Source organism: Mustela nivalis (assembly GCF_964662115.1).
Source record: "Mustela nivalis genome assembly, chromosome: 4".
NCBI classification, from domain to species: domain Eukaryota; kingdom Metazoa; phylum Chordata; class Mammalia; order Carnivora; family Mustelidae; genus Mustela; species Mustela nivalis.
Window position 1 is genome coordinate 22,493,557 of NC_139023.1, and position 59,835 is coordinate 22,553,391.

General features: G+C 44.9%; 1 protein-coding gene and 2 long non-coding RNA genes across 9 annotated transcripts; 2 read left to right on the forward strand and 1 right to left on the reverse strand.

The window, feature by feature from the left end:
- The first annotated feature begins 13,996 nt into the window (after nucleotides 1–13,996).
- Nucleotides 13,997–20,150, forward strand: LOC309863626. Of its 2 annotated transcripts, none has more exons than XR_014311156.1 (3): nucleotides 13,997–14,094; nucleotides 18,129–18,255; nucleotides 19,843–20,150. It is a non-coding gene; the product is annotated as an uncharacterized lncRNA (long non-coding RNA). The 2 variants fall into 2 exon arrangements; XR_014311157.1 differs by lacking the exon at nucleotides 13,997–14,094 and adding an exon at nucleotides 14,598–14,639.
- Nucleotides 20,151–28,612: 8,462 nt separating this feature from the next.
- HOPX (HOP homeobox) lies at nucleotides 28,613–59,181 on the forward strand. Of its 6 annotated transcripts, XM_082728632.1 has the most exons (4): nucleotides 28,794–28,926; nucleotides 40,142–40,262; nucleotides 52,756–52,912; nucleotides 58,481–59,181. In XM_082728632.1, the coding sequence occupies exons 3-4, from the start codon at nucleotides 52,769–52,771 to the stop codon at nucleotides 58,556–58,558; spliced, it is 222 nt and encodes a 73-aa protein (XP_082584758.1). In that variant the 5' UTR covers nucleotides 28,794–28,926; nucleotides 40,142–40,262; nucleotides 52,756–52,768; the 3' UTR covers nucleotides 58,559–59,181. The 6 variants fall into 6 exon arrangements, with proteins under 6 accessions (XP_082584754.1, XP_082584758.1, XP_082584753.1 ...); XM_082728628.1 differs by lacking the exon at nucleotides 40,142–40,262 and having other exon boundaries at nucleotides 28,613–28,926; XM_082728627.1 differs by lacking the exons at nucleotides 28,794–28,926; nucleotides 40,142–40,262 and adding an exon at nucleotides 32,841–32,960.
- On the reverse strand, nucleotides 43,720–51,709 carry LOC309863623. The gene is made up of 2 exons (XR_014311153.1): nucleotides 51,340–51,709; nucleotides 43,720–44,186 (listed from the first exon to the last, which is right to left on the reverse strand). It is a non-coding gene; the product is annotated as an uncharacterized lncRNA (long non-coding RNA).
- Nucleotides 59,182–59,835: the final 654 nt, after the last annotated feature.

The window sequence follows — 59,835 nt, forward strand, 5'->3', positions numbered from 1 at the left end:
GAAGTGCAGGCAGGTCAAGAATCAGGGGGAGGGTCCTGGCCAGGATGTGGGGCGGGGCCTATGTTGTGGGCAGGTGGTTGATGGCAATTATAATAAATGAACCACCTGTGCCTGCTTTCCCTGCTTTTTTCCACAGCCTTGAGTTGTGTATGTGTTTATGTGCACACTTGCACACAAACACAAATAGAATTCACCATTTTAACCATTTTATAGTGTATAATTCAGTGTCATTTATGATGTTGTACACCCATCATCGCTATGGAGTTGCTTGGCAAAGGGAAACTCACTTCTTTTGTGAGCTTAAAAAGTCACTTAAGAAGTCACTCTTGGGGCACCTGGGTGGCTTAGGTGGTTAAACATCTAACTCTGGGTTTCAGCTCAGGTCATGATCTCAGGGTCATGGGATCCAGCCCTACTTGGGGCTTCCTGCTTTCTCTCTGCCCTTCCTCTGACTCCCACAGACTCTCTCACTCTCTAAAATAAATTAAAAAAAAAAAAAAAAAAAAAAAAAAAAAGAAGTCACTTCATTCTCCTCATCCCCAGCCCCTCGCAAGCACTGCTTTTTCTCTATGGATTTGCCTACTCTGAACATTTTACGGCAATAGATCACACAATATGTAGTCTTTCTTGTCTCTTCTTTCCTACTTGGTATAATATTTTCAAGGTTCATCTCTGCTGTAGGGCATATCAATACATAATTTCTTTTTATGTTCACAATATTGTCTTTTTTTTTTTTTTAAGATTTATTTATGTCAGGAATGCCTGGGTAGCTCAGTTGCTTAAGTTTACCTTCAGCTCAGGTCATGATCCCAAGGTGCTGGGATTGAGTCCAGGCATTGGGTTCCTTGCTTGGCAGGGAGTCTGCTTCTCCCTCTGCCTGCCACTTCCCCCTGCTTGTACTCATGCTCTCTATCTCTGACCAAAAAAAAATCCTAAAAAAAAAAAAAAGATTTATTTCAGAGAGAGAGCGGGCGAGCAAGCAGGGGGAGGGACAGAGCAAGAGAGAGGGGGGAAATAGACTCCCCGAAGTGTGCAGAGCCCAACAGGGGGCTTGATCTCCTACACTAGAGATCATGACCCGAACTGAAACCAAGAGTCAGATGCTTAACTGACTGAGACACCGAGGCACCCCAGAATCATTATGTTGTACATCTGAAACTAATATAATAGATGTCAATTATGGCCTAATTTTTAAAAGTGTAGGTTAAAAAAAATCATCTAATCAATCCATTATCACCTTTCCTTATCTGAGCCCACACCTGTTCTCTGTAGTGCTACCAGAGGAAAACTCCCAACTCCAGTGAGTAATGCCCATTTCTGTGGGGCTCTTGAGATGCCCAGTGATGCTTCCTTCCCTACGTCCCTGGGAAGGGCTTTCTTTTGCTCCCCTGGAGCTATTTCAAGGTTCTCTTGTCCAAATTCATTCCATGAGACCATTTCCTCTTTTGCTCCCACTGAATGACCTTGCCTCCAGCTTCTCAGTGAAAAGACACCATCTGACGGAGGCTCCGTGGTTGCCCACAGTAAACCTCTCACACTCCTCTTCCCTTCCAGTTCAAATGCAAGCGACTTCCCTCCTTCTGTCAAGAAGCATTCTGTTCTCTGGATCCCATCTCTTCAAGCCCCTGAAAAGATCTCACTCTCATAAGGCTCTAGGATTTATAAATCAGTCTATGTTCCCTTTGGCTAAAGATTTTACCAATTCCTTTTCATCCCAACCCCTGGAGATTCTGAAATGTTTTCCCCTCACAAGGTGTGCTTTGGCACCCTTTTCAGAATCCCTCTCTCTTCTCTATATCCACACCAGGTAGGAAGGATGGTGGAGGCTCATTGTGGCTCATTTGCATCATGTAAACCTTAAATACACATTGTGTAGTGTGTTCCGATATGGCGGGATAATACACTGAACCTTTGTCCTGGTATTTCCTGTCACTCTTTCCCTGCCCCACTGTTCAGGCAACCAGGCATTTTGTTCTGTTGTTTCATGGAAACGAAGACACAGCAGAATGTGAACAAAGGACACTCATTTTTGGCTTTGGAATTTCAAAATCTCAGGTCCCAGGGCAAACACAATAACTTGGGAAGAATATAAAAAAAGCCAGGCTATCCCTCTAGACTTTATAAAGATTCTACAGTCCAATGAGGGAGGAGAGAGAGGGGCCAGGGTCACAAAGAAAGCTTAGAGGCCAGTGGGCCATCGTGGGGGATGTTGTGGCACTGCCCACATACCCCCTTCATGACTGAACCCTCATTCCCCCCAGCTTCCAAGAGTAGAGACATCTCACCGAGAGACACCTCCCCAGAGCAGGGGAAGATGCTGCCTGGCCCAAAATGACACCCCTTCCCTAGAGACAACCAATAATAGTGATTCTTCTGTGTGGAAGGAGACAAGTCTGGCCTGCTAGCTTCACCTTAGGGGGCCTCTGAGAAGTCCTACATCTGTACCTGTACCCCACTTCAAGCTCTATCGGTCATTCTGAAAGAACCCCCTCACCCCACCCCTACCAGCTCCTGGCATTCAAATATTCACCTACATAAAAAGATTGTTCAAACAGGGCCTGGCTACTTCCAGGAAGATACACCTGTAAACTGAGGAATGGAAGGACTCTGATGAAGACCCCAGAGTTCCTGAAGTTTAGCCTAGGGCATGAGAGGAGAAATGGCATGTGGCTTACATAGGTAGAGAAGGCCGGAGCCGGCCTCAGCGTTCCCCATAGCCGTGAACTTCAGCCAGAACAGGACAGGATCAGGGGTGTGGCCAGGAGGATCCGGTCATGGCACTGGCAGACAGCGGACCTGAAGAGGCCTCAGGGTCAGGATCTGCACGGATGCAGAACTGAGGACCAGCTGGGAACAAGGACATCTCAGAAGGTGCCACCGTGATGCCACCAAGCACCCAAATCCAGCCCCTTTCCTCGAGGTCCTGCTACTATCTACACCACCCTGAACTTCCTCAAGAAAAGGAAGTCAGGCTGGGAATAGACAGAAATGTCACTCACAGGGCACCTGGGTGGCTAAGTCAGTTGAGCGACTGCCTTCGGCTCAGGTCACCATCTCAGAGTCCTGGGACCGAGCCCCATATCAGGCTCTTTGCTCAGCAGGAGCTTCTCCCTCTCCTTCTGCTTTCCCCACCCCACTCATGTTCTCCCTCTCTTTCAAATAAATAAAATCTTTTTTAAAAAATATCACTCACATAGGCTATGAAATCATGTTTATCATACCTCCCTGTGACCCCCAAGCCAATAATCAAAACAAAAAATAAGCAACAGATTGGGGAAAGTCTTCAACAAGTATAAAGACAAAGGACTACTGTTTTTAACAGGAGTCCACACAAATGGATGAGAAAAATTCAAAGACCCTAAATGGGAAGTGGGAGAGGAGAAATGGGCACCAAACAGTTGTAGTCAAGATCTTGGGTGGTGTGGGTGGAATTATGGAAGATTTTTACATTTCTGTATTGTTCAAGTGATTCCAAACTGTCACAATTTGGTTAGTCAAAGCCAATCTTTCATTGTTTACGGTCAGACATTACTTTCTCTTTGTATAAACTGTATCAGTTTATCTCAATTGTCTTTTGAAGCACATTCATCTTATTTTATGTGAGAAAAATGAAGCAATAGGCCTCACATAGTAAATGGTGGAGTTAGGATTTATACCCAGAGCCTGGCTCTAGCCTTGGTCTTGACCAGTATGTTATATTATCATATATTACATATGCCAAAGCAGCATATTTATCACAGTATGATTTATATGTATATATGTTTTATATATACCTATAAATATATATTTTTAAAATTATTTATTTATTTATTTGACAGAGAGAGATCACAAGTAGGCAGAGAGGCAAGCAGAGAGAGAGAGAGAGAGAGGAGAAAGCAGGCTCCCTACTGAGCAGAGAGCCCGATGTGGGACTCAATCCCAGGACCCTGAGATCATGACCTGAGCCGAAGGCAGAGGCTTAACCCACTGAGCCACCTGGGTGCCCCTACAAATATATTTATATATAAAACATTCTTTGCACTGGAGGCATATATATATAAACATATGTGGGTTTTAATTTGCAGTTAAAATATTTATGAGGACTACAGACACTAAAAATGCTAATGACATAATATTACCCAAAAGATGACCCACGAAATGTGTGTACACAGTGATATGTAATTTTCTACACTAGCATAAATCTTTTTGAAGAGGCGCTCGTCATGGCATGGCTGACAGTGATTTTTCTATTTGTCAAAGTGCATAAAGTGAGTACTACAGGCCAAGGGTTGAATTCATTTATCTGCAGTCCAGATGTCCAGGTTAGACCAGCTCCCTCTCCTTCCCATACCACCACCCTGGCTCATCCCACCATACTATCAATGTCGGGTCATTGTTCGCTATGGCACTAGGAATTCGTGAGGGAACTGAAGATCAGAGAGGAGAAGGGTCTTGGCCAAGGCTGCACAGCTAGGAAGAAGCCAAGCATGGACTTAAACCAAGCTTCTCCAGGTTAACTCTAGTTTTTCTGACCCCCATTATAGTTGCTATTTCCATGCCATCATTCTACTTCCTTTTCTACCTAAGAATTGAAATTTTTGAGAAAGAGAGAGAGCAAGCTCATGCATAAGAGCATGCACACGCCGGGGGTGGGGGGACAGAAGGGGAGAGAGAGAGAGAATCTTTTTTTTTTTTTTAAAGATTTTATTTATTTGACAGAGATCACAAGTAGACAGAGAGGCTGGCAGAGAGAGAGAGAGAGGAGGAAGCAGGCTCCCTGCCGAGCAGAGAGCCCAATGTGGGTCTCGATCCCAGGACCCTGGGATCATGACCTGAGCTGAAGGCAGAGGCTTTAACCCACTGAGCCACCCAGGCGCCCCGAGAGAGAGAATCTTAAGGAGACTCCATACTCAGAACCTAACGTGGGGCTTAATCTCATGACTCTGAAATCATGACCTGAGCTGAAACCAAGAGTTGGTCATTTAACTGACTGAGCCAACCAGGTGCCCCTGAAAGGTGTTTTTGTTGTTGTTATTTTGTTTTGTTTTAAATACGCTTATTTTGAAATAAGTTTGGACCTCTAGGAACTCTGCAAAGATAGCACAGGCTCTGTATACTCTTCACCTGGGTTACCTAATGTTAACACCTTTCAAAATGTCAAAACATGTCAAATTTTTAAAAAATCACTATTACTGGGGTGCCTGGGTGGCCCAGGGGGTTGAACCTCTGCCTTCGGCTCAGGTCATGGTCTTGGGGTTCTGGGATCAAGCCCCACATCGGTCTCTCTGCTCAGCAAGGAGCCTGCTTCCTCCTCTCTCTCTGCCTACTTTTGAACTCTGTCAAATAAATAAATAAAATCTTCTTTAAAAATCACTATTACTATGATTATTAACCAAACTAAGACTTCATTCAGATTTCACCAATTTTCCCACCAAGACCCTTTTTCTGTTCTAGGATCCAATCCAAGATACTACATATAGTTGAGCTAATTTTTCCTCTAATTTTTTTTTAATACACTAAAGCCATCAAAACCCGCTCTTCAATTCCAGTGGAAAAGACTGCATAAACCTGCCTGTAATATCCCAAGGGTGCTCAAGGAAATTTTGCTTTTTCAATGGCCATCCTCAAGAATATACAATCCAGTCAACTCTTCTAAGTACAAGGAACAAAGAAACCCTCAACTCAGCTCAAGGAAGGCTGTGGGGAGAGCTCATAGGAGTTCATGGAGGGGGAGCAAAGACTCAAGGATAGGAACTAGAAGAGCTGTATGGAATGGAGTCCATCATTTCTGGTTTGTCTCTGAGTCTCTCTCTCCCCGCGGCTACCCACGTCCCTTCTTGGCCTCCTTCTGTACCTCTCTTCTCTTTCCTAACCTTCTCTTGCCTACTTTTGAACTCTGTCAAATAAATAAATAAAATCTTCTTAAAAAATCACTATTACTATGATTATTAACCAAACTAAGACTTCATTCAGATTTCACCAATTTTCCCACCAAGACCCTTTTTCTGTTCCTCAGCTTATTTGTCCTACAAGTGCCCACATTGGCCATCTTGGCCTACAATCCTCAGAATTCTGCATGTGTCACCAACTGTAATTTCACTCTGATTAAATCCTAGCTCATATATCCCAGCCAACCCCCGATTCTCATGGGAGCTAGTCAGTCAGTGAATGGCAGTTAAACTTGGGTCTCATTTCCAACCTAATCAACCTTGTAATACATCTATTACAATGTTCTTTCTTACTGTAGCATAAAAAATATTATGATGCAAGTTGTCACTAATCTTTGATAATAGATCCATTAGAATCTACTAAAAAAATAGAGAAAAGGGATCAAAAATGGAATTTTTAATTGTTGAGGGTAAACTAGACAAGAATAAATTCTCTAGGGATTATTAAATACAGTTTGCAGAGACTATCTCAAAGGATTTTGGACAAACTGCAAGGAATTCAAACATTTCTTAGAATTTCAGGGGAAACAGAATTGAGCTAATGTCCTAGAAAAGGAAGTTCACAGCTAATCCAAATCTCCTAATTAATCTAATAGAACATACTGGCTTTTGATGGTTTTCCCCTTTGGGAGAAGAAAAAATAACCTGCTTATAAATCAATGTTTCCTTAAACAGACAGACTGAAATTTACTACAGTTCTTCAGGGATTTTACGCTTCAATAAACCAACCAGAAAATTCTTCCTTGAATGTACTTACACACCCTGTTCTGCCACTGATACTTTCCATACTTCCTGTCTCTCTCTCTCTCTCTCTCTCTTCCTCCTTCACTCCTATCTGAGGGCCTATCAGGTGCCACATATTCTTAGGCCTTGATGAAACAGCAGCAAACAATAAGTAATAAAGGGGTTCAGAACATGTTACTTCAAAATATGCTGCTTTGGCATATTATTTTGAGCTAAAGTCACTTGAGAAACAACCCGTACAAGGAAAGCACTCGGAACTTTCCTTTTCTTCCTGAAAACGGGAGATGAAACTCCCAGTGTGAAAGATGCCCTTCTAATACCAGGAGGAAAAAAGAACATTTTTGTCACCAAAGACAGGGCGTCGAGATTGAGGGAAATTTGTAAACACAGGCCTTATTAAAATCTCTCTTGTCTTCTTCTAGTCTTTCCAAATATTGTAGTTACTTTTCCAAAACCGACACTCTTTTTTCCAACTTAGTATATAAGCACTTGGACTTAGATACTTCTTTTAATCTGTTAAGACAGTCCCAGCCAGAAACCCTAGGAGGCTAGAGAAATTTTGCCTCCCCTACAGTAGTAAATAAACAAACTCCAGAATTAGATGTGTAACACGTTTGGGGACATATAAAGCAAGGGAGGGGTCAGGGGGTGCCCGGAGAGGACACTGCTACTTTAAATAGAGGGTCAGGGAAGTTTCATAAAAATGGGATATTTGAGCAAAGCCTGAAGCAGGTGAAGGAGGAAGGTTTGCAGGTATTTGGGGCAAAACCAAATGGGAAAGTGCTGGGAGTGTGAGAACAACAAAGATCACGGCTAGCATCCGTGGGAGGCAAGCTGTACAAAATGCTCAGTTGAATCCAGCTCTGTGTCCAAGTTTTTATACTTTGTATGCCATGGTTTTATTTTTTTTGTTGTTGTTGTTTTGTTTTTTGGGTTTTTTTGGCATCAATTTTGGTATTTCATTCATTCAAATGTTCTTTATCTTGATTACTGAATTTTTTGGCATCTCAAGTCTGATGCCTCCTCACAAGCTTCAGTCTGGCCCAGGCCCTGGAGTTGATGGAGGGGGTGAGGGGAGCCTAGAGGAGAATAATAGGAAATGAGGTCAGAGAGAAGGGGAGGTAGGGATTCTGAGAGCGTGGCCTTCACACTGACGGCCATGGGAAGCTGCTGCCGAAACAAACCACTCCAGATGTAGTGGCTTAAAAAACATACATTTGTATCTTATAGTTCTATAGCTCTCAGGATACAATTAAGCTCTCCGCTGGGCTGCATTTCTTACCCTGGGAACTCTGGAGGAGAATCTGTTCCATTGCTCACTCGCTTTGCTAGTGAAATTCAGTTCCACGCATTTGTGCGACTGAGGTCCTCCATTCCTTGCTGGGGGGTTGGTGGCCCCTTCCTGCATTTTCAAAGTCAGGACTGGAGGGTCAAGCCCTCTCAGCAAACTTCTCATAGTCTTCTGCTTCCCTCCTCCATGTTTAAAGACCCACGAGATTAGATTGGGCCCACCTGGTAATCCAGAACCATTCCTCCCCCCCCCCCAATCCATCCTATAAGCACACCCGCACAGTCCCTTTTGACATGCAGGATACCATCCTCACAGGTTCTAGGGATTAGGACGTGAACATCTTTGGTGGACCATCATTCTGCCCATCACCAAGGCTTTGAGCAATAGAGCAATGATCTCTCCAGCTGCTCTGCTGAGACCAGTGGGGGGAGAAGGAGGGGCAGGGAGGATCAGAGCAGAAACAGGGAAACTAGTAAAGATGCTGAAGCAGTAGTAATTCAGAGGAGAAATATGGTGGCTTTGACAATGGGATGGCAGCTGTTATTGCTCAGCGTTACCTGTCAACGTAGCTAATCTGGGTGTTGCTGTGAAGATATTTTGTGAATATGATGAAAGTCCCTAGTGGGTTGACTTTAAGTGAAATGGTCCTAGAGTCAGGGTAAGCCTGATTCAATCAGTGAAGGGCCCTCAGAGCACACCTGAGGCTTCCCAGATGAGCAGTCAGCGCTGCCGGTGGACAGCGGCCTCACCTGGCGCCTCAGGGCTCCTGCTTGGCTTTCCTGAGGGCCCACCCTATGGCCTTCAGACTCTCCTAACCAGCCCCATGATGAGGTAAGCTGAGTCCTTGCCATGAATCTCTTACTATGCATATCCAACTGCTTCTGCTTCTCTTGTCGTACCACACAGAGGTAGAGGTACAGACTCACTTTTATAATTTAGATGGCTGTCGATATAGATACTGACTGATAGAAATACTGAAGGATTTTTTAAAACAGTGGGATAGAGAATTTTTTTTTTTAAATATAAAAGGATAATGGGCTTTACTTGTGTTTGGAGCATTAATGTGCTAATTTGTTGTGTGTGTGTGTGTGTGTGTTTTAATTTTTTATTTTTTATAAACATATATTTTTATCCCCAGGGATACAGGTCTGTGAATCACCAGGTTTACACACTTCACAACACTCACCAAAGCACATACCCTCCCCAAGGTCCATAATCCCACCCCCTTCTCCCAAACCCCCTCCCCCCAGCAACCCTCAGTTTGTTTTGTGAGATTAAGAGTCACTTATGGTTTCAAGATGGGATTGGGAGGGAGAATTTTTTTTTTAAGATTTTATTTATTTATTTGACAGAGAGAGATCACAAGTAGGCAGAGAGGCAGGCAGAGAGAGAGAGGAGGAAGCAGGCTTCCTGCTGAGCAGAGAGCCTGATGTGGGACTCGATCCCAGAATCCTAAGATCATGACCTGAGCCGAAGGCAGTGGCTTAACCCACTGAGCCACCCAGGTGCCCCAAGAGATACTGAAGGATTTTTGAATGCAGAACCGATGGGACATGCTAGTGGACTAGAAGTAGGATGGGGGAGAGAGAGGTATCAAGGATGATTCCAGAGTTTTCTTCCTGAGCCCCTAGAAGGATGGCTTAGTTGTCTCCTTGAGGCTCACTCTACCATGAAAGCCACTCCCAAGAGCGCATTCAATTTGCCCCCAAAATAGCCCCTTTCAGAGAAAGGAAGTGCCCAGGCAGGAATGGGTGGGCGGGCCTGGCCAGCCCTGAGGTGGGCAGGCTCCTATCCAAAGGGGAAATGGAGAATAGAGTCACCTCTGTGTTCAGGCCACTCATCCAGAAACATTGTGGTTTTCCTTTGCATATTGGAAGAGCAGGTCTCCTTACTGTTCGCTACTCTGAACCTCACCTCCCCCGCTGTTCTGTGCTCTGTGGGAACCAGTTAGCTAAACCCTGAGCCAAAAACTAGCAAGGAGAGCTGAATAGAGACTTTATGAATAAATGTTGCTCTGTGGGTCATTTTCCTTGTGAGAGAACAGGGTGTGCTTGAAAGTAAAAAGTGTGTTGGGTTTTGTTTTTGTTTTTAATCTTCCTGGAAGGCAGAAAATAAAAAGATAAAAAGGAAAGAACAACATTTATTTGTCAGTCGGTACTGCTCTGGTTAGCAATGGTTGGGTTCCTGACCCCTCTCCAAGCCTCCCAACCTGGCACTGAATAAAACTGAAGACTGGAAAGGAACTTTTCCAAGAGTCTGGCAGCTTAGACAGATACTGAGGTGGCAGAGCTGTGTGGTACCAGCCCACACGCAGAGGGCCCCATTTCCTCTTACCTTCCAGAACGTGGCAACCAGAGCTCCACGAATCTGCAGTCCTGTTCAGGCAAACCTCCCCTGCCCATGAACTGTTCCCAGAGAATAGGGACCCCCACACCTGCAGGGGGCAGGGTGGGGTCACTTTCTAGCCTAGTCATTGCCAATATAAATGTTTGAGGGGCTCTCTGATAAGTCAATCAGTAGAGCCTCTTCAACCAAAAGGGGGCCAAGTATTGTGCTTCTTTGCTCTCATACAAAAGGCAAAAGATTTCTTGTCAGGAAGTACTTGCTTGTGCCCGCTAGTTTCCAGAGCCTCATCCTCCTTCTGCCCCTCTTCTGTATTGGCCCACCACCAGTCAGAACCTGATCCTTCCTCCCAGAGAAATATCAGGTGTTTGCTGTTCCTTCAAAAACCAAATCCTTGAGTTTCTGGCGGACTTCCGCTGATTCCTATAGGGTCTTTGGTTTCTGTCCTCCGGAAACGCTCACTGCTGAGGTAAAACCAGATGAAGTCCTTATCACCTCAGATCCATACTGCAAAGAACATGAAATATGTTTGTCCCATCTCCCCTCTGCCCTTGATCTCTACAGGAAAAGGAAAAAGCCCCCAAGGAGTCAGGTTTGGAATAAAAATATGCACCACACAAGATTTTTGTGAAGATTAAATAACTTGTGCCAAAACACGCTGGAAGCGGCCAAGGGCTCTACAGATTAGATATACAGAAGTGTTGGCTGAAAGCCAATCTAGATTGACAAGCACAATGCAGATATAAGAAGCTGAAGCCAACTCCAAGTCCCTGGTGGGTGGTAGCCAGACAAGGAATGTACAGTCATGGTTTGATGGGAAAAGAAGTCTCCCAAGAGAAAGAGACAAGATGAGATTCTTGGTTCAGGAAACAAAATCAAGAAGAGGAGAAATGCCACATAGTAAAGTAAAAAAAAAAAAAATGATCGTGCTATAAGAGGATCTATGGTTTTTCTTGTTTCTGTTCACTAGGACTATAGATGTATGAGAGACACACTCCGTGCTAAGGGCACACCACAGGGGCCTGTGGGACAAGCAACCCCAGAGTCTCTGTGCATGGGTTCTAGTGAGTTCTAGTTACTGGCATTCTCAGAGTCCTTGTAACTAGAGCATAGATAGGAGACCAGTTTAGTCCAGCTGACCTGACTCTGTCAGGAAACTCCTCCACTGGACATAATCTTGTTGACACGGGATGCCTGGAACTGCTGCAGCCATCTTGTTAGTATGAGGTAGGCAGGATGGAAACACACTGAGGACATCCAGAGCGTGGGATCTGGGGAGTGAAGGGAATTTGGGCTTCTACACGGTGTTTCCGGACAAGAGATTTGTTACTTTCTCTTAAACTTCTTTTCTGATGGTCTTGTGGTATGCGTGCTAACAAGACGATTGAGCTGCCTGTGTCTGTCCCACATTTCAGCTATTCCCAGAAATGCTTGGCAGAGGAAAACGGAGGTGGAAAGTGTGACAGAAAATGCTTTGGAAACCTGGGGAAGGATGGGGCATTGCTGGAAGGATGAAAACAAAGTTCATGTAGATTGATTGACGACTTGCTGTGGGCCAGGCACTGTTCTAAGTATTTTTCTATTTATTAGTTTGTTGGATCCAATTCTAGGAGGCAGGATGGTTATTTTCCCATTTAATGGATGATGTAACTGAGGGACAGAGAAGTGATTTTGCCCAAGGTCACAGAGGTTGAGCCAGGCTTCGAATGTGGGTTACCTAACTGTATAATCTTCCATGAAGTGGGTATAGCATATTTCCCTAGCCTGTCTCCAGTTAGAAAATGGGGAAGAACATACTAGCAAGGGTGAGATACATTTGTTTTTGACTCGGGTAACCTACAGAGATATAGTATTACAGCTTTGAAGGTTAAAATGTTTTGGCCACTGCATCAGTAAAAATGCTTTTGGTGACAAGTAACAGCATACCTAACCAAAATTAGTTAAACAATAATATCGTTTATTGGTTTATATACCATTAAGTTGGATTCAGTCTGATTGGATCAATGATTTCATCAGGAACTCTTGGCTTTGCCTTCCTCAGTGTGTTTCCATCCTGCCTACCTCATACTAACAAGATGGCTGCAGTAGTTCCAGGCATCCCGTGTCAACAAGATTATGTCCAGTGGAGGAGTTTCCTGACAGAGTCAGGTCAGCTGGACTAAACTGGTCTCCTATCTATGCTGTAGTTACAAGGACTCTGAGAATGCCAGTAACTAGAACTCACAGCTTTGGTGAAAGGACAAACTTCTCCAACAAGCAAAAGGGAGGTGGGATGGGGGGGCAGGGGTTGTGCCACTGATTTGGGCACCTCCTGAGTGTTTTTATGTTTTACTTTTTTTCATTTGTGAGCTAGATGCACAAAGGACAGACCAAGGTCATGACTTAATGCAAATTGCTAAATCATAACCCAAGCAACCCATAACTGGCTCCAGAGGGGTTTCTAGAAGGTCTGAGGCTGGACTTAAGAGCTACACAGCTCGAAACAGCCACGTGATTCTCTGAAGAGACTGTGCCAACTGTAAAGCCGCATCTGCTCCGGCGTTCCCAGGGGGTTATGGTGGCAGCAGCCGAGGGTCCTCGAATTTAGCCCAACCCTGCCTCCTCCCTCTCTTTTTGGAAAGAATCTGTATCGGTTTCTCTCTCTTTATTCTTCAATCTCATATCCTCCTGCTCACTCTGAAGAGAAAGCCGGCCAATGTAGGAAAGACTTAAATTGGGTCATTCCCTCCTAATAGAATTTTTCAAATACCAGAAATGAAGTTCCCAATGGTCACCAGAGAGAAGGGCTGCTATTTCCAGCACCAGAGTGACAGTAATTGTGCCTGTCAGAATTGAGTTCAGCTGCAACAGGAATATTAAACATGGCTTCCACATGGCCATGATTCGGAAAAGTCATGATTCGGGGCTGGTGAGAAAGCTCCAGAGCTAGGACAGAGCTAAGGCATGATCTATTACCTTAGAGAGTTGTCATACAAATTAAATAAAGTAATTTATTTGGTGTCTAGTTCATTATACACTCTCTCTTTTGGTTTGATAATGAAAGTAATAATAAATAGTATTAATTGAGCTTTATCTGTGTGCCAGGTCCTGGATAAGGGCTCATTTAATCTTCACAATAACTCTATGAAGAAGGGACATTGTCCTGGTTTTATAGAGGGGGACACTGAGAGATTAGCTGTCTTGATAAAGATTGCCTAGATAGGTAGTTAGGGTGGAACTGTGATTCAAACCCAGGCTGTCTGATTCCTGAGCCCAAAGGCCTAACCATCAGGCTACACTACCACCTCCTTGTCAAAACCCTCCCACCTTCCAACTTCTTTACTCCCCTGACTGTAAAGCAGTCACAAGTTACCTGGGAAAACAGAACATGTAGAAACAAAGAGCAAATTTATACTATTAGGCAGTGGGGTCTAGGTGTCAAATGAGGGTTATAGGTCAGATCAAGGAGAAGACCCACTTCCCTGGAGTGGGCATGGAAGGTGCCACAGTGGAGAAGGTGGCCAAGCTGGGTCATGATGAACATGCAGGATTTATTTATTTATTTTTTAAGATTTTATTCATTCATCTGACAGACAGAGATCACAAGTAGGCAGAGAGGCAGGCAGAGAGAGAGGAAGGGAAGCAGGCTCCCTGCCAAGCAGAGAGCCCAATGCGGGGCTCGATCTCAGGACCCTGGGACCATGACCTGAGCCGAAGGCAGAGGCTTAACCCACTGAGCCACCCAGGCACCCAAATATGCAGGATTTAGAAGAGTGGAGGAGCATGGGCCAGGCACGAGGAATGGAGTGGGTAAGGCTTGGAGGTGGGAAAAGAAATAGCATGGTTAAGAAATAACAAGGAAACATTCTTGACTAAATCATAGGAGTCTTACAGAGGAATCCTGGGAGAGCAGTTTGGAAATAAAGATTGGAATTAGATTAAGAAGGAATTTGAAGGTCATTCTAAATTGCTGAACTATAGTCTGTAGACATCGGGCATTCACAGGGGGTCTGTGGTGGGGGGTGGCTTGAATGGTGAAATCATATGATAGAAGCAGTTTCTTTAGGGAATAATGTGTTGATTGCGGAAGGGGTGACTTGGAGACACGAAGGCTGGGACTCTAGTTAAGAGGCTTTTGAAATGATCTAGACATGAGGTAATGAGAACTTGAGATGGATTGTTAGCAGGAGGCATGAATGGAATGACAGGGATGTGAGAGACACCACTGGAACAGACTTGAGGGGCTTGGCGACTAGGGCTGGGAGCAAGGGAACAGGAGGGATCAGAGATGCTTGCCAAAGCTGGGGTGATGGGAGAACATTGTTGTTAGTAGAAGCTCTGACCCTTCTAGTCAGGTAGGAACTCTATTGGCCATCCATCCTCTGCCAGGTCTTGTGTCCACTGAGCATCCTCACACACTTGGCATGTACCCAAGGTACCTGGACCAGATGGCATCTCCTCTTTCTTCTTTGCTGCCAAGTGTTGCTTCTACTAGGGAAGACTCTAAGTCAGAGGGGAAAGCATAGAGTTTGGGCCAAATATGTAGGAATTTAAATCTGCTCTATCCATCACCAGCATGGTAAGCTTAGGCACATTCCTTAATTTCTTTGCGATTCAGTTCTCTTTAAAAAAGAGATGATAAGGCGCACCTGGGTGGCTCAGATGGTTAAGGGTCTGTCTTCTGCTCAGGTCATGATCCTAGGGTCCTGGGATCGAGTCCCGCATCAGGCTCCCTGCTCAGCGGGAAGTCTGCTTCTCTCTCTCCCTCTACCTCTCCCCCAGCTTGTGCTCTTTCACTCTCTCTCTCTCTCTCAAATAAATAAATAAAATCTTTTTTTAAAAGGGCAGGGGGGGATAATAATACCTACTTGATTGGGTGTTGGAGGGATAAGATACAGAATTTGGAGTATAGAAAGCATTTAGTACTTAACTGACACAAGTTAGATGCTCAGTGATAACGGCTAATATACTGAGCTTACTATGTGCACTGTTCTTGTTGTTGTTGTTTTTTAAAGATTTTGTTTATTTACTTGACAGACAGAAGTAGACAGAGAGAGGCAGACAGAGAGAGGGCGGGGAAGCAGGCTCCCCGCTGAGCAGAGCCCAATGTGGGTCTTGTTCCCAGGACCCTGAGACCATGACCTGAGCTGAAAGCAGAGGCTTTAACCCACTGAGCCACCCAGGTGCCCCTATGGGCACTGTTCTAACTGCTTGACTTACACTCACTGTTCATTCCTCACAACAATCCTATGAGGAGATACCACTATTACCTCCAACTCACAGATAAAGAAATGAGGTATGAGGAAGATACAGAGTCCACTAAGGTCACAAGGACAAATATGAGGCTGAACCAGAGCTTGAACCCAAGCAGTCTAGCTTCAGAATCTGTATTCTTCACCACTTCCCTGCCCTTAAAAGAATGTTGTTTATGGGACGCCTGGGTGGATCAGTCATTCAGAATATTACTTGCAAAAAATTAGTGTTTGCAAAAAATTAGTCGTTCAAAATATTATTTGCAAAAAAAAAAAAAAAAAGATATTGTTTGCACTTAAGCGATGCAAGAGGAGCAAAAAACTTCTCTAAGGGGAATATTAAAAGATACAGCCAGAACAGCTAGACCACCTACATGAGAGAATGGCAACTGGTCATAGTTTGGAATTGGTCCTTTAGGGCCCCTTTGGTTGCTGGATCCTGGAGAAGGTGAGTCAGGGAGATGTCCCAGGGGGGGCACAGAGTTCAATGCCTGTGGGAGGTCCTCAGGAGGCTTGGGGCAGTGGTTTTAAACAATCCACACAGAGATTTCAGTATCTTAATTTCCAGTGTGGCAGTATGAGTGTGTCCCAGCAAAACACCAGAACTGGTTCTCTTTTACCAGTGTTCTCTAGTCAACCTGTAGACAAAACACAATGATTTTTTAAGGAAATTCTCAGTGTTGAATATTATGTGTTTTATTTGTTATTAATTCCATGTTTACATTATTAAAAAAAAAAAGATCTGAGGTGCCTTTGAGTAAAAAACTCTTTAAAAATAAAATCATTAAGACATGTATAAATAATAAACATTGTGAATGTAAAAGTTTTATACCTGAAAATCTAAACTAAGATGAACTGAAATATGGGACGAGTTTGCTACCATTGATTAGGAAAATAGACCTAACTGCTTAGATCCCTGTGTTTAGAATTTGGAGTATAGAAACAACATGGCATTTTGATATCAAGATGAGAAGTCTAAATTTATACTCTTCTTTTTTTTTTTTTTTAAGATTTTATTTATTGGGGCACCTGGGTGGCTCAGTGGGTTAAGCCTCTGCCTTCAGCTCGGGTCATGATCTCAGGGTCCTGGGATGGAGCCCCCAGTCAGGCTCTCTGCTCAGCGGGGAGCCTGCTTCCCCCTCTCTCTCTGCCTGTCTCTCTGCCTACTTATGATTTCTCTGTCAAATAAATCTTAAAAAAAGAGATTTTATTTATTTATTTGACAGAGAGAGAGGGCACACTTGCACAGACAGAGGGAGCAGGAGAGGGAAAAAGCAGGCTCCCTGCTGAGCAGGAAGCCCAACTTGGGGGGGGGGGCAGTTGTCAATCCCAGGACCCTGAGATCATGACCTGAGTTGAAGGCAGAGGTTTAAGAGACTGAGCCACCCAGGCGCCTCCTGAACTTATATTCTTGCTTAGAAAGAGGCCCACATCATACACTATTCTACCTGAGTATCCTGTAATCAAAGCAAAACATACTTTATTAGCTGTATTTCCGCCAAGTAAAGAGCCAATCACAGCTTTAAAGTAAGTCACTAAAGAGAGAAGAAGGGAAAGGGTTTGCTTGGTAAATTAGCAGAGGAGCTTGTGATTTGCATTTCGTTTTTGCTTTAATGGCCTGCCCAAGAGTAAAATGCTGGTCTGGGTAGAGTCTTGAATGATCTTAAATAGGATAATTTGTATGCAACTATTTTTTCCTTCACTCAACTATAGGACCAGCCAATGATATGCAATTTTCTCTCATCAGAGGAAAAACCAAGAACTCTGCAAATACTAGGGAGCGTTATGGTGCCTACCAGTCTTCCTGGGGAGGCAGCCACATAAGATGTCTGGGATTCTGTCTGGCAGCACCTTCCTAGAACTTAGGAAAGACCATAAAGTTTGCTGTCATTGTTTGTTGGCTTAAGACTAGACCAAAGAATTTCAGAAGGCTTGTTTCAAGTAGCGTCTCTGATCAAGAAGATTGCAGTTTTCTAAGACTAGAAAGAACACCTTGCATACCATTTGTAGGATTGATACGTGTGCTGATTTTCCCAGATCTCATCACTCAGTGGGTAAAATGAGATTGCACTGGGATGCCCACCTTCTGACTGGGGCTTCATATCCCAAAGGCTCCCCTTCTGATTTCTGAGATTCTCCAGGAGTGTTTTATTTTATTTTATTTTATTTTAAGATTTTATTTATTTATGTGACAGATGGAGATCACAAGTAGGCAGAGAGGCAGGTAGAGAGAGAGAAAGGGAAGCGGGCTCCCTGCTGAGCAGAGAGCCTGATGCGGGGCTCGATCCCAGGATGCTGGGATCATGACCTCAGCCGAACACAGAGGCTTTAACCTACTGAGCCACCCAGGTGCCCCTCCAGGGGTGTTTTAGAAACACAAAGAACAGGCCTGCTCTCAGTGGGTACCTGCCTCATCAGCTGCTCCTCCAGTGACTACAGAGCAAAAGGGAAAGTGGGCATCTGGCTTCTGGGAAGAGGGGAAAGGGATGGGGTTGTGAGAATCTGTTCTTTGGTTTGCACAAAACAAAGCTTGAGCTCATGAAATGGCAGACACCTGGGTCTAGTCCTGATTTGTTATACTGCCTTGTACAGGTCACCTTGGTGCTTTTTGCTTCAAATCCCTTTACTAAAAATGGCAAGAATCCTCACATCTCACAAAGATATAGTGGGAACTGGCTATTTAAGGATTGGATGGTATTTTGAAAACATCAAATACAAGGTAAGTGCTAGGTCAGGAAAACCAAAGACATGTGGCTTCCCTAATGAGGCAGCGGGAGGTGCCTGTCTTTCTTTCTTGCTTGCTTTAAACATCCAAAGGAAATACATTTTCAAGTGTCTGCACAAGATTAGGAGAGAATGATTTCACATTCCCCAAGTCAATAAATTGTTCTTTTAAATGAACTAAGTTGCTGCGTACTTATGAAGCCCATGTTCCAAGGAGGATTAAGTCTTGAAAAATCTTACACAATTTGAAGTTCTATAACTAGTGGCGTTAAGATTTTAGAGAATTTGAGAGAGAATAAGGTTCCGTAACCAACAGCTGATAATGACATCTAAAATTATTTATTTATTTATTTATCTAACGACTTTTTTTTTTTTTTAATTTATTTGACAGACAAAGATCACAAGTAGGCAGAGAGGCAGGCAGAGAGAGAGAGGAAGGAAAGCAGGCTCCTCTGTGGAGCAGGGAGCCTGATGCAGGGCTCGATCCCAGGACCCTGGGATCATGACCTGAGCCGAAAGCAGAGGCTTTAACCCACTGAGCCACCCAGGCGCCCCTCTAATGACATTTTAATAAAAAACACTTTTAGTCCTAAAATACTGGCATCAATAGCTTTAATGAAAACCTTTACTTTTAAGTAAAGTAAACACATGTTGAAGTCCAACCCCAGGAGCTCAGCATGTAAACTTATTTGGAAATAAAATCATTGCAGATATAATAAAGATGAGGTCACACTGGAGTACTGTGGGCCCCTAGTCCAATAAACTGGTGTTCTTATAAAAAGGGGAAATTTGGACAGAGACACTTGTATCAGGGAGAATGCCATGTGAAGATGCAGGCAGAGATGGGAGGGATGTTTCCACAAGACAAGGGACAACAGAGAGTCCCCACAAACTGCTAGAAACAAAGGGAGAAGCATGGACCGATTGTTCTCTTATGACTCTCAGGAAGAATCAATCCTGTTGGCACCGTTATCTCAGACTTCTAGAACTGAGAGCTTCCAGAACTGAGAGACAATATATTTCTGTTGCATAAGCCCCCCAGTTTGTGGTACTTTATTATGATGGTCCCAGCAAACGAATACAGTACATTACACCCATGTCTTTGACCCAGAAGAATCAGAGGTAATATGGAGAAAAAAGGGTTGAAGGAAGTTAACACAAGGTTCTTCAGTACATATTTCACTAATTTAGAGATCAATTGGGTTAACATTATTTTCTTTTTTTAAAAAAGATTTTATTAATTTATTTCACAGAGAGAGACACAGCAAGAGAGGGGCTGTGAGAGAGGGAGAAGCAGGCTTCCCGCTGAGCAGGGAGCCTGATGTGATGAGCAAGACTCTGGGATCATGATCTGAGCCAAAGGCAGACACTTAATGGCTTAGTAGCCAACCAGGTGCCTCAACATTATTTTCTTAAAATACAAAAATTTATTTTAAAGTTTATGATAATCAATTATCCTATCTATGGCATATTGTATTTTCCGAAGATGGCCATAATATCTCCTACCCCACATCACTCTTCTGGGAACGTGCCATTTCTGCAGCAAGAATTAAGAATTCTCCACTTATTCCCCTTGGGTTAGGTGGCCTTATGACCCAGTTGTAACCATGTGAGAATATCGTAGAAGTGATGCCAGATGACTTCGAAGGCCATGTCATAAAAGTTGATGCTGCTGTCTTGGAAGCTGAATTACTTACACGGCAGCACTTGATCGCCATATTGTGAGGAAGCTCAACCAGCACCTGTGGAGAGACTGCATGGACAGGCCATGAGACTACCTGAGGGAGACACCCATTAAGACTGCAGCTTCTCTAGCTTCTCTGCTGTTCTAGTTCCAGCCACTGTCTGACTGCAACCATCTGTGGGGTCCCAGACCAGAATCTCACCTCCGAGTCCTCCCTGAATGACCTCAGAAATTGAAAGAGGTAATAAAATGATTGTAATTAGTTTAACCACAGCTTTGGAGTGATTTATCATGCAGTACTAGTTAATGGTCATGGCCTAATGCATTACTCAGATAATCAAATCTCTTGACTTTTGAATTAATTGTTCCAGACTTTAATTTTCTTTAGAAACGGGTGGGCAACACAGGAGAAAAATAATTTGGTGCCCTAGAAACATCTACTTTGCAGGTTTCCCCAGAGTCTGGTGGGCCATTTTGTGTGCCACCAAAAGCTGGAAATATCACTGTCCTTGGCATCCTCCCCCCTCATTAATTTGGGATATAAATATGAAGGAGGCACCATTGGATTTGAAACCACCGATCACACTAATGTTTATGTAAATCAGTAAATTTCTGATTTGAGAGTCCTTTTGTTCTCTCCTCCCATATGTGTCCTGATTACACGAAATTGTGCCATCAACTGCCTTGGACTCGTTAGTTATCACTGGTGCCAGAGTCTTGCATGTTGAATTTTCTAGTTTCTGCAACCTTCTATTTTCCATCAGGATCTGGCAGTAATTCTAATGTCTCTGACTTCATTTGTGGTGGGGTGGGAGGGCCGGGATGCTAATGATGGTCACGCTTTGAATCATCTCCAGCCCTCAGAACCTTCCTGATAAAAGCCCCCTCGTGTTGTTGGTGCTGACAATACTAGGAAGGACCATTTTCCTCAATCATTTCCTTCTGTTCAGAAAGAGCCTGGATTTTTTGACACCTTCATGTTCCAGATACTCCCTATCAGTCTGCAGCTTGTTTTCTTTGATTAAAGCCTTCTTCTATCAGGACATTTGAATAAATAATTCCCTCGCCTCCCTTTTGTTGTTAGAGTTCTTGCTCGCTGCTTCTGGTCTCCAAGACAGCTCTCAGCAACTACTGCCAGGGATTAAGACATCTGTGAAATTCACCCTTGGGTTGCAAAAGGCCTTGCAAGGGTGTCTTTTGAAAACATTAACTTCTATTCCTTTTTCAGCCCTGAAACAGTAGTTACTGGGAAATAGTTACTCAGAACATGGCTATTAGTTAAGAATCTCCACGCACAATAGCTGAGGGGCAACAAGGAAGCTGAAAAGAAAGGGCTTCGTAATCCTTTATTTGTGACTCCTAAGTGGTAGCTGCTAAAAGTGACTTCTGCAAGTGGGCAGCTGCCTCTGCCATTTACACTTAATCAGATAATCACACGGCTGGGAGAGACCTTAATCCAGCCTTCAGCATTAGCCACGGCCGCAAGGCTTTCTGGATTGTCCCAGAATCCTCAAGTGCTGTGCTCACACCTGCACTTGGGAAGGTCAAAACACATGGAAGAGAGGACACATTTTCTCCTTGAAACAGAGGCACAAAGACATTACATTTGCTACCCAATCTTCTCTTTTCTTCCTAAACAATCTTTGGGTGGATATCAACCCCACTCCTCAAATATCACATGAGGTGATCATTATCTTCATTTAACATATGAGAAAGCTAAGGTTCAAAGAGGTTAAATTACTGGAGCACCTGGATGGCTCAGTCAGTTAAGCATCAGACTCTCGGTTTTGGCTCCAGTCATGATCTCAAGGTCATGAGATCCAGCCCCACATTGGGGTCCATGCTCAATGTGGAATCTGCTTAAGACTCCTTCTCCCCCCTCTCTCAGCCCCTCCCCACTCAAATAAATAAATAAATCTTAAAAAAAAAAAGAAAAGAAAAGAAAAAGGAGGTTAAATTACTGGCTATAATGTAAGAAAACTAGGACAGGTTGACCAACCCTCCCAGTTTGCCCAGGATTGGGTGTTTCCTAAGACATGGAATATCCAGTGCAAAACCAGGACAGTGCTGGGAAAAACGGGGCCATTGGTCACCATAGGTCTGAGCTAGGTCCACACTTTCTCCAGAATCTTCCCTCTGAATCCTGGTACCATCCTAAATACTCTTCAGGCTGAGATATGACCTTGGGACAGATGGGACAACGACGAACAGCACCATGAAAAACACAGTTTATTTCCCTTTGAGTCAGGGGACAAAGTCAGTGGTGTTGATGTGAAATGTGAACAGTCAAGAAGGAATTCTGCAGATGTCTTCGGTGCTAAAAGGTAGTTTCATTATAACACAGGGACAGGACCTGTGGGCAGAAAGACCTGCCTGGGGTTGTGAGGAGTGGCTGACTGATCATATAAGGTTTTCTATCCTGCCGGAGGGGTGGGTGATGTTAGGGCCTCAGAAAATTGAGTCTGTATGTTTCTGGAGGTCTGGCTATTGGTAAGACTGCCTTTTCTTTTCTTATAAATAATGAGGACTGTTGCAAAGTGGTGGAGGCTCATGTCCTGAGTGGCTATGATCTCTATCCTTTGACCAGTTTCCCCCTTTGTCCTTGGGCAGCCAGGAGTGCCGGGGCAAGGTTACAAATATCCCACCTGGGAGGGGAGTGTACTTTGCCCTGAGCTTGCCTTTTGCTCCCTCCTCAATGTCATCTTTGGGAAGTCAACTCAGGGCACCAGGCCCTTTTGTAGTTTATTCAGAACCCACTGGAAAGACTAGTCTGGGAGCTGACTCTCCAGAGAGGTAGAAGTCCGATGCAAGGGTGTACACCACCTCTTATGTAATTCACCACAACAGAAGCCATTTTACAAGAGACCTTAAATCATCGCCCACTGCCCTGCCAAGACCTCATTACAGAAACCTCAGAGAAGGCCATGGAGGAGGGAGGCTTTTGCTGAAACGTGCAGAGCAGAATTGTGCTGAATTAGTTAAGAAAATCAGCATATTTTTGCCAAAAGCAGAAATTAAGAAATTTAGACATTTTTTCAGGGATGACATAGAAACAGTTCCACCCACCCTCCCTTCTTCACCCACCCCCAACCCCAGCCCCAGGCCCCTAAATTCCCCCACCTCTCATCTCTTTTAAGATGTCTCCCTGAGCTGTAGTGGAAAGTCAGCACTGACCAAACACATGCCTGAAGTACTGTAGCTGGAGCCGGGTCCTGGTTGCTCCCTCTGTCACGCACGCACGCACGCACGCACACGCGCGCACGCACACACGCATGCACCCACAGAGCCAGGTTTTACCTCTTATTGTTGGATCCCAGGAGGCTTAGGGAGGTCCAGGCTATTGAGAAAGGGGTCTAGGGAGCCCTGGGAAGTGGATCCTTACCAATAGTAGGGAGTGGAGGGTTTCAGAGTCACAACCGTTGCTCACATTGTCCCCATCCACTGATGTTTCCTCTCATTTCTCTCAACCCTAAGTGAGGGGAGCCATTCTCCCCTATGGCTGCTAGGGGTCCCTCCTCTCCACCCAGTAGCCCCTGACTCTCTCCCCTTGAAGTGCGGAAGATTAAAACAGAAAGGACCTCAGAGGGATCATCTACTCAACTCCCTCCTCACGCAGACGGGGGCTGAGGCAGGGAGAGGGGATGGGAGGTTCTGGAGTCACATGCTGAGTCCAGCCTGCCCCCTACCCCCGCTGAGGTGAAGAGAAAGGTCTGTGGCTGCTAATCAAAACTTTTCTCTCCCTTCAGGAGATCCACAGTTTTAGCCCAAAGTATGTTCAACCCTTTCTCCACAGTATCAAACATGCATTTTTTTGTTGTTTTTTGGTTTGCTTTCAGGCTTTATATTTTTTTAGTTCCCTTTTTTCCTTTCTTCTTCCTCTCTCTTTCCAGACGAAATCATTTACAGAAGTCAAGTATCTTAAACAGACGGAGCTTGGTGGGCGTACCTCTGGGAGGAGTGGGGACGGCTCTTCCTTTCCTCAATAGGGCTCCAGTGAGTCACCCTGAGAAGTGGCCACAAAGGTCATGCTGGGTGGTGATTGGTAGCGTGGACTGTGCCGGGGTTTGACACCCAGTCGGGCAAGTTTCTACCGGAGGATTTCGTTTTTCTTCACCCCAGCTCCCCACCCGCTGCTTTCTAAAAGCACAGGGTCCACCCCTGAAATTTCATGGGTGTGGGGACTCTCTTTCCTCACCCTGTGTATTAGGGGATGACAATCAGGCTGAGGTGGCCCCAAGCTGCATTACCTTCCTGTCACTCAAGGAAGGGCAGCCTCTTTGGTGAGGCTCCACCCCTCTTGAGAATGTCACCCAGCAGCTCACACAAGGGAGAGGAGGAGAAGAGGCATTTGGAGGCATTCATGGGTGAAGACAGATACCCCCTCCCCCTCCCTCCTTCCCCAGATGGCTGATGTTCCCCATTACTAAGGGCCTTCCCCTCCTCCAGTCGAGAGCATGAATGGGGTTTCTAGGGAAAACAATGCTTTGTGACCTCCCCATTCATTAGACTCTGGATGAAACAAAATGGAATGAGAGGAGACGATGAGTTTTAAGTCAAAGAGCAAAAGCCACGTGGACTATATCAGCTGGAACAGCCTTCCCCAGGCACCTTCGGCAGTGGGCGTGGGGCATGGGCTACAGCACCCTGACTCCTCATCTTGCACTGACTCAGGACTCATCCACAAGGGCAGAGGTGGATTAGGTAAGAGGACAGAATCCACACTTGGAAATACATATGGCAGTTCACTGAAAGAATGACCTGATCTCTCCTAGTTCACAAAAGGCCAGAGTGTGATTCTGTTCTAACTCTCAGTCCCTCCTCACCAGAGAGAGCCATGGGAAATAATCTCCAACCCAGGTTAGCTGACATCCTTTTCTGTAACCAGGTTCTCTGTCATTGCTGATCCTCTGCTACCTCCCACGCTGGTTTGGCCCAGGAAGGGCATGCTGGGGGTCAGCGCTTCCACACCATCCGCAGAGGGAATGAGGTTCTCAGTTGCTCTGCAAGTTCACACCTTGGGGGTAGAAACTTCAGCAAGTATGCTTCTACACTCTGGTCACCCTTCTTCCTAATCTGCTTCTGTCCAAGTCAGATTTTGGCCCTGGGGAAGTTTATATCCCTCATGATAAATTTTCTTAAATGTCTCTGGGAGTTTTCTGTTCCCCAGGAAATGGCTTTTTCTCTCCCGCCACCATTGCACACTTCTCATACATAAAGTGTCCCTCTGCACTTTGGTGACCTGCTTTGAGCAGGAAAGGAATAGCTGCCCGCTGTCCAGATATCACCGGATTCTCTATGTAGCTCTTCTGTGGGTGTTCAGAGTGTTCTGGTAGATAATTAGCTCACTTTAGGGGAGCAGTTGAAACAGGGTCTCCTACTTCTCCTCCATCTTGCCCCTCCAGTCTATGTAGCTCTTCCAAACACTCCCATTTGCTATGGCACCCAGGGCTTTCAGTTCACTATTTTGTGCCCATCATGTGTGGGTTCCACAAGGATGACTAAAGAAAATTGGGCTTCTTTTTATAACTGTTAGTGGCAACTACCATTTCTTGAGCATATACTATGTTCTAGGCATTATGCTAAGTGCTTTACGTATATTACCTCTAGCCCTTCTGGCCAACCTATTTTATAGATGGGGAAACTGAGTCTGAGAGAAGTTCTATAACTTGCCTTGGCTCACATAGATGGGAAGTGGCAGAGGTTGGGACTTGAATGCAAGCCTGCATGGTTCAATAGTCCATACACTTTCCTTTTCACCATTCTTCCAGGCATGCAACACGCACTTATTGAGCACCGACCATCTCCCAGACACCGTTCTTTTCACCACATCCTTCATCCTAATTCTCTTGATCTGTGACAATAGAGAAGAGTTCCTGAAGCCCACCACAAGGAAGAGGTCTAGAACAGCGAAGAGAAGGAAAACGAAATTGCCTATTCGTGTGTTAATTTGAAGTTTGTTCATCACCGAGAGAAGATAAAAACTAGGTGAGAATTACTGTATCAGCCATCTCTTTCCAGCTTACAAACCTGAAGCAGTAGCTGGAGCTCCCAGATGCAAACGTGGGACTATGGGATTCTGCTGAAATATAATAGACAAGAGGAGGAGCAGGAAAATGAATCTTAAACCCTTATAGACTGTTTGGCAAACTTCTTATGCTTAGTTGCAGCATTAGGCTTGATGTTCCTGAGAACTAATAACTTCATCAATCCCATCTGACATAAGAGAAGATAAGAGGCTGCTAGGTTCTATGCTGTTCCTCAGATGCACAGAAAATCAGTGGTGATACAGACTTATAATCCAAGCTTGTAGACAAAAATCACTGTAGCCAGCTACTTCCCTTATTTGTGGGCTGTTGAAATAGTTTTAACTAAAAATATAGTAATAAAAATAGTAATAAAATAACTAAAGCTGGGGCGCCTGGGTGGCTCAGTGGGTTAAGCCGCTGCCTTCAGCTCAGGTCATGATCTCAGGGTCCTGGGATCGAGTCCCGCATTGGGCTCTCTGCTCAGCAGGGGGCCTGCTTCCCTTTCTCTCTCTCTGCCTGCCTCTCTGCCTACTTGTGATCTCTCTCTGTCAAATAAATAAATAAAATCTTTAAAAAATAATAATAACTAAAGCTAAAAACACTAAAAACAAACAAAAAAAACAAATCAAAAAACAAGTGCCATGGCCAGAGAGAGCTGCTTGAGTGAGACAGAATTGCCATGGCCTGGGCTGGCCATCATGGATTCAGCCAGTGTGGTGGCCACGTGACCCAGTTCTCAGCAAGGAGACATAACCAGAAGTCTGCCGATGGCTTCTGGAAAGACGTCTCTAACAGAAAGAGACACTAAGGAGAAAGCCCATTTTCCCTCCTACCTGTCTTTGATTTTTTTCATTTAAGGATGGGACATACCAAGTCGACAGGAAGCAATGCTGTCACCCCGAAGACTACAAAATGGAGCACAGAAGATGCCTGGGTTCTCGGTAACCTCATTGCACCACGGGCAACCTGAAACCACACACCTGCAGAGTTCTTAAGTGATGTCAAGTTGCCCAATGGTTTCTGCTGCTTTCGGTTTCAGTTCCATGATACACCGGATGGAGAGGAATTGCCTGAAGCCAATGCGTTATGCAGGAGTGAAAGAAACATGCGTGAACCAAGATGGGACCACTGATTCCAAAACTTCTGTCTCTTGGGTTACACAGCCTTCAAAGGAATTTAGAAACTAAGCAAACAGCACGTATCTGTCGAGCACCTACTAGGTGCCAGACACTGTGCGGGGTGTTGGGGTTACAAGAGCAGGCAAGGCTGGCAAGGTCACCAAGGTCATGGGAATCACCTTCCGGAAGACTGATGGTAAGCAAACAAATAAGGATAGTTGAAAACATTCTGAAGCAACTTCCTAAATATTGATTCAAATCAGTCCTGAGCATAAACCCAGACATCAGCATCACCATCGTCATTGTCACTGTCCTGATAATTCGTGCCAGGCTCTGTGGGTGTCAAATGATAAACAAGACATAGACCCTGCATTCAAGAAATCTGGGAGGCGAGAATCCAGATTTGGCCATAGAACAGTCAAAAGTTAGGCAATGAATTAGGCAACAAAAGAATTCTTCTGGTAACCAGGGTTGGGAGAGGCCGGCGCCCCTGTCTCTGCTATTCTCCCGCACATGTTTTATCACCATTGCCTCTTTTCCAAGAGGGAAAGAAATATTCTTAATGATTGCTGCTCTTCTTTCCCATATGGCTTCTGTTCCTGAGAGAACCAAGGGGGCTTTTTCTTTGTCCAGCGAAGTGAAGAATGTAGGCTGTGTAAATCCGGGTGGCACTTACCCGTCTGTGCTACGTACCAGCAAATACTCACAGATACTCCCATAAATGATCTCACCAAAGCCTGTCTCCCTCCCTTCATCCTCTCAAAATCATACTCAGCGAATGTGTTTAGCAATGCTGTAATTGACTATTAACTGCCATATCTAACTATAAAAAAACAGATAAACATCGGCTAACTGGGTCCCCACACCCACGCACATACCCTCACCCTCAGAAACGCTTCCACTGACGGTCACATGAACCACGGAACACTCTCGCACGTTTGGAGCGCTTCTTCCCACAGGCTAGCTCACACACTGGCTTTTTATTTGAGCTCTCATGGGGAATCTCTCAACTCTTAGATAGGAATTTCATTAACAAAGAAAGGGGAGGGGGGAGTCAGGAGGAAAAGTAGGGCCGCAGAAGAAAGAAATTAAAATCATTTTTGAAAGGGATCTAAAATTGTATGTATCCTCCTAGCCTGAACCTCCCCTATAACTGTTCTTTATTTGTACATTCTGTGACTGAAACACACAAACACACACACACACACACACACACAACTTTTCATTGATCTGGAAACTGTCCAGGCTCCTAACTTGGCACCCAGCCCACAGAGCTGTGAAATCGACCTCACCAAGCCTGTGGTTTAAAATATGGCAACATCTAACTGGAAACCCATTCAAAATATAAGTATTATAGAGGGCACGGATTGCATGGAGCACTGGGTGTGGTGAAAAAATAATGAATACTGTTTTTCTGAAAATAAATAAATTGAAAAAATTAAAAAAAAAAAAAAAAAGGAACTTGGCGCAATGATCCCGGGTCCTTTGTTTCTTTCTTCCTCTCTCAGCTGCATCTCTCATGTCATCTAGGCAAGGAGTCTTCCCTGGCCAAGAAAGAGAGCAGGGACAAGAAGGTGGTGACGAGAAAGTTCCGTGGAACTCAGAAGTCACCGCCTGCCTTTCAGACTCGAAGAACCAGGCGGGATGTAACCTGGGCATACTTTCAACTGTTCCCCTGCTGCCCACGCTGCAGGTTTTTCAGGTCCTTGCTTGAGCGAGCACTCACAGGCGTAAATAAACCTGCTACCAGCAGCCCGCGTCAGCCAGACCGGCTATTTAAGCGGGCTGGCATCAGCAAACTCAGCTTCTAGATCCAGGACTTGCCTTTGCCACTCCACGTAAGTAACTTTCTGAGGTTTGCTTTTACTGCAGAGGAATGAAACTGTAGGAGCTGGACCGCAGTGCCCTTCTGTTAGTTACTGCATGTGCTCTTCTGTCGGGGCAAGGCAGGGCTGAAAGGGAGGATAAAAGTTCAGAGCTGGTCCGGAGCAGGGAGCTAGAGACCACGGCTGGGAAGAAGATAACAGACCCTTGTAGACAATGCAAGGGGTTGGGGGATCAGGGCAAGGTGGAGTCCGGGCTGGCCTTTTGGCCAGCAGGTGAGATGTTTTTCTTGCTCTCTCCTCTCTCTGGAAGATTACTCTGAAACCTGTGTCTGCGTGACTGGGCCAGATGTGTTTGGGTTGATCCCTGAGAAGCTGATGTTATCGTTCATCTCAGTCTCGAATCAGACATCGCATTATTTTTTAATATCTTTTTATGTCCGGTAAAGTAGAGTAAGTGGCGGTATCTCTGGAGGAAACAGAGATGGAGACGGCTCAGCGGTGAATCTGCAGCGCTATATCTTGTTTTGTCTGGTTCTTCTAACACTTATTTACAATAGTGCAAACACTGATCTTGTTTAAGATGAAAAGGAACCCCACGCTCGAGGGGTTTGAGGCAATGTTGGTTTGTGATATTGGAGCCCAGCGGTACCCGGGTGTTTCGGTGGACTGTTAGGTACTGTAGGACAGGAATCATTGAGTAAAGAGGCACAGCACTCCACGGGACTTTGGTAAGAGGGTCTTGAAGAGAAGAGGCATGCAGAAAGTTCCCAGGGGACAGCACTGCCAACCCCACAGGCCTTGAGTGGAGCAGGGTGAAGTATAACCAGAGCAGGCAGAGAACAAAATAAAGGTACTGAGGGGAGGGGCAGGGAGGAGGAAAGGGAACGGACCGGAGAGGAGTTCCAATTAGGCATCATATTAATAAAATACATGTAGGATTGTAATAGGAATAAAACACGACATCAATTCCATAGTTCCTCCTTTGGGGTCAAGAATCTGGTGATTAAGAATCTGGCAAAAGCCAAGGACCTTTCCCAGATAGTTCCCTCCGCCCCCCAACACACACCTCGACACTCATTTTCTGGAGCCCTCGAACTCCACAGACCCCCAAATGAATGCATTTACGCTAATTTATCTTTTTTTTTTTTTAAAGAAGATTTTATTTACTTATTTGACAGAAAGATCACAAATAGGCAGAAAGAGATCACAAGTAGGCAGAGAGGCAGGCAGAGAGAGCGAGAGAGGGAAGCAGGCTCCCCGCCGAGCACAGAGCCCCATTCGGGGCTCGATCCCAGGACCCTGGGATCATGATCTGAGCCGAAGGCAGAGGGTTTAACCCACTGAGCCACCCAGGTGTCCCTAATTTATCATTTTAAACTGAGTGGAACTGCTGGTTAGGAGCTGGCCACCCAATTGAAGCTCACTTGTAAGGTCACCAAGGTTTGATTTCCATCAAGCAAATAATGAATAAGGGGTTTCTCTGGGTAAAGGTAACTTAGGGGCCTGGAGGAAGAGAATAGAATACAAGATGGGCTCCTGTTCTCAAAGAGCTTGATATCTAAAATTTAATAAGAAGCTGGGTAAGGGGCATTTGGGTGGCTCAATGGGTTAAGCCTCTGCCTTCAGCCCAGGTCATGATCTCAGGGTCCTGGGATCCAGCCCCACATCAGTCTCTCTGCTCAGCGGGGAGCCTGCTTCCCTGGCCCCCCTACCTGCCTCTCTGTACACTTGTTATCTCTTTCTCTCTCTCTGTCAAATAAATAAATAAAATCTTAAGAAAAAGAAGCTGGGCAAAAATTAGAGCATATTGTATGACTCCATTGATATAAATTGATAGAAAATGCAAAGTATAGTAGCAGAAAGCAGATCAGCAGTTACCTGGGGAAGAGGAGGGGAGAAGAGAGGTAAAGGAATTACCAAGGGGCCCGGGAAACTTTTTGGGGTGGTGGATATATTCACTATGTGATTGTGGTAACCATTTTTTACGGATGAAAATGTATCTGATGGTCCACATGTGTGGTAAGGGGGCGCCTGGGTGGCTCAGTCGGTTTAGACATGTGTGATAGTCTATGGAAATTAGGCTTCAACAAACAATACTTTAACAACACAGCTTTTCTATATAATTAAGGGCATTTCTAAAAAAAATTCAGGCTATACAGCATACTGAAAATAAAAAGTATGTTTGGAAAAAAATTAATTCCATCAATAAAATGGAGGGTCAGAGGGTCAGGATTGAGGGCTAGTATAGAACCTGGAAGGTTCCAGAGATTATCTAACTCAGCAATTGCAGATCAGGAAAACTGTTTTTAAAAATACCCAGGATAATAAAAAATAAAAAATTAAAAAAAAAAATACCCAGGATAAACCCCACCCTGACCAATTAAAAAGGATCTCTGGGCATTGTTTTTTAAAGCCCCCTCCACCCCCCCATCCCCAGATTCTAATGCACGGCATGGGATGAGAACCAGTGAGACCCCAACCTCTCCTTTGCCACAGGAGGCTAAGGAAGCCCAGAGATAAGGTGGGTCTGCCCCCGACCATAGAACCACCCCTCCCATGGCCCAGGGAAGACAGCAGATCTCAGAGGAAGAGGAAGCACTGAGACCACGCTCCTGGGTCCTCAAAACCACACTGGCAGCTCTAGCTAGGACAAGGCATCCAGCGCATTTCATGCAAATACTTGGAATCCAGACAGGCTCCGGGCAGCCAGCGGAAAGAATTACTCAGAACCACAAAGGTGCATTATTTAGGGATTGTGTGAGAAGGGATGGCCAAAGGGATGTTTCAAAACGAAGTCTTCCTTTTGTTCCCTCCCAAAATATCTGGGATAAGCCAGAGGATTATACTAATGGAGAGTCCTGCAGCAGACACACCAGGCTCTCTGCTGAGGTGCCCAGGGTGGCTGAGTTGCTCTTGTGAGTTCTCAGCCCTGGAAGGAGCCAATCTGGCACCGTGGGGGCGGGGGGGGGGGGTGGATTTCTGTGTGAGTTCCAGTTGGTCCTGGGCAGCAGGGTGAGGGGGTGAAGTTTGCCTCTGGGGCTACTGCTGCTCCTGTCTGTTCCTCACCATGGCTCCCGGGTGGGTGCAGGGGTGCCCCTGGGACCGCCCACCACCCCTGCTCTGCCTGGGCCAGCTCCATGTGTTAGTTGGTTTCTCCGCTCCCTTCTAGTCCAAACGTATCTGATTTCCAGGGTCTCAGCCCCTCCGGGCTTGGCTTCTCCATCTCTGGAAAACTAATTAAAGTTATGATGTTAATAGACAATAATTGTTTAATGAGTTATGTCCCAGGATATTAAGTAGGTCCCAGCAAGATAATGTATCTGGGAATTCTTTGAAATGTTATCTAAATATAATTACCATTTGGGGCAATCAGGAGGATCAAAGTTGTAGGCGAAATGTATAATCCCGACTGGTAAAAATTCCAAGCAACTTGCTGGGGGAAAATACACCAAGATTGGGGGTTTGGAGCAGAATTCCTCAAATTCCATCCTGCAGGGCATTCCATAGGACTGCGGGGCTGCGCAGCATGCTTTGTCTGAATTTGTCTATTTTTTGTTAAATGCATATGGGCTTATTGGAGATGGCTGCATTTATCTTTCTGAAAAACAGAGCCACCTTAAGGACACTACAGTGGAGATAAAACATCAGGTAATTCTGCTCACAGGGCTTTACAGGTATTACATGGCTCACCCTCCTGCGTGGACAGCTGGCGCTAGCAGTGCCAGTGCCTTGTCCTAGTGACAAGGGGCTTCCTTCCTTGGGGATGCAGTCCTGCAGCCGGGGACAAGGGACCCCCTCAGTTCCTGGAACTCTGGGTCCTTGACAGCCCTGTCTTCCCTCGGAAGCCTGAGATTGCTACAGCTCTCCTCGGCAAGTGGCAGTGGCATGTGGCACGTCCTGCCTCCAAAGAGGGGTGTGGCCAGGTGTGTGATTAACCTGTAGGGAAGCAGAGTCTGCAGGCAGCTGGGAGCCCAGAGCGGCTGGGCAGCCAGAGGGCACGGAGTCTTTCCCCGTGAGCGCGTAGCATCGAGGAGAGGACGGAGAAGGTAAGCACTGTCCTGGCTCCGGGGAGACCGGGCACTCAAGTTCGGAGGAACAGATTAGGCTATTGGCATCAGGTGGCCAGCCCACACTGGTTTCATGCTGCTGTTGGGAAGCCTGATGTTTCTTTCTCTGGCCAGAGTTTCACCAAAAACTGTTTTTTGAAAAATGAGTTGACATGATTGCACAGCTGATAAACACCATTTTTGTAGAACAGTGACAGAATTTCTGCCTTCTTTGGATGGCTTGCCTTTGAATCCATCCCCCTCCCCTTTGTTTTCAAATTCTCTTACTGTGGAACGGCTTAACTCACTTGGACTTTTTTTTTTTAAGACTGTGTCATGACTCAACCCAGATTAATTTTTAGATGTTGTTGATGGCTCCCTCGAACTTTTTAAAAAGCCAGGTGAATGGGGATGGTCCACAGAAAGGTGCAAAGATCCAAATGTGAGCGGAAGTGTGGCATAGGGCTTGCGGGAATTTATAAAGTACTTACCTGCCCATCTCAAAGCCAGCACCTGAGGATCCCGCGGCAGCCCCTGGACCACAGCCATCCAGCCCACCTTGGGCAGACTGGTAGAGAACAGCCTTTAAGGGATTCTCCTGGTGCAGGGTGTGTGTACCTGTTCTTTTCCTGGCTTTGGGTCCCTTGACCACCCCACCCTTCAATGACCCCAATATGGGTTTGACATGTCGGTGCTGTTGATTCTGAACACACGTGAGTTTTGGGTGTGTGGATTCATGACCAAACAGGTACAGGTCAGGTTGTCCTTTCTATTTGCTGGGAAACTCCCTTCATCGATCTTCGAGTGATAGGTTAAACACTCTTCCACAGAATCCCAGTATAGACAAGTCCCGGCAGACAACAGTCGAGCCTAGGGAAGTATGAGTCTGATGTTCAGGAGCCTGGGTCCTATTTTCAGTTCTCATTCAGCTCTAATGAAGTTTTGAAACAGAGGGAGCCTGAAAAAATCTTTGTTCCAGTGGATTTTTTTTTTAAGATTTTATTTATTTACTTGATAGAGATCACAAGTAGGCAGACAGAGAGGAAGGGAAGCAGGCTCCCCACTGAGCAGAGAGCCCAATGCAGGACTCGATCCCAGCCCGATGCGGGATCATGACCTGAGCCGAAGGTAGCGGCTTTAACCCACTGAGCCATTCAGGCGGCCCTCCAGTGGATTATTAATAGCGCCTCCTTTCATTTCCAAAAGTACTTAACCTGAGCAATAAACTACATGGTTACCTCTGAATAACACACATGAAGGTTCAAGAGTACAATGAGTTGTCCTGCATCTTACGATGAGTTGGTGGCTGAGCTGGCTCTGGTACCAGCCCTCCCCACACCTCATTCTGGTCCCTGCCAAGTTACTTACTCGCTCTGTGACTCGGGTTCCCGGTGGGAAGCATTGTGTCCCGACAGCCCAGATGGAGAGCCGGTATATTTATGTTGGCTTGCCAAACAGAAGTTCAACATGAATGCTAGGGGCTCAAGGAATTGTTCATCACAAGGTCAAATTACTCTATTTGCTTCAGGTTCTAATGTTAGCTTATGGCCATGTTTGGATAATGATAGAAGTTCTTTTAAAAGTAGGAAGTTAATTTTTACCTATTCTCATATGATTTCTTGTAATTTGCTCCTGGTAGTTTTGATAAAATGTGGCCAAACATGAAAATCCTCCAGATCTTTCAGAGCTTCTCTGTCCTTTGATGTTAAAAACAAAACCAGAAACAATCTCAGGCAGACATTGATCGGTTCTGATCTCTTAGTGTGTCCTGGGCAGGAAACTAATGGCTGCCACGGTAGCCACTAGGTCTAGAGGATCATAATGGAGGTTTCCTTAAATTCTTGAGGACATGACGGGTCTACTTAGATAATCTAGTCTTCACTTCATTTCCTTCCTGTATGGTTTCTCCCTAAGAAAATTTATATAAACAATGTCTCTGGCTCTTACGCCCCTCACTCCTTTCTAAATTTCTGGTCTACTGATGCTCAGGAGTGAAATTTGTTTTAGAAAATTATTCTTTTTTTTTTTTTAAGATTTTATTTATTTATTTCACAGACAGAGATCACAAGTAGGCAGAGAGGCAGACAGAGAGAGAGGAGAAAGCAGGTTCCCTGCTGAGCAGAGAGCCTGATGTGGGGCTCGATCCCAAGACCCTGGGATCATGACCTGAGCCGAAGGCAGAGGCTTTAACCCACTGAGCCACCCAGGTGCCCCTAGAAAATACTCTAATTCAGTAACTTGTACGTGGAAGTATCTGTCCTTCTGTTGTGTGTTCTTTGTGCTCTTCTGTGGGAATAGAATGGCATCCTTTGGAGATGGCTGGCATTGGGGTGAATGAAGCAGGACTAAAGAAAGGGGGAAGTTTACAAAAAAAAGAAAGAAAGAAAGAAAGAAAGAAAGAAAGAGGAAGGTCATCTCCTCTTTCATTAGCATTATGCCTGGTTCAGGTTCCACAATTTACTTGTTTATTTATTTATTTTTAAAGATTATATTTATTTATTTGACAGAGAGAGACACACAGAGAGAGGGAACACAAGCAGGGTGAGTGGGAGAGGGAGAAATAGGCTTCCTGCGGAGCAGGGAGCCCAATGTGGGGCCCGATCTCAGGACCCCAGGATCATGACCTGAGCCGAAGGCAGATGCTTAGCTGACTGAGCCACCCAGGCACCCCAGGTTCCACAATTTAAAAGGGAGTTTTCTAGTCCTTTGAGCTAGCTTAGAAGAGCTCCTAAATGGCTAAATAATAATAAAATAAGGAACAGCAAAAGGATAACTTGGATAAGAGAAGGCAAGAAAACCATTTGATATCAGTGTTGAAAAGTCTGGAGGGTGATCATGGTGGTCAACTATCTGTTCTTCACCTGGCCAGCTGAGAGGAAACGGACCAACCCAGGGCTGGTATGGGCTGCAGCATGAAGGGTACTGAGTAAGCCAGGAAGCAGTCCCTCATTATGCAAAAATACCTTAGGAAGAATTACACAAGCAAACTCTGAAAGAGGGGGCAGCCCACCAGTCCTTTAATTTTTAAAGTCTTTGTTTTGTTTTGAGGCTCGTGTCATCATATTCCTTAATTTGTGGTACACAGAAGACCCTTCTTGGGTCTTCCTTCTCATTCTACTTATTTACTCTCCCACTCACCCTTTATCTTGTTCTCTTAACAGCATATTCTTAAGACTGACCTATGTTGCCAATTATATTTCTAATGTATCTAACACCTTGTTTCTAACTACTTTTTATTGGTCTCCTATTTCTATGCACGCTTTGCTTATTGAATCCTCTAGTATTGAAAATTTCTGCTGCTTTCAGACCTCACAAATAATGCCATAATAAATATACTCCTACTTATGGTTGAGCACTCTTTAGATCTGGTTGATGGGAAACAGGAAAGGGAGAGGGGTGGGCTAGATGGTCTATGTTTACTTTAAGCGATGAGGAATATTGAATGGTCTGTGAGAAATGGAAGCACAAGTACTAGTCCAGTATTTCAAATGTTTAGAAGTTTTTCTTAGTTCCTTAGTAACTTCCTTATTAAGAGACTGAAATAATATTCTGGAGCTTAAAGAGTGTGATCTTCAATGATCTTTCCTTTTCAACATGATGTTCTTCAACTTGGGCTGGTCAGTTCCGGAAGCATTTCATTTCCCCATATTGGCCATTTATTACCTGGACAAAGCAAATGAAATATTCTAAGGGACCTTATTACATAGGGTTGGGTGAAGTTTCTAGAATGTTTTGCTATTTTAATGTTTCAAAACCTGTTGGCATTCAATTGCCCAACAGCAGATCCTGAGTCACCAGGAAAGGCATAGGAACCATAATAGGGATATCTTGTATTTATATAGTGTTTATAATTTATAGTGCTATTCATAAGCATAATCTTATTGAATCCTACAACAACTCTGTGAGGCAGGTGGGGGTAGGATTAGTGTAGCAGGTGGGGATACCTTCAGCTCTAGATGAAGAGATGGCAGTTCAAAGCAATTAAGTTGTCCAAAGTCACTTGGAAATTTAAGTAACATTTCTGGAAGCAGAGTGAGGGTCTTCTGAGGCTCCGTCCAGCATTTCTTCTTCTTCTTCATTTTTTTTTTTTTTAGATTTATTTATTTGAGAGAAAGTGAGCAAAAGAGCATGATTTGGGGGGTGAGGCAGAGGGAGAAACAGAGTCCCCACCAAACAGGGAGCCCTCCAAGGTGCTGATCCCAGAACTCTGGGATCAAGACCTCAGCCAAAGGCAGATGCTTAACTGACTGAGCCACCCAGGTGCCCCCTCATCCAGCCTTTCTGCAACATCACTCTAATGCTCAGCGACATGACCTACAGTAGGTTAAGTTATCCCCTGGGCTGGACTTTGTAGAGTATCTGTCTTTTTCAATTATTTTGTGATGTTAATAAGAAGGCTCTAGCAGCACACCCGTTGTTTATCCCATTAGCTGAACACCTGTTCATAAAAACAAGTGGGTAAAAAAATAAGGCCCATATAACTGAGTTTCATGGCAACAAGCAACATGCATGGTTGGACTTTGGCATAATGTCATCTTATTCATTACCTAATTACAGTCATAAAACAAGAATGGTGGTTGGACCATAAAAAAGAATAATTGATTGAAGTACATCTGTGTAGAGATAATTCTTCAAAGAGTCTTTTCTTTCTTTCTTTTTAAGATTTTATTTATTTATTTGACAGAGAGATAGAGTCCAAGTAGGCAGAGCAGCAGGCAGAGGAAGAGATAAAAACAGGCTCTCTGCTGAGCAGGGAGCCTGACATGGGGCTTGATCCGGACCCCGAGATCATAAACTGAGACAAAGGCAGCCCCTTGACTGACTGAGCCGCCCAGGCACCCCCAAAGAGTCTTTCCTAGACATTTCAAAATGCAAAATAAACCTGAGAAAGTTATGCCTGCTTGCATTATGTTACAAACTCCTACAAACAGGCAGCCTAACCATCGACCCATCACGCATGTGCAATACCAGGAATACCTGGCTACTCTTCTTTACCATGAAATCATGGCTCAGGCAAAAGTATTGTAGAACCCAGTATACATTTTTAAAAAGTAAATCATGATGAAATGTCCCCAGAATGACAAGTGAATAGCCTTTTTGAGAGTCAGGCACTGGGAATAAGAACCACTTCATAAAAATACTCTAATTTTTGTTGACATTCTAAAGCGACTAGATGGCTACAGGACCATATGACAATCCTACTCGATTCTCAGTTATCTGTGTGTGGCTTCACTGGATTAGATTTTTAAAATACCAGGCTGATTTCTATCATTAGTGTTTAAGTTTTGGAGCACCCTTCCTCTTCTAAGAAAGAAACCTATTTCTCCCTACCCTGCAACCTATTAATCTAATTAATTTCATTAATGTCTTCTAAGTCAAGCAGAATTAGGAAGCTAAGTGGGTTACCCAAAATGAGAAGCTTAAAACATAGAAAGGACATTGATAGGGGCATTTGGGTGGCTCAGTCGGTTAAGTGTCTGACTCCTGGTTTTGGCTCAGGTCATGATCTCAGGGTCATGAGACTCAAGCCCAGAGCTGGGCTCCTCAATCAGCTGAAGCCCCCAAAATAAATAAGTAAGTCTCTTTTTAAAAAAGGATATTTATAACCTGCCATTTTGACTTGTGCCATTTTTCTTCTCCACAAACAGTTTAGAAAGGTGGTCTTTTTGTTATTTGCTTCTAGCCTTAGCAGTACAAATTTCTCTTCATGTTTAATGGTTTGCTTTGGAAAATATTAAAGATTTCCCCCCCTCATAACAGAAATCTATTTGTCTAAAAATCTGTTTTCTTGGTGTATTAGGGCATGAGACATTTTCAAAGAGATCTGATAAATCAATTTACTTCACAAGTCTCACCCCTCCTGGATTATCTGGTTTGAAAAGCCCTGAGCACATGGCTGGGCCGGTGGAAATCTCTAGTACATGCCGTTTTTTGTCCCTTTGTTTATATTTGGTCATAGGACCAAACTCTGTTTGGGACATAATGAATATTCACACTTACTAAGCATTAGCACAACCATACTAACAATACCCAAAGCAGGCAGAAGCCCAAGCATATTCACCCCATCAGACAAATTTCTATCCTACCTATTCAAAGTGGGGTAAAAATGAAAGGTCAGGAAATTTGAAGCTATAGTGTGCTCTCGGATCGGTGACCACAAAGCTGCAACCATATGATTTCTCAAGAGCAAAAAGAAGCCTCCTGTTCATTACTGAGGTTAGGAATATGTGTTTCTGTCCTCCAAGATTCAGAACCGCATCTTGCTAAACTCTAACAGCAGTAATGGATACCTAAATTCAACAGGAATATTTGTACTATCCCACACCTAAGTGAGAAATCGAATGTTTTATGTATACTAAGGGGACCAGATATCCAGGTTCGCCTGAGACGCTCTGACGTATGCTGTTGTCTTAGTGTAATTAATCACAGCACCCCCTTTACACACAGATGCTCCAGGTTAGATGGCAAATTATTTGGTCACGTTAATTTAACAGGTTAAATATTAAAGAGCACCTTGGTTCAAAATGCGTTGTGGACTCTTCAGTGGTCCTTTGAAGTAGAAACTAGGCACAGAGTGTTCAGCATACCGGGGACAGAGCCTGGAATAAGCCACTGCATTCCTCTTTCTCAGGTCAGTGACATTAGCAAGCTGCTGTTGGGGAATAGCATGATCATTTAAACCCAGGCCATGCCAAGCGTCAGAATTTTAGAGGAGAAATGATCTCAGAGGTCATCTGGCCCAACATCTTCACTTTTCTGGATGAATAAACTATTACACTTCTGGAAACATGAAGGTCATTTTATCGTTTTCTAAGTTGTTTCTTGAGCAGAATCTCACTGGATCACAATTGAAGTAAGGAAGGAAGTTTTTAGCCACATTTTATAGAGAAGAGAACTAAGTTTCAAATGCTAAAAACAAACAACAAACAAACAAAAAACCAAACACCTCAGCCAAGGTCATGTGACTACTAAGTAGAAGAGCTAAAATTGAAATGCAAGTCTGACTCTTTGCCCAGTGCTCTTTCCAATATCCCATACCAGTTTAATATTTTCATTCATTAACGAGGATTTAAAATCTCTCCCCTCTATGTAATTCAATAAAGATATACAACACTCCCTCTATAATTAATGTTGTACACTCAAAATAATTTTATTTCTGCTTCTTTCTCCTACCTGCAAAGAGCTCAGGCCAGCAACTGAACTGTTCTGGCCTGACAGCGCCTCTTGGTGGCTGCCCCAGGAAGTGCAAGGCACAAGACTTTTCCTACCACCCTCTTGTCCCTTGGGTAGAAGAAGGAGGAGGTGAGGACTGTGCCAAATAATCTCTGACTTTTTCTTTATTGTTCATTAATTATGTCTCTATAGGAAACTATGTTTTCCTATAACCATAGAATATAGTTTCTATGGGAAACTATATTTCCTATTAATTATGACAACCTACTTCTCACATCAGTGCTTCTCAGCATTCCCCTTCTCCCTCCTTCCCCCATTTTATTCCATTTCGGACCCGAACACAGCTCTAATGATTATGTTTTTATGGGTAAGTCATACTTCCCAAAGTGAAAATAAATTTCAATCACCCTGAATCCAATACGTGTTCACTGTACACCCTACAATGTGTCAGGGACTGCTCCTGACTCTTGGGATACATCAGATTTGGGCTATAAACCTCTAGCCTCCTCCAAGTTCCCTGAACCCCCTTCACTGTCTGGACCAGAACCTCATTTCTCTGAGCCAAGGCTTAATTAAAACTGCTGTTTCTCAAGCATTTGACTTCAAAGTGAGAGGACAGCTTATTAAATTTCCCTGAGATATTTCAACAGGATGAGTTTCTATCCTTTTTTTTTTTTTTTTCCTGTAACAAACATTTTAGTTACACTCCCTCCGGTCGGTCAGTAAGCCTGGCATTCTACCTACAGTTTACAGCGTTCTGTCTAGAGAAAACTTCTTCTGAACTCCTAACGATCACTATATAGACTTTCAGAAAAGCAACTGAAACAACAGGCAGATCTCCCGTGAGGAGACTAAGGAAGTGGGGTTGCCTTCTTCCATTTGCCTGTTTATTTCTAAGTAGGTTGACTCATTCCTCCACTTATTTCATAGAACAAAGAAGCCCAAGGTTTTATTACTATCTTTAACCATTTCCCCCACGTCTTACCTACAGAGTTTCTACTTAGAGCAGGAGTTGGGCTACCAGTGAAAAGAATTCTGTGTATACAAAGCATTTTCTGCCCAGGGTTAATTAATGACTAATTCACTGCTGGAAGACCTTCACAGACACCGCCCCCTCCCTTTTCATATCTTGCTATTTTCTGTAAGTGGCTGTAGAAAGTCTAGACCACTGACGGACTTGTTTCAACAACAGTTTCAGGAGTTTCCTTAATCACTGACTAAACTCTGTAAATCTAGGGAGTAAGTAGCAGCCATAGTCACTAAGATCTACCTGGTCTGGTCGAAGCCAACCTTTCTGTTTCATTCTGTCAAATGCTGACCTCTTTTCTCATTTGTCCACTATATTTTTCACATCATGTCATCTTTCAATTATGTCTGTACCTATTAGAGAAGAGCATGTGGGGAAAAGCAAGCCAGCCCGGCTGGTGGAGCTGGTAGCAGTCACTGAAATCACTAGCTAATCCATTTCGCTGGGTCACAGCCACGTCTGGTCACCATGTTTCTGTTTTGAAACATGCCACAGGGAAGGGGTCATTGCTGCAAAACTGGCTCTGCCCCACAGGGGAGCCGGCATAGACGCAGGACACTGCCTTACTTTTGTCCCAGGAGCACCACCTGACTTTACTTCTCCTCTTTCCACAACCACCCTTCAAGGCTCTTCTGTCTACATGGCTACTCCATGCAAAGAGGAAATCTAGTATAGTGGCTAAGAACGTGGATGCAGAAGCTAGACTTTCTGGATTTGAATCCCTGCTCTACCATTCACTAGGCTTGTATTTGGGGAAAGTTCTATACATCTCTTGGGGAAAGGGATAGAAGTTTCCATTTACATCAGTTACTACATGGATAAAATGGAGACAAGAAGAGTGCCTGTCCCATAATGCTACTTCCTCTGATGGCTACAGGATTTAACTTGTCTAAGACGTATGACGGTGCCAGGCATGGAGTAATTGCTCAATAAGTATGCTGTTATTGTGCTAGCAGGGATGAGGTGTCTGTATGCAACTCAAAAGCAGGAACCAACTCGGTGCTGTTTCAGGCAGTGTAGACTAAAAGATATTAGAAGGCAGGGAAGTTATTTTTTCCAATGTAATGTTTTGGTTTTGAACTTGGTCAGTCCTGGTTGTTGAAAACCATGTCTTTCCAACTTATGTCCTCAATCAAGTCATGCCAGATGCCACTGGCTAAGTTCAGCTCAGCAGACAAGTGATGAGTACCTGTTCAGTGCCAGATTCTCTTAATGAATGCTGGCGAGATGGAAATGTGTAAGACCCATCCCCCACACGGGAGCATATCATTCAGTGGAGAAGGCAGGCCAGCAACAAATTATTTTGAAAGAATTTCAATTTGATCATTATTCTTATAAGCCAAGACAGCCTAGAAAAGTCTACTCACTAGTTCATAGAGTCTTTGTTCCTCCTATTTTGACTCCTCACTACTCATCTTCTGTATAGTAATGCTTTCTCATTAACAGATGGGAGGAGAAATTGAGAGGTGCCAGTGAGAAATGAGGGGGGAAAATCCAACAACTATATTCAAATCAACACACAGTGTAGAAGTGCCAATGAGAAAACATGCTACAGATATGACATCCTCACTGTCGCCCATCCCCACCCCATTAGTTTTGAGAAATTCCATCCAGGGATACATCTTAATGATGAAGCAATACAGACAGCATTTGATTTTTTTTTTTCCCAGAAGGTTATGATTTCAATGCTTATACTTTACCATTCCAGGTAAAAAAAAAAAAAATTTTTTTTTAATAAATTGCAGCCCAGAGAGACTGAAACTATCAACTGTTCTTACCAGTTGTCCTCAGGAGACACCCCACTGAAGGCCTCGCTCACAGTTGTTGAAAGAACAGTATCTTCTGCAAGCAAGCCCTTCACAGTTTAGAAATACTTCCCCTACAATAATATCATATAAACTTTACAACAAAGTTGTGAGCTAGGTGAAGGTCTGTCGTATCCCTTCTTCACATGAGAGAAACGGAGGCTTGGCAAAATGATGTTTTCTGTTTTGGTTTGTTTTAAAGATTTTATGTATTTGACAGAGTGAGAGAGGGAACACAAGCAGGGGGAGTGGGAGAGGGAGAAGCAGGCTTCCCTCCAGGCAGAGAGCCCGATGCAGGGCTCGATCCCAGCACCCTGGGATCATGACCTGAGCCTAAGGCAGACACTTAATGACTGAGTCACCTAGGCGCCCCTTGTTTTGTTCTTTTTAGGTAGGCCCCACAACCAGCATGGACCCCAACTCAGGGCTTGAACTCACAACCCTGAGGTCAAGGCCTGAGCCGAGCTCAAGTATCAGACACTTACCCAACAGAGCCACCCAGTTGCCCCCAAAGCGATGTCTTGAATGATCAGTACTTGGGGCTTTTAACTGTTTGTCCTCAGGACTGTAGTAAGTCAAATTTCACTTTGCTCTTCATTTTGCTGGGTTTCCTGGAATAGGGGGGTTCGAAAGCAAGCGGAAAGCAAGTTGAAAGTGGAATTCCTGGGAAGTAGTACAGTGAATTAGCAGCTCCACACAGCACGTAACAGCACATGTCAGATAGGAGGAAGTTAAAAGAAGGCAGGTCTTCATATTTTTTTTTTAAGATTTTATTTATTTACTTGACAGAGACAGAGAGATCACAAGTAGTCAGAGAGGCAGGCAGAGAGAGAGGAGGAAGCAGGCTCCCTGCTGAGCAGAGGATCCCAGGACCCTGAGATCATGACCCAAACAAAGGCAGAGGCTTTAACCCACTGAGTCACCCAGGCGCCCCGGGACTTCATATTTTAAAGCCTTGGATTTCCAGCTGCAAAGAGAGATGCCATCTCACAGCAGGGCTGAAGCATCAAAAACCAAACCTGATGATACCTTCGCCTGACAGAGCCCAGGGGCACAGGGAGGTCCTTGGGATGGGGTGGGCCGGCGACCGGCTGGAATGGCACGTGTTCAAGGACAAGTTGGCCTCTCAGTCTTCCTGCCTCATTGAGTCAAGTGCAGCATGTTCTGGGAGGACGGGTGTGTGTCGCTGTGAGCTGCCGGGGGTTCTCCATGCACCTGAAGCTGTTACACGGAGTCCAAAACCAGGAACTTAGATCTTACTGCACAAACTTGAACAAATGTCCCCAATTTACCCATACCCCAAACAACGGAGTCAGAACAAAACCGGAGATGGGCAAGTCTGTTATGCTTGTGACCTTGGTGTCAGCCAGACACGGGGCTTTCTCAGGAGACATGGGGAGGTTTCTAAGAAGCCTGCAGAAGCAGCTAAGGGAATGAGGCTGCAGAGACCACAGCCAGTCTGCAGTGCCCACCCCACACTGGGAAAGCCTGGCTGCCACCAGCACCTGCTAGTCGCTAAAATAACGGACAAAAAGGCCAATTAGACCTCACAATCCAAACAGGTGATCCAGTGATATCTGAGAATCTCTGACATCAGTAGAGCATAGGGAAATTATATATATATATATATATATATATATATATATATTTTTTTTTTTTTTTTTTTTTTAAGATTTTATTTATTTGAGAGAGAATGAAAGAGTAGAAGCAAGTGGAGATGTAGGGAGGGGTGAAGCGGAGGGAGTGGGACAAGGAGACTCCACGCTGAGCTTGGAGCCCGATGCAGGGCTTGATCTCATGATCCTGAACCCATGACCTGAGCCTAAATCAAGCGTCAGCTGCTTAACTGGCTGAGCCACCCAGGCGCCCCGAGAATATATGTTAAAGTTATAAATCAATGTTGTTGCCCAAGATACCACAAACTGCGTTTCCTGCCTAGGCCAGAATAAAAGGTAGGATTCCGAGCCTTCTGCCGATGCTAACTTTTCTCAACTGCAAAACAGGACTAATTCCATTCTGATTACTGAGAGAGACAGACCCAAAGAACTAATAACAACTCGTTTTTGAACTGGGGTTCAGCACCCCGTGCTCATGGCATCGCAGGCCAAACCCTTGAGCACGTTATCTGGTTTTTCATGTTTATACTGTTTTAAACCCACAGCCTAACAGTCTCTTTCAGACTTCCTGTCTATCCCTACATCCTTTCTTTTTCTTTTCCTGGGTCATTTGAAATTCATACCCATTGTTTTCATTCGGAGACTTTGATATTCACTTTGCAGGGGTGGGGGATGGAGGGGTGGATAATTGATATGGTTAACATGGGTTGGGTTTTTTTAACTTTTTTTTTTTTTTTTTTTTTTTTTTTGAGCACGGAATCAAGTCCTGACTTCCAGGAACTCTGTAAAAGGGAAAATAGGAACATTTTTAGAATCAGATCGACAAAAGATCTACTATAATTGGTTTTCCATACATCTTTTGCATTGTTTTTGGTGACCCACGGAAAGAACAAGCTACCCTAGAGACAACCCTAAACTCTCAAAAAATACCTCAAATCTCTTGCTTGGCTGGAACAGGAAATACTTTTACACAGTAAATAGTAAACATATGGAGCCTTTAGCCCCGAGAACTTACGCAAGCTGCATACACAAATCGCTGAAAGAGATTTAGGTATTACTCACGCATGAAAAGAAGACATAACAATTTTGGCAAAAATTTAAAAGTCTGGCAGTATTTTTTTTTTTAAAGATTTTATTTATTCATTTGACACAGAGAGATCACAAGTAGGCAGAGAGGCAGGCAGAGAGAGAGAGAGGAGGAAGCAGGCTCCCTGAGGAGCAGAGAACCCGATGCGGGACTCGATCCCAGGACCCTGAGATCATGACCAGAGCCGAAGGCAGTGGCTTAACCCACTGAGCCACCCAGGCGCCCAAAAGTCTGGCAGTATTGATGAGGAGGTGGGGCAAAGGAAATGCTATGCATGGTTTGTACAGTTTTGTTCAACAGAAATTTGGAAAAGAAGTTGATAATATGTTATAAAGTTAAAAGCCGCATATCTTGGGGCTCCTGGGTGAGTCTGTGGGTTAAGCGGCCGACTCTTGATTTCCGGCTCAGGTCATGATCTCAGGGTTTGAGATCGAGCCCCAAGTAGGGCTCCCTGCTCAGCAGGGATTCTGCTTGAGATTCTCTCTCTCCCTCTACCCCTTTCCCTGCTCACACACACACACTCTCTCTCCCTAAAATAAATAAATCTTTAAAGAAAAAAAAAGTCACATATCTTGTGACCTGTTCCACACATGTATTCCCTAGAGAAACCCTCCCAGATTCACTTCAGAAGACATATGATTAAATGTTCCCGGGGCACCTGGGTGGCTCAGTAGGTTAAGCCTCTACCTTTCCATCAGATCATGATCTCAGGGTCCTGGGATTGAGCCCTGCCATGGCAGGCTCTCTGCTCAGCAGGGAGCCTGCTTCTCCTTCTCCTTCTACTCCTGTTTGTTCTCTCTCTCAAATAAATAAAGAAAATATTTAAAAAAGAAGTTCTAAGAGGGAGTGTTCGTAATAGCAAAAAACTGAAACCAATCCAAATATCCACCAGCAGGAAAAGACCTAAATTATAGTATATTCACGAAATGGAAACATGAACGAATACAAATAAACTTCTCTACATGCAGATATATAGATGCATCTTGGAAAGATTCGTCTTTTTCCCACATGTTGGTGGGAAAAAAGCATTCACAGAATAATCACATAAAATACTACTTTTATACAATTCAAAAATATACAAAGCTAAAATAATATGTTCTTTCATGAATCCATACATATGTGATAGAACTAATTTAAAAATCAAGGGAATGATTAATACAAGAGGTAGAATCTTGATTTCCTCTGGGAGCAAATAAGCCGTAAGGGTGGGATTGGGAAGGAAATACAAGTAGCTTCCATAGTCTTGGTCATGATTTAATTTTTAAATTGGATGGGGTTCACTGATGTTATTCTTCATAACTTACATGTATATTACAAATAATCCTTTTAATACCTAATGTCTTTCAAAATGAAAGTACCTACTTCCCTAATCTTCTAGGTAGACTTGATAGAAAACAACTTCCATGCTTTCCCTGAAAATGTCATTTTTTAAAAAAGATTTTATTTATATTCTGACAGAGTGAGAGACAGCGAGAGAGGGAACACAGGCTGGAGTAGGGAGAGGGAGAAGCAGGCTTTCTGGCAAGCAGGGAGCCCGATGTGGGGCTCGATGTGGGACTTGATCCCAAGACCCTGGGATCATGACCTGAACCAAAAGCAGACTCTTAACAACTGAGCCACCCAGGCACTGAAAATGTAGTTTGTTCCCAATAATCAGATAAAACTGGGCAAGATGGATCATTGGTCTTATCAGGGATACCTTATTAAGAAAAGATAAACTTTTTAATTTCAAAGTAATAAATGCTCATTATAGAAAATGGAGAAAACCAGAAAAAGATACAAAGGAAAAAACTTTACATCATCTGTAGTTCCATAATTTACATATAATCAGTTATTATTTATTGGTTTTTTTTTAGTTTTTTAAATATGTAAAACTAGAATGAATAATAGCATTTAAGAATATATTTTGGGGGGTGCCTGGGTGGCTCAGTGGGTTAAGTCTCTGCCTTCGGCTTGGGTCATGATCTCAGGGTCCTGGGATCAAGCCCTGCATCGGGCTCTCTGCTCAGCAGGGAGCCTGCTTCCTCCCTCTCTCTGCCTGCCTCTCTGCCTATTTGTGATCTCTCTCTCTCTGTCAAATAAATAAGTAAAATCTTTAAAATATATATATATATGTATATTTATATTTCTATTCAGAATCCTTTTATGTTATATGTATATGGTATATTCATAGTCTAATGTTGAGTTTTAAGTTCTATTATACAAGTTATCCATATAAATGATAACTTAAATTTTAGCAGTTCTCTCACAGGAAACTTTAAGAAATAGGAGAAGGGCAATCATTTGTCAAGTTTGTCAAATATTCTCCACTATAATTTTTGGCTTCTAAATCAATTACACATATTTGTATGAAGTGGAATTTTTCTTTTAATGACCTGCCTTCTTAAATTCTGATTTTAATATAAAAATACATTTTTCTGAAAGATTTTTTAAAGGGTTTTATATTATTTCTAAATTTTTGAAAGCAGGAGAAAATTTCTCTGGATAATTCATTATTTTTTTTAAATATTTTATTTATTTGTGTGTGAGAGAGAAAAAGCAGGGGAAGGGGCAGAGGGAGAGACAGAGGGCTCCACTGTGCATGGAGCCCAAGGTGGGGGCTCCATCCCAGGACCCTGAGATCATGACCTAAGCCGAAGTCACAGACTTAACTGATTGAGCCACTTAGGTGCCCCAATAATTCATAATTTTAAAGGCAACTTCCCCATTCCTGACCATACATATAAAAAGGGTAATAACATAGTGGGTGCCTGGGTGGCTCAGTTGGTTAAGCAACTGCCTTCAGCTCTGGTCATGATCCCAGAGTCCCAGGATCGAGTCCCTCATTGGGCTCCAGCTCCATGGGGAATCTGCTTCTCCCTTTGACCTTCTCCCCTCTCAGACTTTCTCTCACTGTTTGTCTCTCTCTCAAATGGATAAATAAAATCTTAAAAAAAAAATTAATAACATGGTCCCCAATTTTTTTTTTCTGGTGTGTATTTGTGTATTATAAAAACTTTATTCCTTTAAGGGCAGCTGGGTGGCTCAGTCAGTTAAGCATAGTTTTGGCATGACTCTTGGTTTTGGCTCATGACCTGATCTCAGGGTTGTAGGACTGAGCCCCACATCCAGCTCCACGTTCAACAAGGAATCTGCTTGGGAATCTCTCTCCCTCTCCCTCTGCTGGTCCCCAATTTCTCTCTGAAGTAAATAAATAGAATCTTTTTTTACCTTTATTCCTTTAAAACCTCCTCAACCTACCATCTGCTCAACTGTTGAGATAATACACAGCATCAGAGGCACAAAATATTTTAATGCATTTTTACAGGTAGTTTTACAGGTATTTTATCATCAATTTTAATGATTAAATTACAAAATCTTGTAAATAAGAGCTGAGATATTTTTTTATATCCCTTCCCCACTGGGTTCCTAAAGTAGATTCTGATTCAGGAGGACTTCGGGGGGGCCCTGGACATTTCTACAAGTGACCCCGAAGCCCAGCCAGGCATGAGAGCTACTGATTGAAGCTTAAGGACATTACAAACAAACAAAAACTCTCTTTTGAAAGCAGACTTCCTGTTAGTCTGGAGAGGCCGATCAATATTCCATTCCTTTTTTTTTTTTTTTTTTAAGATTTATTCATTGGGGACAGAGAAAGAGAGAGGGTGGGAGAGGGGCAGAGGGAAAGGGAGAGAGAGAAAGCCAAGCGGACTCCACAGACTCCGCGATGAGTGTGGAGCCAGATCCCAGGACCCTGAGATCATGGCCGGAGGAGAAATCAAGAGTCAGACGTTCAAGCCACTCAGCTACCTAGGCATCCCCTGTTTGTCCATCCTGAGACACACTGACAGCTTGGGTGCTGCCCCTGGCACCCTGTCCAGAGTAGTTCAGCAAGTGATAAATGAAGAACCTCCACTTCTCTTGGGCAGCACAGCACATTTTCCTCACTCAAGAAAATACTAATGCTTCAAGGGCCCATGGGTACGTGGAAGTCTGCAGTGAACACGAAGGAAATTTGGGCCAAAGAAACTTGGGAGATAGCCTTAAAAAATGATTCCATGGCTTTTTTCTCTTTTGGCCAGCTCACCCTGGACTGTCTATGAGTATCTACCACTAATAACCATTTGGTTTGCTACTAGTGGCTTTACAAAGAAGTCCGATGGCTGGGAGAGAAGAAAATAGTAACTGTGAGCTCACAGCAATTTCTGCAGGTTTGTAGAACCTGTAGAATTTGTAGAACTCGTAGAATTTCTACGAGTTTGTAGCACTGTCTGCGAGCTAGCTCATACAGGGAAATAGCTTTAAAATAACAATCAGGTTAGGGGACAATTGCCGAATCGCCAACCAGGTGTTGGGATTAATTAGGAAAAAGCCGGCCATTTTCATTTAACCTCTTGAAAAGGTTTTGTCTTCCCTTGACCACAAAAGAAAACACGACTACAGGACGCATTACTCTTTGAATGTTCCATAAGTTATGAATATAACAACCACGACAACAGAACTTGTGTTGAGATTAAATTTTAAGGAGCTTTAAAAATATGTTTAGTTCTTTTCATCTGAAATTGTCTAGATTACCTTCAGAGAGGCTTTTCAACAGTTTGCTTACTGGAAAGAGTTGAGAAGCTTTATAAGGCCCAGGTTACCAGGGTGATTTGGTTTTTACATTTCCTTGAAAAGAGAGCGAAGGAGAGAAGAAATGAAGCAACAGCCGTAAACACTTGTCCGCCGACAAGGGCTGGAAGGACAGAGGTTTTGTGGAGAAACAGCAGGTGGATCTCACTCTAGAGGTCAGATTTGTTTGTTCGGTGTATCTTGGAGAAGTAGGTACGTTCACATGGACCTCCCACAAGTCTCCTTAGCAGCCAAACAAGTCCAGTGGCCCTTAGCCAACTAACCCACGGAGAACTTTGAAGTCAACCGGAAGCTACCCATGAAACCTCATACAAAGTCCTGTAACAGGAAGCCACACAAATAGAAAAGAAAACGCACCTGATTAAATGTAAGGACAGTAAGAGCCTCTGAGTTACGTAATAGTATGTAACAAAAAGAGATAAGTACATGCAGAGCAGTCCTTGAATCTGAGTCCAGTTTAGAAATCTATGTGCTTGGTTCATATTTCTGAAGGACTGAGAATTCTACAAAGCAAAAATTCTCCTAGAAAAGAGGCAGCATAACTGTGTCCATGGGATTAGATGGAAGGTTTCCAAGAAATAAAATCCGAGGCAGTAGTGTCTCCTCTCCTATACTCTTCTGGGCAAAATGAGCAGTGGTGGGTGTTTCCGGTGGGCAGATTAGGCTGGAGTTGGTATCCTATCAGGATAAGAAAGAGTCAATGCTCTTTCCAAAGCCTCTGCCTTTAAACTGTTGCCCCCCTGATCTTTTCTGCCAGACTAAAGACAGGATGGCCTCCTGAGAAGGGTCTCGAAGAGTGCAGGACCGAAACCAAAACTAAGGCTCTCCCCTCTAGGGTGCTGGTCATTAACTGGGCACGCTGGAATAGGAAGTCTTCCTGTGCCTCATTCTCCTGGGCTTTTCCAGGAGAGGACTGAAAATGTTCATCTCTAAGGTTCTTTCCAGATCTGAACTTCTGGCTCAAAGAAAAGGGGAGACAGGTGCCAACAGGAGAGGAGGTGTTTCTGACCTAGAATCACCGGTACAGATTTTTAAATGGGGGAGGGGGCATATAACTCACCTAAAAACAGAGATTTCCTGCTGACCTAACCAGTGCCTTGAGCCCAAGACTCCCTCTCAGGAGAATGGCTTCTTGTCCTCCCTGCAAGCCTCTCCAAGTGACCCAGAAGAGCGGTAAAGACCTTTATCAGGGAGCGCAGGAGGCAGGTCCCAGAAAACCGTGTCCCAGTATCAGGGACGTTAGGCAGGCTCCTAGGCAGACTGCGGCTCCTCCCCAGGCACAAACCACCTCAAAACCGACTCAGGACTGTGCTGGATAATTTTGCAATGGTTTGTTTAAACAACAAACCAACCTGATTCCCACACTTGCGCTTCTCTTTCACTGCCAGCGAAGTCGAGCCCTGACCTGTCTCTGCCAAATCCTCCGGGACAGCCTCCAGACTGCAACGTCCGGCACCTCGGTACCTCCTAAATGGTGGGAAGGGAGAGGAGGGACGCACGTCTGCACCCCCTTTTTTTGGACCCAGTTCAGAGGCTGTTTAGACATGGAGAGGATGCAGCAGGCAGTCTTGGTACCCCAAACCTGCCAGAGCAGTGTTTGGCTCTGAAGTAAGGAAATACAAGAGACTTTGAAGCTGGTCGTGCAGGGGGCTCCCGGCAGTAGCTACGCCACCGTGTCCAGACCACGCAAGGCCAGCGACCAGCCGCAGTGACTGGAAACTGGATTCTTGGCTTCGGGATAATGGGGGGGGGGGGGGCGGAACGGGGCGGGCGGGATGGCAGAGGAGGTGGCAGATTGCAGAGTGACTCACACAAGCCCTCCAGGGGACATTTCTCCTGATGCTCTATTCCCGGTCCCAGCACGGGCGGGCGGACCCGACATCTCTGCGGACGCTGTCGCCAGCTCTGTCAGAGGCAGAGATGGGAAGCGCCGCTCCAGCTCCCCAACTTTAAGAAGTAACTTCCGTCCTTTGGGTCGTTTCTACGGAGGAGGGGTGGGGAGCACCTGCCCTCCTGGGCTAGAAACCACTTGAGAGGCAGAAGGGCGCGCGGACCGGTGAGACGTGTCCCCACCCCCGCGACCTGTCGGGGCTGTCCCCGCGCAGCTCCCTCTCCCGCAGTGGGGCGGGGGGGGGGGCGGGATTTGAAGGCGATTTTCAAAATCGCCGCCGCGCTTCTTCCCCTCCCGCGTAGTCCCCAGAGCCTCGGGGTCAGGAGGGCGCGCCGCGTCATCTTCCTCCCGCCGCCGCCCCGGGCCCGGGCCCCGGGGAAAGTTGCCGTGAGAACCGCCCCGCACCGCCCCCAGTCCCGGGCAGGCCCGGAGGCCCGGAGACGCGCGGCTCGGCCGGGGGACCCTCGGGAGGCTCGGCCGGGGACTCGCGCGACCGTGCGCCCGCGGGAGGGGCGGCCCCGCGCCCGCGATCTCCGTCCCCGGCCGCCGCCGCGCTCACCGCAGCCGCTGCTTGCCTCCCCGCAGCCGCGCCGGGACCATGTCGGCGGAGACCTCGAGCGGCCCCACGCAGGACCAGGTGGAGATCCTGGAGTACAACTTCAACAAGGTCAACAAGCACCCGGACCCCACCACGCTGTGCCTCATCGCGGCCGAGGCCGGCCTCTCCGAGGAGGAGACCCAGGTGAGCCCGGCGCGCTCCGCACGCCCTTTCCCCGACCCTGGCCTGCGGGGCCGCCTCGCGCACGCAGGGGTGCCGCTCGCCCTTCTCCGACCTGCCGTCGCTACCGGCCGCACCCCGGGGGGAGCCCGGTCGCCGCCGCGCTCCCCCCGCCGCATCCCGGCGATCCGGCTCCGCGCGCCCCGTCCGCGCCCCCAGCCCCAGCCCAGGACCGTTCAGAATCCTCCCGACCACCCTTCTCCGCGCTTCGCTGCGCTGCGCTCCCCCGCCGGCCGGGAGGAGCGCGCCTTCCCTGCTCCGGCTCGGGAGCTGCGGCCCCGGTCCACTCTCGCCTGGCTTCCTCCTCCTCCCGCAGCTCAATTTCTCCCCAGGGCGGTGAGCAAAACCTTCCGAAGAGGTGACTTGTGCGCCCTCGGAGGCCCCCGCTCTCAAATCTGTTCTCGAGAGGCGCGAAAGGTCTTGAGCGATCGGCTGTAAATTCGGTCCTCGCGTTGGCAAACGAGGAAACTGAGGCCAAGAGGGAGAGAGTTGCCAGGATAGCAAGGGTCTTTCCACCGTATCACGCACGGCTTCCCCTTAGCGGCAGAGCTAAGATTGTATATAGTCAGGGAGATTTCATATTTTAAAAAATTCCCGGGCTCTAAGATGTAGTCTTTTTCTGGAGTTTTCCAAGAAGCAAAGCATCTGACATTACAACTGAAGGGAGTGGAAGCAGATGTCCCATTAAGTGCGCTGATTCATTTATCTATTTTTAAGAGTTCCTATGCTATTCGGAATATTGTTTAGAGAATGCAACACTGCCCATGATTATTAACCTCTAGGTGCAATGTTGGCTCCTTCCGCTGACTTAAAACAAAAAAAACCCAAAAAACCAAAAAAACCCACAACTCTATCCAGAGTTTTTCTAACTTCTATTTTCCCCCTGGTGATGGAAAGACAATTAGTTATGCATGATAACACTACTTGGAACTGCCCTAGCATCTCTCCCAGGGGAGCCCAAAGCACTTCCACCATTGTAGTCTCAGCTCTAAAGCAGAGACGGTCTTATTTTTCCCATTTTATAGACCAGAGCATCAGGCATTTTGACCTCTTCTCACCTTGAGCCATACTCAGCTGAGCCTTAAAAGCTTGTAAGGGTGCTCCAGGATAGTCTAGAACCAAGACCCTGGATCCCAAGCCTAAAATGATTTTTACTAATTAAGCCAGATGCACTTTGGAGAATTTGCCCACAGAAAATCCTCGCATTCCTAGGTCAAATAGAAAGTCAAGCATATCCCTTTTTAGCAAAAGGGACGGTGGGAACAGCTGTCGGACTACCCAGAACCAGAACTTAATGGAAGGTGATTTAATATAACCCAAGTCCTGCAGTTCATATTTCTTGGAACCCCCGGAGGGTGTAGCTTGCTGAAGCTTTCTCACTTAAAAACCCCACACTATATTTAGAAAAGAGGAGTGATCAGAGAGATAATAATGTGTCTTTTAAAAAGGCTGTAGATTTATTGTGGGCGCAGTTCCAGCTAGGGGTCTAAGCTGCTCTCAGCCTCTGTTACTCCCACGGTAAATCACCGTCACCAGTGAGGCAGAATAATTACGTCGCCCTCTGTGATGGCTGATCCCTGCCAGGTCCTGTGCCAGGCGCCCTCTGTGTACTAAGTCATCTGTGTGTCACAACAAGGCTCTGCGGTAGGTAGCATTAGCCCAGCTGGACAAATAAAAGAACCAAGGCACAGAAAGGTTGGATAACTGGCCCAAGGCCACAACTAGGAAGTATCAGAGCTGGGATTTGAACCGTGGCAGTCTGGGTCACAGTCCAGACTCCTCTAGCTCCCTTGCTGTCTTCACAGAGAGAAAGAATGGGACTGACTAGGGGATGGAGGCGAGGACCAAACCTTCCATTTCTTTCTTTTTTTTTTTTTTTTAAGATTTTATTTATTTATTTGACAGGCAGAGATCACAAGTAGGAAGAGAGGCAGGCAGAGAGAGAGAGGAAGGGAAGCAGGCTCCTTGCCAAGCAGAAAGCCCGATGCGGGGCTCGATCCCAGGGCCCCGGGACCATGACCCAAGCTGAAGGCAGAGGCTTTAACCCACTGAGCCATCCAGGTGCCCTGAACATTTCATTTCTGGTGTATTTTTTCCTGGAAAAAAAAAATCCGTAGATTACATGGATTTTCCATGTATTAGATGGGGAAAAAAATCTATGTATTACATGACAGACATCCCGGCTATGTTCAATCTTTTCTTGACCGTCACCTTCTATGAAAGAACTGAAATGAAATCAGGTGAGGGGCAGGAAGAAAGAAAGGGTGCCTAATTCTTTTTGTGATTGAAGTCTACCAAGTCAGACTTCTGACAGCAGGTTCACCTGCCCCCCCTCCACCACACGACAGCCACTCTCCATTGCCCGCCCCCCCCCCGCCACCATCCTCAAGTGAACAAATGATAGATGTAACCCTGAAATGAGTGGGTGTAGGGGTGAGTCAGCCTCAGAGCAGGGCCCCTGGCTTCCTTTTCCTGCCACAGGGCCAACACCTTCTTCCTCTCTGGGGCTGCCACAGCTCTCCTTGGCCCTCTGCCTTCCTGTATGGACCCGCAGGGGAGCATCAGAGAGCCCAGAGCTCAGAAGGAGGCAACATTTAGCACCCCTTACTTGCTTTTGGTCCCATTTTCCAATTTCCCATCCTTTCCACCCAAACTCTTTTGCAGCTCGCTCCATCCCCAAGTGCATGGCTTGGTAAGAATGGTTTCTTCTTTAATCATCTCAAACAACATATATTTATTTTAGAGAGGGGGAAGGGCAGCAGGAGAGAGGGAGAGAGAGAGAATCTTAAGCAGGTGTCATGCCCAGTGAGGAGCCCAATGTGGGGCTTGATCTCACAACCCTGAGATCATGACCTGAACTGAAGAGTTGGACGCTTACCTAACTGAGCCACCCAGGCACCCCTCAAACAACATTTATATATTTTTAAAGTGTCTTCTGGAGATATAATGCCCAATGGTGAACTTTCAGGCATAAATAAAATTCTGTTACATTGTAGCAGGTTTTGCTGGGATTCTAAATAACTCCGTGAAGGCCAGGGCCACGGGGCCTACATATAAGCTGTTTCTGGTGTCAGCATGTCCCTGTTTCTAGTGTCAGCATGTCCCTGTTTCTAGTCTTTATCTCTGTTGCCCCTTTCCACAGGGAGAGATCCCCAAAGCTAAAATAATATTTTATTTTATTTTTTATGCCTGATCCCTCACCCCTACTAGAATCGGAGTCATATTCCAATTCAAATAAGCATGAGATGCTCGTTTGACACAATGAACTAGAGCTGATTCATATTGCTGGTACTTTGGCAGGGGAAGGAGAGATTAGAAGTTTGAAACATTCTCTGACATGATGACATTGATGACCTCTTCGTAACTGTCCCACTATAGGACAGTGCTCTCTGCTATTGAGGGGACACCTGCAGGAACCAAGAGGGAGATGAAGGGAGCTCTAATGTTAATAACTTTTTAAATTGCCTTTGCTGGGATCCTAGAATGGGTGTTTTTTTTTTTTTCTTCTCATGGCAGTAATAAGATACCTCCTCCATTTAAAAGATAAACCTTACAGAATCCCAACCCCTGTGTCTTTTATTATTTTGAAGTCAGTGTTAGAAGGGGCTGGGAAAGGTCTTTTATCAGTCCCTGGGGAGGTCAGGAAGACCTGGCATTTTCTATGATCACAAATTCAAGCCCAGTGTAGCTGGCCTTGGTTCTTAGGGAGGTTCCCAGTATCTTTATCTCCTCTTAATGCCCTGGGACTATTCCCAGAACTCCGTGGTTTTAGTTGTTGGACGTTTTATCAGTGGAATAAAGACCTCTAGAGGTCTCCCCCTGAAATGAACAAAATGTTAGTTACTAGAGAAAAGGACAGGAACAATGTTATTTTGCCTCCATCCCTCCCCACCGCGGTGTCTAATTATCATCTGTTCACTCAGAGTAAATAAATCTCCGTCAATGGGGTGAGGTAATGAGGCATTCATTTATGAGCCAGTGAGGGATGAATGTCTTTCCCAGGGGATGACTGAAACAAGGAAGAAACGAATAAAGCCAGGTGGAAAGTTCGTATTGATATGAGGGAGATGTGATAAGACTCACCTCTGGAGGGAAAAGGAAGCAAGCGAGGTGTTTGATGGTTTTTGTTGGACAGCAACTCGTTTGCCAAATTATTACATACCCAGCTGATTTAAAATATGTATCTTGAGAAAATTGTTACGCTTTTCTTGAACCTCGTGCCGTCCCCCAGCACCGGGGTTCGCTTTGTTAGGCATGTGGACGCCAATTTTCCAGTTCACAAATATGGTCCTCGCCGAAGTTATTTTTGGAAACTGTCCATTAATATTCATTACTAGTATAGAGATATGGGTGGCTCTTCTGAATAAGGCCAGCTCATTTTGCCTAAAATGAATCCTGACAGAAAATGAGGCTTTCCTCCTCCAAGTTTTAATTAGTCAGTCTTGAAAACGTCACCATGTATTCAGCGGTAGTAACGGGAAATCTTATTGAATCAGACCTTGTCGCCCCAAAACCCCCCCAGAGCTACCTCATTAGTGAAACCGGCGCCATGCAGCTCTCAAATATTCACATCTCACAAAAGAGACCATGGATTTAGGGAAGGCCCCAAGATGCGATGCTTCTGGACAGGGTCCTTGCCTTTTACCGTGCTGCTAAGGGGTGGGGGTTTTCTGTGCACAGGGGACCGGGAGACCCAGGCTGGCGAATAGGCTGGGATGTAGATCAGGTTGGCCGGGAGGAAACTGGGTTTTTAAAAAAACAATGTCGAGGAGGGACTAGTGAGGAAACAGAATCAGCAGACACTGATCCTCATGGGAGCCGATGAGTCAGAGGGCCCTATGGGAAGTCAGACCTCAGGCTTTATTCTCCTGTTTCCCAGCCTTTCATGCATCATGGCAAACACTGGGAATGATGATATTTCATGTCACACTGGGACAAACAGGCAAGTTGCTTGGGTAGGTGACCACTGGGGACTCTGCAGTCCGGGGCCTTCCCACAGGAATCTCTACGGTGATCAGTTGTCTGTGAGAACTTGAGGAAGCAGCCCTTGTGCTAGCAATAAAGGATGCGATCAGTGATGATAAAGTGAAAACCGTCTCTGCTTTCGTGGATCTTATATTCTAGAAGGAAATGTAGACTAAAAGCAAGTGAGTAAACATAGTAATTACAAATGGTAAAAGTTCTGTGAAGGTAGCAAAGTATTAAAATAGAGAATAAGGAGATGGTTGGAGAACCTGCTTTAGGTTCTCACAAAGTGGTTAGGGAAGACTTCATTGAGAAAGTTCTTTTTAAGCTGAGGCCTGAGAATGAGAGAGAGATCATCAGATAAAGAATGAAGACAGAACATGCTAAGCATAGGAAATAGCATGTACAAATGTCCTGGGGCAGGGAAGGTAAGTGTCACAGTGAGAAAAACCATCCCCGCGGACACATTCCTTTCCAGTTGGGCCACAGAGGCTACCTTTTAGAAAAGGAAGGGATGTTCAGTTTGCCAGTATGTGACAGGTAATTTTGCACATTTCCTTCCTCCAGAAATGGTTTAAGCAGCGTCTGGCTCAGTGGCGGCGATCGGAAGGCCTGCCTTCAGAGTGCAGATCCGTGACAGACTGAGGAGATGGTGGGCACTGGCAGCTGCCCTCCATGAAGACCATCCGCCATTTCTCTCCTCGGCTTAACCCAGCTTTTTGGTTTTTCAGTGTAGTGCTGTGTGTTCCATTGTTAGCTGTCCTGCTATTTAACACAACATTGTATTTTTTTAATGTACATAACCAGAAAAGAAAGTAACCCTAGGCAAATCCATGTAGCTTCTGTGTAAAGCAGTGGCTTGGCTGGGAAGCGGTGAGGCTTGCATTTCCTTTTAGTTCTTGATAATAGATGGTGTGAAAATCATCTAAGTTTGCTTTTTACCATCACGTCTCAGTACCAATTTATTTTTACCATCCATTTCAGAGTAGGCAAGGCCTCTGTTGAAAACATAACATGAGGAAAACAACTTAGGGAAGTAGAGTCAGAAGGAAATGCTTCCTCCCTCATGTTAAGTTTATGAAAGAACCCAGTCAGGCTGGGAGTCAAAAACTCCAACTGGCAGAAGACCAAGTGACAGGAAAAAGATCCACAGAAGTCTTCGATTTACCTTATTTAAATTTATTTGTTAAATTTATTTTACTAAACAAAGTGAACCGCTTTTTGTCTCTGAAATATTCTAAATAAAAACTTTTTTGGTTGAAAATGTACTGGGTCCTCTGCAGGTTTTTAACTGAATAATCCACGCATCAAAGAAAAACAGAATAGCTCCAATGTAAGAGCAGACAAAAGAGCTGTCATTTTTCAAGTCCTTGCTACTCAAAGTGTGGTCCCTACCGGCATCCTCAGCGCTAGCTACAAGCTTCTGAGAAAGGCAGACCTCAGACTCCCATCCAGACCGACTGAATCAGCATCTGCAGTTTTAACAAGGTCCCCAAGGGTTTTACAGGCACATGGAAGTGTGAGCAGCACTGGTGTCTCACAGATCCTACAGGAAGTTTGCACCCATTTTCTATTATAGCACATTATTTTTTTTAAAGATTTTATTTATTTATATTTTTTTAATAATTTTTTTTGGTAACATATAATTTATTATTAGCCCCAGGGGTACAGGTCTGTGAATCACCAGGTTTACACACTTCACAGCACTCACCATAGCACATACCCTCCCCAATGTCCATCACCCCACCACCCCTTCCCTACCCTCCTCCCCCCGGCCACCCTCAGTTTGTTTTGTGACATTAAGAGTCTCTTATGGTTTGTCTAAAGATTTTATTTATTTGTTTGACAGACAAAGATGACAAGCAGGGAGAGAGGCAGGCAGAGAGAAAGAGGGGAAAGCAGGATCCCGGGTGAGCAGAGAG

What these genes read in the sequence shown, in the direction of transcription:
- HOPX (XM_082728628.1), top strand. Translation starts at nt 52,769, where the DNA reads ATGTCGGCGGAGACCTCGAGCGGCCCCACGCAGGACCAGGTGGAGATC. An exon ending in TCTCCGAGGAGGAGACCCAG is followed by an intron (nt 52,913 to 58,480) that starts GTGAGCCCGGCG and finishes TCCTTCCTCCAG; the next exon opens with AAATGGTTTAAGCAGCGTCT.